The sequence below is a fragment of the Suricata suricatta genome, chromosome 1, assembly GCF_006229205.1.
Source record: "Suricata suricatta isolate VVHF042 chromosome 1, meerkat_22Aug2017_6uvM2_HiC, whole genome shotgun sequence".
Lineage (NCBI taxonomy): Eukaryota > Metazoa > Chordata > Mammalia > Carnivora > Herpestidae > Suricata > Suricata suricatta.
The window spans coordinates 23,507,057-23,564,262 of NC_043700.1; the positions used below are offsets into that span (position 1 = coordinate 23,507,057).

General features: G+C 40.1%; 1 long non-coding RNA gene across 4 annotated transcripts; it reads right to left on the bottom strand.

The window, feature by feature from the left end:
* Nucleotides 1-8,636: 8,636 nt before the first annotated feature.
* On the bottom strand, nt 8,637-34,105 carry LOC115288200. Of its 4 annotated transcripts, XR_003906862.1 has the most exons (5): nt 33,983-34,105; nt 30,950-31,160; nt 30,236-30,362; nt 22,814-22,929; nt 8,637-8,736 (listed from the first exon to the last, which is right to left on the bottom strand). It is a non-coding gene; the product is annotated as an uncharacterized LOC115288200 (long non-coding RNA). The 4 variants fall into 4 exon arrangements; XR_003906871.1 differs by lacking the exon at nt 30,236-30,362; XR_003906874.1 differs by lacking the exons at nt 8,637-8,736; nt 22,814-22,929 and adding an exon at nt 25,647-26,048.
* Nucleotides 34,106-57,206: the final 23,101 nt, after the last annotated feature.

Below are 57,206 nucleotides of genomic sequence, written 5' to 3' on the forward strand. Positions count from 1 at the left end.
TCCCGCCCTCTGGTATTTAGCGTTTCTGGGATGGTTGGGTTTTTTTTTTTGTTTTTTTGGTTTTTTTTTTTTTTTTTCCGTAATATCTCTAAGGTTTCTGGTCTGATTATTTCTAGATAAGGTTTTATGAGCGGGGGGGGGGGGCGGTTAACCTTGGAAAGAAAAGCAAGGTCGTTGTGTCAGGACACCAGTGGTGATGAGCAGCTGCAGGCAGAAGCCCACGCTCCGCTGTGCTGGCCGGGGTCGCCGTGGGGCTGGGCCGGCCTGAGGTGGCCTGGCCGAAGAGGGGCCTGGAAGGGCTGTGTGTGGGAGTAAGCTGCCCTGCCCAGCGAAAGCCTGCTGGTATTTCCTCCGGCAGCCTGGAGCTGCTCTCGGTTCCAGGCGGGTGTCAGGTATGCTGGAGGCAGGCGTTTGAAATATAATAAAACATAAATAACAGTGGTGCAATTCAAACGTCCCTGGGCTCATGTGACCGCAGCCGAACGGCAGACTGTGTTTGAAGGGGTGCACTAAAGAGACAGGAACTTCTGCCTGATCCTGGCAGCAAGACTATGAATTGATATACTATAGCTATTGCAATAAAGTCATCTCTCTGAATTCAGGAAAAGCAGCCTGGTCCTGTTTCTGACACCTCCTTGTTAGTCTGTATTTATACCATCTCTGTGAATGCATCAGAAGTGATATCTTCTCAACCTTTTTGGTGAACGCAGCTGTTTTTCATATTCCGTATGAAGTTCTGAGTTGTTAAAAATATTACAAGTGGCCTCCAGGTGTCAACAGATTTCTGTGCTGTGTGTTCTTGATAAAAGGCCATTTGACTTTCACATAATAGCTCTGACATGACTTGAAGAGGGGAAGTTTAAGGTTTGTGATTGTGATAAGGCAGATTATGAAGGTAACATGCTAGTTAAATCCCCTCGTAGGCTGTCAGCTTGTCCTAAATGCTCAGGAAAATGTTTCTCCTTGTTAAACTAGATAATACTGCCCAGTATAGGACAGAGAAAACAATGTCCAGTGTAATCAGAAAGTAGGGGGGAGAGAGCAGAACATTTTAAATTTAACCATTTTATTATGGCTTTAGAATAAATATGACACCTTTAAGAAACCTAACTTTCCAATAAGTGTTTTTAAGTGTGTTACCTGGTGATAACAGTTTGCAATTAGCCAGAGGAAGTGTAAGAACTAAGATACAGGAGCATAAAATCTACAACTGTAGGTGGCTCCTTTATTGTCTTATTTGACAAACCCATTGTCACAAATGGAAAAGTTCCACAAATAATGTCTTATGAAAGATAACACAAAAATATCTTGTGGTTTGATGTTTTGAGAGTAAGACTAAATCAGATGTTCCTGCTTCCCCTTATATTTTCATAAATGATGAGATTTTGACAGCTGTTGGCCTCCTAGAATCCAAGGTGTTGCTACCTCTGTCTTGTCATTCATCTGTGTGTGTGTGTGTACACAGGTAAATACACACATGTGCACACACACACAGAGTCTATATGTGGCCAAAAATAGAGCATTGAATGGAAGCCACTTAAAGAAAAACAGTTACTTTTTATATGTGATGAAAATTAAGCATTTCCACAGCTCTAACAGTAAATAGGGTTTTTGCTACTCCATGTCCATCAAAGAAAGAAATTCTTTATGTTGCCCATTTTTTCTTTCTTTTTCTTTTTCTTTCCTTTTTTTTTTTTTTTAAATATGTTGCCCTCTCAATTAATACGTAGTGAATCCAGGTACTATACTTGAAGAGAAAGAATTTTGGCTACCACAACCGACTGATTACTGGGGACTTGGCAGTTTTCATGCCTCTCCTGTGCTTGGCACATGCTCACAGCTCAATCAGTGTTTGTCAGATGGAGACTGATTTGGGGCACATCCAAACCTCAAGAGCACTTACTTCTCTCATTCCCCTCAAACTCCTGCTCTGCCCCCAACCTTCTAAGTAATAGTTGTTACTTATCCAGACACAGTCACTTCTCTCAACCCCAGGTACAATCTCCACTCTCTATCATACCACTTTGCCCTGGGGTGCAGAACGGAGGGAAGTAGAAAGCCCAACTTTCCCGCTTACTTTTTGTTGTGAAATTAATAAGGCAGCATGTCAACAAGATTTTGAAGCGACTGAAGGAAATACTTTCCTTAATACTACCTGCAATGTTATTTTCATGATGATCATTACCATCATGACGCTCCTCTAGTTTCTCAAAAACTAATCAGAGGTTTCAGTTTCTTCCAGACATTTAATGTGTTTGGCCATGGGACAGAGTTTTAAGATTCCTTGTTGGGTATTTTCTCTCAGTCAGTCATTCAGTCAATCAATCTGTGTGTGTGTGTGTATCTCCCTTTGTGTGTGTGTGTGTGTGTGTGTGTGTGTGTGTGTATCTCCCTCTGTGTGTGTGTGTGCATGTGTGTATCTTTCCCATCTCTGTGTGCATGTATCTCCCTCGGTTTCTCTGTCTCTTGCACACACAAATATACATACTCAATATAACTTAACAGTTCCTAGTTCTACTACCCCAAGTGATGCCGTGTGTGAAAACCATCGTTTACTTTTCCTTGCCTTAAAATCCTTACATATAAAACAGGAAGTCTTCCTGTTATTTTTAAGGATCCCTGTTTTTATGTACACAAAATACAGAATTGTTCCTGGGAAAAGACGTTGGAGCTGTAAGGAGTGATGAAACAGACTGTCTTAGTTGCATCCTCCTTTACATGGAACTGCCTTTTTCTGCCCAGCCACAACCCCCAGGGTTTCTCTGATTCCTTTTCTCTCTGCCGCCATTACTCCCAAGCTCACAGGTACGCGGTCTCTTTCCTAAAAGCAAAGGATGGCATCTAGTTTTCAGGGAATTACGACTTTGAGATTAAGAGTGGTGATAGCTAGGGTAGACAGCTTTTTTCTGGACAAATTGTGCATCTGTCATAAACTTCTCACGTGTTTTCATGGCACCTCTATTGCCTCCTCACGCCCATTGGTTACCCAGACTTCCTGGCTTTCGGGTATATTGCATTCCTAAAAATCTGTTGCCCCGTAATCCTTTCAAATAGGTCTTCTTCATCTTTTGTATGCCAATGGATCTTTTTTGCACCAATGGATCTTTTTTGCATTCTGGTGAGGCCTGCAGATCATATCTCAGAATAATATTTTTTGATGTTTAAATAAACTATGTAGAATTATGAAGGAAATCAATTATAGTAAAATATAGTTATCGAGGTATTCCAAACACAAAATTGTGGTGTTGTAATAGAAAATGAATGCATTGTATAATAAATGAAGATGTTTAAAATTTAGGGAAGTAAATATAAGTTAAACATTTATTTTAAAGATACCAGTATGCAGATTGTTATTGTTAGACATTAAACTGTGTAGTGGTCTTTGATTCATCTTCTTGTCACCTGACATTACAGATAGAATACGGGGGTGGGGGTGGGTGGCAATATCCATATCTAAGTCAGCATTGTGCAGACTTTGAACTTTACTGTTTGATGGCTGAATAGAGCCAGCAACGATGTCATGTGAATTTCTATGGAAGTCGATTGCACAAAACCACAATCACGTGTGATCTGGAGTGAGTTTGATAACTCCCACAACTGTGGAGTGGAATGAGTGTAAGTGATATTTTGTGATAGCTGCACCAACTGTAATATGATATGGAAAAGTCTGGTTTCTATTGGTCACAAAGTCACAGGGACAGCTAATGACACTGTGTGTAAGGCAGTGGGAGGTGACAGTTTGTCAACATTCATAATTGGAAGAAATGCCAAATTTCAGTCACAGTTTTGTGAAAATAAAAATGAAATTTTACCTCATCAAAGTTCATAGACATCCTGAATTCTACTCTTAGACCCTGAGTTAAGAATCCCTACTATTTCCTTACTTTAGCCTCCAAGTACTCCCAGTCACAGCCTCTCATAGACTGAGAGCTGGGCTCTCATGCATGGGATGGCTGGAACTCCTTGATGTGTATTCGACAGAACTCTACAAACAAGTTTGGACTGATGCACCAATAAGACTGCCTCTAAGAAAAATAAAAGACACTAATATTCAGACTAGAAAGAGATAGGGAGACTAAAAGAAAGAAAAATCCAGAGGACACACATATACAGTAGCTTCATCAGTTTGCAAAGTGAAATGGATAAATAAATCAAAATGAAATGGAATAAATTAGCCTCTACTACATGGCACCTAATAAGGTAAGAACAACTCATATAGTGTAAATTACACTGATTGTTTAAAAAGTATTCAATCTAGGGGCAACTGGGTGGCTCAGTCAGTTAAGCCTCCGACTTTGGCTCAGGTCGCAGTCTCATGGTTTGTGGGTTCGAGCCTCACATCGGGCTCTGTGCTGTCAGTGCAGAGCCTGCTTCAGAACCTCTTGTCCCCCTCTCTCCATGCCCCTTACCCACTTAGCCATCTCTCTCTTTCTCACTCTTCCTCTCTCAAAACTAAACAAACATTTTTTAAAAAGTATTCAGCATATAAGTCTCAGCCTGTTGTGACATGTGTCACAACTTCCATAGCTAAACAGTTTAAAGAAGGAAGAACAACTAACTTAATTGCCTAGAAGAAGGCACGAAAATTTAGGCAAATATCAATCCAAGTGATGTTCAACCGACATAGAATAAATTCAAGTGTCTACATTAGGTCGGGCCCCCTGAGGGTATTCTGTTGAGTAGTCAATATCCTCTGTCTTTTGTGAAGTAGAGTTTCACATTTCAGCTTACCAGGTCTCCAGTTCACTAGCAAAGTGAATGTCTGACATGCTCTGGAGTACATTGGCTCTCAATTCAGTGGGGCATCAGGAATTCTGGCCCATTTCCCATGATGGGAAACCACAAACCCTGACTCCTGTGAACTGTCTTCTGCTCATTGGTTCACAGTGGAAAGCAAGTAAGGGCATATATAATACCTTATAACCAAGAGTGATGTATGCTTCAAAATATGCAGCTCCTCCAGTAAACAAAGACTTCCCTGGATGTATCAACACTGTGTTCACATTTTAAAGCCACTAATGGTGCTTCATGAGACCCTGTCACATTTCTGGATGTATCAACACTGTGTTCACATTTTAAAGCCACTAATGGTGCTTCATGAGACCCTGTCACATTTCTGGAGGATAGATGCAGCATGTACCTATTAAATTAGATGTTACTATTCCAATTCAAGAGGAGCATGTTGATGTCTAGGTCAGCTTTGATCAGAGAAAACCTAATATATTAGCTAAGAGCCAATGACATCAGACTTCTGGGTTTGAATCCTGGCTCTTGCACTGGATTGCTTTGGGCAAGTCACTCTACCTCTCACCAATATAAAGAGAATGACCATAGTACTTATGTCATAAAATTGTTTCAAAGATTAAATGAGCTACTGTGTAGAGTGCTTAGAAGAGTCATTGGCGTAAAGGACTCCATTGGTTTGGTTGTCGTAACCCGACTTCCTTTTTCCCCGTGCCCTATGTCCATTGAAGTTTCATCCTGCAAGCATGACATCACTATAATTTGTGTAAGGCTTTTGTGCAAAAATAGTTCAACCAGTCCAAAAATAGAAAATTAAAGGTAAAATGTCAATGGCAAATGAAATTTATTTCCATACCTCTGGAAGAAAAAAAAAAAACAAAGAAAAATCTAACAAAGGTGACGTCTGCGCCAACCTTGTTGAATTGCAAAATGGGACGGCTCAAGAATAACTGATTTTGCACGCTGATGAAGAAATCAGTCCTTGCATGACTTTGTCGGGCTTCGTATACAATATCTCAAAGTCTTCCCAAGCGAGTTGGAACCTGCCTTGAAAATTGCTGTGTAGATGGAGCCAAACGTGGAAAAGAACAACAGCACCAGCAGGCTGGGGTTTCAAGCATGTGACCCAGCTCTGGTATGGGAAGAAGTATGCTGAATGTCAAGGCCGCCGCTTGAAAGGGATATTTGGTCCACCTCCTTTTCTGGAGCAAAACTTCTGCAACATACTATTTAGTATGTATAAGCCATCTGAGTATTTTTCCACAGGTCCTTATAGCCACAATAAGAAAATGTGTCCAAAGTCAAAGGCGTGGTAGAAGGGCTATATTAAATAGTCATTGGTATGCTTAAGAATCTGAAGCTGTATCATAAAGCCAAAACTTGATTTAAAAGAACATTCTACTGGAAGCTCTCTCTGTTCTAGAGGAAATTTTAAGGTATAGTTTGAAGTTAAAATTGTCATTGTATATGTTTTTCAATCTCTGATTACAGTCACTTGCTTTTAATAGTTCTTATTCTTTTTTTACTGAAGTACAGTTGACATACAATGTTTCATTAGTTTCTGGTGTACAACACAGTGATCCCACAATTCTCTGTGTTAGGCTGTGCTCCCCACAAGTGTGGCTACCGTCTGGCCCCACACAATGCTATTACAGTACGACTGTCTATATTCCCTATGCTGTACCTTTTCTCCCCATACCTGGAAGCCTGTATCTCCCACTCCCCTTCACACATTTTGCTCATCACCTCACCTCCAGCCATCCGGCAACCATCAATTGGGCTCTGTATTGATGGGTCTGTTTCTGTGTTTTTTTTTTAATTTTTTTATTCATTTGTTTTGGATTTTTCATTTCACATATAAAAGAAATCACATGGTATTTGTCTTTCTCAGACTTATTTCACTTAGCATTATACCCTAGATCCATCCAGATTGTTGCAAATGGCAAGATTTTATTCTTTTTTATGACAGTAATATTTCATTTATATACCACATTTTCTTTATCCATTCATGTATGGATGGACACTTGGGTTGCTTCTATATCTTGGCTTTTGTAAATAATGTTTCAGTAAACCTTAGAGTGCATGGCTTTTAAAACTAGTGTTTTCATTTTCTTTGGGTAAATACTGTGTTGTGGAATTACAGGATCATATAATATTTCCATTTTTAATTTTTTGAGGAACCTCCACATTGTGTTCTATAGTGACTGCACCAGTTTACATCCCCACCAACAATGCATGCAGGTTCCCTCTTCTCCACATCCCTACTAACACTTGTGATTTCTTGTCTTTTTGATACCGGCCATTCTAACAGGTGTGAGGTGATACTTTATTGTGGTTTTGATTTGCATTTCCCTGACGATAAGTGATGTTGAGCAGCTTTTCATGTACTTGTTGGCCATCTATATGTCTTCTGTAATCTGTCATTCTGGAAGAAAGACAATTCAGCATCCAGAAAGCACATGCTGGAGTTTTCTGAGTGTGATAATGATGAGGAGTTTGCGTTTATCCTCTTGTGCTCTTTCCCTATTGCTTGTGAACAACCACCTAGGCTGAGAGCACTAAAGGTACTTTCTCATTTAATCTTCAAAATAATCCTCAGAGGTATATACTACTATTTTTATTCCCTTGATGTAGTTTTTTGGCATTACCTTAAAAATCTATTAGTGAGTGCTCAAAACTCAGAAACACCCAAATCTATCAGTCATTACCATTAATCTCACAAGTATCTAGTGAGAGCCTCTTGTATGAAAAACACAGTGCTAGGTAATTTTTGACAAACAGGACAGACGTATTGTTGCCGCCAGCCATAAATATGACACCTGAATTCTACCTTTGAACTCGAAAAGGGACCTACATGGGAAAGTGCACTCCATTGTAGTAAGGAAGAACTAAACAGTGTCTCTTAAATACTCAGGGATGTCTGAAACTCCTCACTGATTTGTTCTTTAAATGAGAGATTCTCAGGGGGATGAAGGAAGACACACTGATAAGGGACAATATCAGAGCATATGTAAATATGCTTGATTGAATTCTTGTTTTCATAGTACAAACTGCGTCTTACAGAGTGCTGAAGACAGAGAAAGGAGGCGTGGGTGGGAGGGATGGGACATGAATACAAAGGTTGTACTTCCAAAATTTCATGGAGCCATAGTCTTAAACATTTTTTGAAGATGTTATGCTGATGTTTCCCAAAGTTTAAGTATCCTAAAGTGTAAAATATGGCACTGGCTAAAATAGGGTGATCTCAACCGAGCTCTGAATTGGGATGAAATTAGAATGAAATTGGAAGTTGTACTTTAAATATCTCAATTTATGGAGGAGATTACTCTCAGATTTCAAAATATGTGGGCTGTAGAACTGAAATAGATTGTTGCCAGTCTTTTGTGATTCCATAGAATTTCTTATGGAATTGAACTGGAAGTCAGGACATCTTTTTTTCTTCCGACATAATTTGAAGAGAGATATTCATATTGCATTTGTAAAAGAAATGAAAAATAATAATGGATGAGTTGTGTTGTATTAAAATATAACATTATTAAAATATACATATGTAACATAATTATATTATTAAATGTTTCCAGTAACCAAAATTATGTTAGCTGAGCAATAAAAATAGTTGAGATGACAGAATTCAATGATTAAATATATAGTCATAATGAAACTCCATATAGAAGATGATCTTTAAAAATTCTAGTCCGTTTTGGATCAATGACATCCGAGATTGCTTTGAGTAGTTTGAAAAGTAATGATCATGTAGTTTGCAAATTAATGAAAATTAATGATTATTTAGTGAAATCAATGAGAAAATTATCAAAGAAGATAAGAATTTACATTAATACTGCTTTTATTAGCTTTCACATTTTTAATTAAAGCATATTTTAAATATTGACAATAGTTCATGTGTCATGGCCTTAGTTTCTCTTAAGGGTGATTTACCAGTAGTTCCAAAGAATCTAGTTAATTTTGGCTTCTTAGTGTGACCAGATAGAGAGGCTGAAGGATGAAAGAAAGCAGGACACTTTTTAAGAATGAATGTTTCACTTTCAAATAAGAGTCTTAGAAAAAGAGAAAGTGTGGGACATGACTCAGACACTGACCAGTCCAGAAGGCAGACAAAACATCCATCCACTGATGCGAAGAGTAACAAAGGGATTTTGTAATGGATGGGCATAATTTTTTATTAACTACAAATTAGGTAAAATTGTGCCCCAACTATGTGATAGAATGCTAGGTGGTAGAAAAGACACAAAGATAAAATCTGTGTCGATTTCAGTAGTTTAGAGTTTCTTTGGCAGGAAAAAGTGACCTACAGAGAAAACAAGATTCTAAGGCTTGATTTGACAGGTGCCATAGGTGTTTGCTAAGCCAACAATGTTCTTTCCTCTTTTTTCCCCAGTCTTCTCTCTGCAGCATGAATTTACCCCTGGTCCAAGTGCATTATAACAATAGGATATCCACACTGTTTTATCACCGCTTGCTTTTCTGTACTTTGTTGGACTCATGCTCATTTGCACTCCATTGAACATTATTTTTAAATTAAAATTTTCTCGACACAACTAACTTTTAAAGTCATAATTATCAGGGCACCTGCGTGGCTCAGTCAGTTAAGCATCTGACTTTGGCTCAGGTCATGATCGTTCGGTTCATGAGTTTGAACCCCATATAATAGGATTAGTTGCTGTCAGTGCAGAGCCCATTTGGGATCCTCTGTCCTCCTCTCTGTGTACCCTTTCACTGCTTGTGCATGCATACATGTGCATGTGTGCTCTCTCTCTCTCAGAAATAAACATTAGAAAACAATGAAGTCATAATTATCACTTTCTTGATATTGCTCATGGAAATGGAAGGGTTTGAATCATTGCAGAAGAGTCTCTGTGGCACCGTGAAGACGTGATTGTAGTGATGTGTGTGTTTGCACGGGCCAGGAGGGTGGTGTGAAGGTAAATACAGGCATTTCAGATTGAAGTTGTTTTGCATAGTAGCATTGGTGCTTTCTGCCAGGTATGGTTTTTGGATGTTCCTCAGTGTTTGAAGTTCATACGATAGTAATTGGACTGACTCACCAGGTTGCTCCCTCCACTGAATAAAACTTAACAACAAACAAACAAAGAAAACGTAAAGTGCTTCATTATGATTTTACTCCACTTTACTTTAGGAAGCAGTAAGATTTGCCCTCTAAGAAACAGTTATTGACCTACATCATGCATTCAGTGTAACTCAGATGTGTTCCAGATCAGAAGTTCCGTAAAGACTTGTGAGTGGCAGTCAGGAAGTGGAGAGTGCAAAGAAGGCATTTTTATGATTTGGCAGGATTCTGACCCTGACTTCTGATTATTTGACAGTAAAAATATCTTCATGTTGAATTTGGTCCTCCACAGCAGGAATCTCTAATCAGTAAATTATTTCAGTAAAAAACTGAAACACTCAATAAAAACAAATTAATGACTTCTAGTCAAAACCGCCAAGACATAGTGGAAAAACATGGCATATTATTGCTTGGTAAAATCTTGCTTGGTCATCTCTGATTATGCTGACACCATATATCACTCTTCTCTTTCTGTCTTTTTTTTTAAGGCATTTATTTACAGGAGCACATCTAGGCAATTTCAAGCACACGCATGCGCACATGCACACAGACAGGTGAGTGTCCTCACACACATGCCTCAGGAAGCCATGGCTTCAAGGGACTCCTCTATAAAAGGTTGAGGATTCCTGATTTATGGGATGCTGATGTGACAGCCACAAGGTAGCATGTGGTTGTTGACAGCTTGCGGTGGAGGTAGGAGCTCAGCACATTTAATGATGTCTAGACTTTGTTTTATCTTGCAGATTTTTTGTGACATAGTTAGCTATTTGCAGACAACTCTCAAATCACTGACTCAGCATTCAGTGTGGTTCTGTTTATCATGATCCATCATCTCTAATCTGGTTTTGAATAGCAGGATGTTGTAGGTCCAGGTTGAAGTGTGACCCCTGAATGTTTTCCATTCATGCTTGATTACTATATGCTAGAGGTCTAGACAGTGTTATTGGTTTCTCACCAACATAAACACCTGGCAGAAAAAAAAAACTAAGGTAGATGAGTAAGTGCATTCCTAATCTACCTTATAATATGCTGTATTTAAAATAAAACTGCTTTTTTTAAATGAAGCCCATCTCAGGTTGAAAAGGATGTCATCAAACAAATTGTTCTTCAACTCTGATAAGACAGTCTTTGGACTATAATTTTTCACTGATGAAAACAAGTTTGAACATGTAATTGCCAAGTGCGATAGAAACATCTTTCCTTTGTGCTATTAGAAGCTAGGATTTCATGTAGGGAATTCAGCCAAATGAAATTAGCACATGCATGTTGACTCCTGCGTAGCTTGTGGATGGACAGATGAGATGACAAACCAGCGGGGATGGGGAAGAGAGACAATGGGGCCAAGCCCACAGCAGTATGGGGAATGGGTGTAATATCAGATCTTCTCGAGTTTTATTTTACATGGGTTGACTATCATATTCTAAGAGTTAGTAATTGTATTGAATCTATGCAGAGGGCTTTTTTAAGAGCCAGACTCCACCAGAGTAAAGTAGTACTAAGAGTATAGTGCTGTGACACCAAGTCACAAGTCCATCATCTCTAATCTGGTTTTGAATAGCAGGATGAATAGCAAGGGGAAACTGAGGCCCTTCCTTTATGCTGGGGCCTCAGACTGCATCCAACCTAATACAAGCAAAACATGCTCGCAGCGAAAAGCACCAGGTTGGAGAATACAGACGGATGAAGAGACAATCCAGAATGTTCTCCTCACTCTTCCCTTTTGTACGCAGGTGGAACATACAGCAATATTGAGAAAATAAGGCTGGGAAGCTTTATACTTAGGATATTATAAATTTATGAAATGAACATTGTCACCCAACTGCAATTTATATGCAACGATTTGTGCATAATTTTAAGCTTCTTTATTTGTTTTCTTTTTTTTTTTTTTTTTGGTAGGGTACAAAAGGAAGATAAAGAACCATTTCCTCTATTCCTTCAGTTTTGTTTTGTTCGTTTTTAATATGCATTGATGATTTAGAACCCAAGACTGTGTTTCCAACCAGAGCTCTTTAGCACAGCATAATCATTGCACAACTGAAGATAAACATAGAGGGTAAACTTCAGAAAAATTATTTCAAAATAGTGCCTGAAAATCTATTATAAATGCCCTTTGCACCATTTAAGATAATAACAACAGTCCACAACCTGTACATACACAAAGGATTAGCCAGCACATCTGAGCCAAGCTTCAGAGTCTGGGAAAAGGGGGAAATAAATGTTTAATATTTTTGAAAAAGAAAGAATGAAAGGTAGAGAGAAAACCTAGTTTGGGAAGGGCACTAACAGGGAGCTGAGAGCAAACCGCTGCTAACTGATGCCCCCCTCGTTGAGGCAGGACACTTGAATCCAGGCCACACGCCCACCTTCCAAGCCACCATACACATTCCAAGCTCCCATTCTTGTGAGGCCGGTTCCCAGAAAATGTTTTTATTTCTGTGACCCTGAGCATGACTCCTACTTTACTGTGTAAAGTTTCCCCGAGTGAACCCTTGTGGCCTTATGTGATTAATCCCTACCACCGGCCCACACATACCCCAACTCTCCAACTTCTTTGTGATTATCTGCTCTTTTTCTTTACCTATTTTGTACTTAAGTAAGATACTGAGTTTAATCAGCTCACAATGCATAATTTGTCCTTGTCTGTATGCTTTCTTTTCCTTATTCCGTATTTTTCTCCCTATTCTGACTTAAAATATTGTAACTGATTATTAAAAGACCATTACTTGAGCTTTCTACATAAAGGTCCATATTTTCAAATCACAATAACTTACACATTGTCACTGTTTTTATATGGAGTCTAAGAAAATGATGTTTGACAGCTTCTATTAGGATAGCAAAAAGCTGCCCCAATACCGTGTACCAGTTGAGTTCTAAGGTCAAAAGCCAAGTGCTTTTAATAACTTTTTAAGAGTAGGTAATCCTTGCTCACTTTGAAAACTGAAGCATGTACTAATTGCTTTTGTAAAACGAAGGTGATGTTGCTGTAGCTAATGGTCCATGCAGCCAAACCCTGGGAAACCCCAGCCCAGTTTCTCATGTGCCATAAGTTGCTGTTTCCATAACATACTCATTGTTTTTCAACTCGATACAGTTTGGGTAGTGGTTGAAATTGGTGTCTTTCTTTGCCTTCTAAAAACCTTTTCTCTGAAACTATCTTTAGATATGTTATCAAGTAACTAGTAGCAAATATTACCTTTATTAAATATTTTAGACCTCCAAGAAACCCATGTGTCAACCATTAATTTAAGTAAAAAAAAAAAAAACATTAAAATCACTGTTTTAAAATGTAAAACGTAAAATTATTGTATGTCCCTCCTGGATCGTGTTTCCCTCCTTCATCTTCCCAACTCTTCCTGCAGTTCTCCAATCCTGAACTTGGTATTGAATATTTCTCATACTGGCTTCATGCACTTATTACGTATTTAAGTAGCCTAAGACAATGTTAATTATTGTTTTGCATATTTAAAGTCTGAAGTGGTAGCATACTGCAGTATGTCTGCAACTCACCTTGCTCAGATTTCTGAGATTTATTCATGCTAAAACGTAAAGATCCTTTATTCTTACTTGCTGGTATGTAAATATGTCATAGTCTACATATTTATTCTCATGAGAGCCATTTAGGTTATTTCCAATAATACACTATTGCAGGCATCTGATATTGGTAGTACTATTGCTCTGTACCTCCACCTCCATGTATATATGTGTACAGGTTTCTGTGTGGAAGAGTAATTCATCTAAGGAGAGAACTTCATGTTCTACGTGTGCACGTCTTACAGTGCCAAATTGTTCAACACGTTTTACACACTCACCAATGATACATACTACCCAATATAGAAGAGAATTTATCAAATGCTATAAAAGTCATAGAGTATTTACTTTGAAAAACATAAAAATGTAAATGGTACCAGTAAGATAGTAACAGCCAAATTTATATATGTGAAAAAATATATGTGTGTATAGATACATATATATTTGCATATATACATATATATTTGTATACAGATGTAAACTTATATTTGTATATCATATACAAATTTCATAGAATTAAGCAAAGACGAGATGAGTAAGGTTTGGAATGAAGGTTATAAATAATAAATAATGTTTCATTTTAGTGTGGTTTTTGTGTAGGTCAGCTAAAATGTAATTAAGTACCTGTTTAAAGGTGATAATAAGGAACATGTGGTATATGTACACATTTAGTGCTTGCATAGCCCTATGAAGTAGATTCTGTTATGAGCCTTGTTTTACGTATGAGGAAACATGTCCAGGGATGCTAAGTAATTGGCCAAAAATCACTTGATATGTCCAAAACTGAGCTCCTTCACTTTCCCATAAAACTTGTCTTTTTCATATCAGTTCACCACTGTCATCTCTGACTCTTCTTTCATACCCCACCCTCCTTCCATCAGCCAGTCACATCAGCTCTCCCTGCAGAATACATGGGGAATCCAGCCACCTGGCCTCACCCTCACTGCTGCCACCTGGGCCACGCCACTGTCACCTGGAGCCTGTATCCTTAACTGCCTCTTAACTGCCCTCCCGACTCCTACCCTTGCCCCCTCTGATAATTTATTTCCAATGTGGCCACCAGAGTGATGTTTTTAGATATAAATCATGCCCTGTCACTCCTCACCTAAAAAACCTTCAATATCGTCCCCTCACATTTAGAATAAAATCCCTTCTGTGGTCAAGAAATCCTTACCTAGAGGCACCTGGGTGGCTCAGTCGGTTAAGCCTCCAGCTTCGGCTCAGGTCATGATCTCACAGTTCATGGGTTCAAGCCCCGCGTCAGGCTCTGTCCTGACAGCTGGCTCAGAGCCTGGAGCCTGTCTTCGGATTCTGTATCTCCCTCTCTCTCTGACCCTCCCCTGCTCACACTGTCTCTTTCTCTCTCAAAAATAAATAAAACATTAAAATTTTGGGGAAAATAAAAGAAATCCTTACCTGACCTGGACTTGCTACCTCTTCTTACCCTCTTACATTCCTGCCCCACTTTACTCCATTCCATGCTCTTTGGCCTCTTTGCTGTTTCCTCATTCTGAAAAACTTTTTTCTTAGATAGTCACTTGGCTTTCTCCTTCACTCCATCCAGGTATTCACTAAAATATTACCTCTCCTGAAAGGACTCTGGATCACTATTAAAATCACAGTCTCCTGTCAGCCACTTGCATCCATTCATCCCAGAATGTTATACATGCTTGTTTATTGTCTGTCTCTCCCTCTAGAATCTAAGCTTCTCTTCGCAGCCAGGAACTTAGTATTGTACACCTAGGTGTTCCTGGGGCCTCAAACAGTGCCTGGCGCACATTTATATTCTGTAGAGTGATTTAAACCAAATGAACACACACATACTGCCAAGGCAGAAATGCATAAGTGAATAGTATATATTGAAATACACAAGTACTTTTTGTGTACGATCAACTAAAAGGAAAAATAGATATAGGGGAGTAGATGCAGCATATCCACCTCATACTCTTTCTAAACCAATCAGAATACTCAGAAGCTGTTTAAATCAGTAACCTCTGCCTTATACTCACTTATATTACTTTTGCATAAAGTATTTTTACATTATATTTTTGCTTCAATAATAATTCCTGGGGCACCTGGGTGGCTCAGTCGGTTGAGGATCCGACTTCGGCTCAGGTCATGATCTTGCCATCCGTGAGTTTGAGCCCCACATTGGGCTCTGTGCTGACAGCTCAGAGCCTGGAGCCTGCTTCAGATTCTGTGTCTCCCTCTCTCTCAGTCCCTCCCCTGCTCAGTCTCTCTCTCTCTCTCTCTCTCTCTCTCTTTCTCTCTCAAAAAATAAATAAACATTAAAAAAATTTTAAGTAATTCCTTAGGTTCAAATGATATGAGAGCTATACTTGTATTCGTCTATTATCAGTCTCCTTTCCTCCTCTCTCTCTCTCTCCCCCTACCTACCTACCTACCTATCCACCTAACTATCTTTATCTGCCCTATTCACACCTTTAAATTCTGATCCTGTATCTTTAACTGTTTACAGGACATGTCCAGTAAATGTTAAACGTTGGAAGGTCTTGTAACATCAGATCCGAATCAGGCCCAAGGTTAACCTCATTCTCTATTGTTCAGAGTCTGTTCCTCTTCTAACGGTTGCCTTACTTCCTCTTCATCCTTTACGTGGAGTCAGTCACCTAATCCTGTGAATTCTGCTTTCTGTGTATCTCTGTATCTTCCCTTCCCTTCTAGTCCCGCACGCACCCACATGGCACAGACCACCTTTGTCCTCACCTAGGTAAAGTTGACGTCTTCTAAGCTTCTGCTTGTGACTCCAGCATCACACAGGCCACCCCTGTCTTCATTTTGTCACTTTTTTTGCTCAAAAACCTTTGATGTCATGCAATTGCAGGCACATAAAACCAAAACACTTCTACCTGCTTGTGAAGATGCTGGGTCATCTAGCTCCACTTTCTTTGGTCATACTTACTTCCTGACTGTTCCACCAAAGCACTGGCTTCATTTTTCTAGAGTTTGCTCCTGTTCTCCAACAAATGTAGCATGATCCCCTTAACCCAAACCGTTACTTTCAATACCCTTGTCTCTATAACCTTTAGAAAAATGTTAACCTTTACTGATGTCCCTTGTATCTGAAGTCTTGTAGCGCTTACCGATTTTTAAAATGGTTGTAATTAGTTATATGCTTCCTTCTTTGTATTTATTTCAGCTTGTTGCTGCTGTTTCATATGTTAGAGCTCTCTACCCAATTAGACAGGAATCTACTTGAGCAGAGAAAACATTTCTTGTACTTGTACACAGCGCTGGTATGCACCCACATCGCATACCAGTACTTTTTTTTTCAGGCAGCATACACACACACACCCGTTCAAATAAGTCAACATTCCCATTGCTTACTCAAAGAAAAGAAGTTTACATGGAAGTTCAAGTAAAGCAGGTGGGAAAGAAATGAGGGAAATGTGATAGGTTTGGAGGAGTTACGAATTTTTTAAAAGATTTTAGTGTCTGTATAATAAGCATAATAGTAATAATAACAACAATAATAATAATAAGGCACTGATTCCCCACACTGCATAGTCAGAGACAAATTTGTAATGAATCTAATTAAACTTCAGAATCCCCCACTTGCCTATAAGGTCCTAAGGGAACCCTAGTGCTGTGTTCACATGTTTTTGTAAAACTTGTAAAATTAAGATATTCTAACCACTCAATTCAGATCTTCATGATTCACAGCCTTGGATTGTCTATGGGCTTTCTGCATTTGTAATTTCTCGTGTTGGGTGGTACTGAGGTGATCCAAGCCTTCTGTATCCATAACTTTTCATACAAAGCACCACTGCAGTGACTAGGTGAGCATTTTTTAATTAGGATTCTTATCTTTTTTATTGTCTCATTGTTTCCTTAGGCACAGAATGAAATTAGGAGACTAGCTTTGGACTATCTCCTGCCCATATAAGAAATGGCAAAACCCTGGACAAACAGGAAACAAAATGTCAGAGAGATAGAAACTCATTTTCATCGAGGGCCTACTATGTTCCAACAGTGTACATAAATCACTATCTCCATGAGTGCTACAATAACTACCTAAGGCAGATAATCATTTTCCCCACAGACAAGTGAGGAAACTCAAAATGTTAAGAAACTTACTGCAAGTCACATAACTAGAAAGAGTTTGAATTTGGATGTGAGTTCAATTCTCCTGAATCCAACGTCCATGATGTTCCTGCACCTTATAGGACTGAAGCAAAAATCAGAAAGTAGTTACTACAAATAAATGAGGCTATACATGAGTGGCCATTTTAAGAAACTAAGAAAAATCTAAATATTCCCCCACTTACATATTGTTTCCATAGTGTATTTATTACACAAAATGTAAAAATGTTATTTCTTTCCTGTACTTCTCTGTGTTCTCTTGATCTATTACTTCATGAGATTCAGAGCAAAGCTGCAGTTTCCTTTGTGAGGTCAAGGATTTATAATTTGTCAGTCCCTAAAGAAAAATGTGAAGGAGGGGGAGTTGAAAGATCTGAAGAGTTTGGCATGTGACGCCAAGGCTATTTATCTTCAGGTGCTAGAACGTTGTTTCTGTCACCCTTGCACTTGTGATTTGCGGCGTGATCCCAGTTGAGATAGTAGCCACTCTAAAGCATATGAGTGAATTGGAACTTGTTGTGTTTCAGTAATTACTTAATTGTGGCTCCCTGCCAGGGAACAGCCTTGGAGAAATCTGTAGTTAGTACTTTCATATATTTTGTTTCAAGGTGACTTGATTATTTCCCTCTTGTTTTAGATAGTTGTAGCTAGAAAATAGCTATGTCATTGCTTTGGTACAATGCCTACAGCTTGCTAGGCAGTAAACACATTATGAGAGACAGAGAGATGGAGAGACGGAGAGATTGCTATTGAATTCCCATGCGTTCAGGCAAGGACAGCTGGTTAGGATTAGGAGAATGTTCTACCTTCCGCATGCAGCTTTCCCACAGCTTCTTTCCTCTTTTTATTTTTTTTTTCTGTAGCGGACATAAACAGTCGGCATCACATCCTGTATTCAGTTAACATTTTTGATACAATCAAGATACTTCACTAAATTATTTTTAATGCTGAATACAGCAGACTTTTCATTATTCAGGAATCTGCAAACATTCACACGATGACTAAAATATATAGATTATATCACACAAGAACAGCACTAGGTTGTTCACTTGCTCAATGGGCATGTGAGATTTTTACCTCTTTTTTTTTTTTTAAGGTAAGCAGATGCGGTCCTGGGAACTTCCTGACAAGATTAGATTAGTTAATTCTCACGAGAGAACTTAGTTTTGTGACACAAAACATGGACAACCATTTTAGGACATCCAGATTGCTGTGCTACAGAAGTTTGGGGTAGAGCTTGGTCCCTGATTGTATCTTCCAATACAAACAGGACAGTGCACAGACCTCAAATAATACAGGTTCCGAGACTGCAAAATGTGTGTAAGGAATATCCTTCATTCTACAGACTAATCACTATGTTACTGGTAGACATTATTACTCCAAGTCACCGACAGCCATCTGCAGAGAGCCTGCCCTTGCCTCTAGCCGACTGAAACTATTTTAGAAATCTGTGACAAGTAAAGTCATTGTTAATACAAAAACGTAGGCTAGGTAAGACCTTGTTTGAATTTGTAGTTTTGAAAGCTTGAGTTACATAGTAATAAATACATATGATCTCTTATAAACCTCCCTTAAGAATTTTTTTTTCATCCATTCAACCAGAAGTCAGGAGTCAGGAGTTTTGATTTGTATTCCCCTTTCTAGGACTAAACCATTTGTGTGAGGTGAGCAAGTCAGTACCTCGTGGAATCTTCATGTTCTTTATCTGGAGAGATGGAGTTTTCCAAATATGCTCTATACCTAATTATCCGTTCCTTGTTATGCTGTGTTGCAGTAAAAAAGGTTCAAGACATAGGATCTACCCTCAAGACAGTTACACCAACCATTAAACAGCAAAGAGGGCAGTATTCTTTCATTTCACAAATGTCAGTTGAATACTTCACTCTGCCACATGCCTCAGCGGTGGCTGTGGACATTAATGCTCCCCCCCGCCCCCATATTTTGAGCATTGCAAGGAAGCTGTGCCCGGAATTATCTGGAAAGTGCTAATGACAGAAGTAGGCATGGGACTGGGTTAATAAGTTCAGGCAGATGAGACAAGGTGCAAGGAGATAACTAATAATGTCGTTTATTAAGCTTTTGTATAGCAGATACTGCTATAGACTTTTCATCCATTTATCACTAAGTCTCACAAAAATACGGTGAGGTAGGTATTATTTTCCCCCATTATTATAGTAGATAAAATTTACTTGGAAATATTTTAAACTTACCCCAGGAGGCTGTAACTCTTCCAAGATCGTACAGTAAGGAAGGGAGTCAGGATTTGAATCCAGGGTCTCTGCCCTTAACCAGCACTCGTCTGCCTTCTAAATATTTGTTAAACGAACCTCAAATATTTTGTTAATGTGAAGTGATGTTTAGTCATGACACAGCCTCAGCGCATGAAATCACAAAGAAAGAATATATGTTATATTCAGAACTTCCATCTGTGAGTGAGTCAGAAACCTACATCCTTTTCCCTTACTCCTAGACATCCTTTTTTTTTTTCTTTTTTTAACTATAGTTTTTTTTTTCCAGTCAGCAGGTTTTCCACTGATATCTAGTAATTGAGGGTGTGGTGAACTTAGGAGGTAGCTAATGAAATTTTATTCCATTTTCCTTTGATCTTCATCCTAAAGATGAGCACATTTAGGGGGCGCCTGGGTGGCTCAGTCAGTGAAGCGTCCATCATCAGCTCAGGTCATGATCTCATGGTTCATGAGTTCAAGCCCCAAGTCGGGCTCTGTGCTGACAGCTCAGAGCCTGGAGCCTGCTTCAGATTCTGTGTCTCCCTCTCTCTCTGCCCCTCCCTCATTCATGCTCTGTTTCTCTCAAAACTAAATAAACTTAAAAAATTTAAAAAAAAAAGATGAGCACATATAGCATAACCTCTTTAGCTATTCCACTGTGTAACTAGACCAGTCATCATTTACACAGTCATTCAATAGAATAACCAAAGGTGGAAAAAAATTTAAGATAGGGCATATAGTCTTCTTTTCCAAAAGCATTCAGATGTCTTCTCTTGTTCTTCAACTGCCTACGTAACTTAAAGGAGTGTACGTAAGACAGAGAAATCGAGATGCGGATCCCAGCAGGCAGCGGCTAACTTGGAAGGCAGTCTGCCCCTTGAATCGATAAGAAGAGCATCTTGACTTAAATCCACATGTCTCTTAAGGCCCGGCGCTAGTTATTTCTCATTGTTACATTCCCAGTTTCCCTTCTGGCCATTTTTCCCAAGTGTTGTTAATTTTTTTCTTTATCTTTTTTTGGGGGGGGTGGGGGAGGGGACAGTGGGATTTCCAAGTAAGAGACCACAACATTCCAAGGAGATGAAGACACCTAGAAAGCTGGTGTATTTGTGTAATCCCAAACCTGGTCTCCCAAATATTTAGTAGACTACTTAGATCCCTAAGCTGTTATGTTTTCAAGGATTTTTACACAAAGGATTTTGCAAATTAAAGGAAAGACCACATTCACCCAAACTTTAGATGGTTTCTATAGTTAACATCTGGGCCGTATCCTGACATCAGCGCTGCAGTGATGAAGACCAGATGTTAAAACTTAGCAATGTTTTTGTTACTTCTAAGCATTTGCTGCCTTTGTTGGTTCTTTTTTTTTCTTCTTCAGACTCTAACTTCTTAATAGATGAAGGTATTAGAGAAGAAGGGGAAATGAAATTAGCATATGGCATGAACCCAGAGTAACTGAATTCCTCCTCTTTCGAAGCACACTTTCAGGCCATCACAGGATGTGCAGCCTCTGGGAAGGCAGGCTCCAGGGCCTGCTTAGATAAGGATATTTCCATTCAGTTGCTATTTTCAATCAAAATAGGCTATGTGATTGACTAAGTCTTTTTGGGTTTAATACTGTGCAGTAAAGAAACAGGAAAAGGGATTAAATCAATAAATTTTTACAGTTGTTGTCTTTTCATCTGATTTTAGTTGTATGTATGCACATGCATCTATATCACCCCCCCCCCCCCCCACACACACACACACACGGTGTATTTACCATCCTAGAGGAGAAGAAACCAGCACGTACCCAGGAGCGAGCACACTGCGGCAGGGCCGTGTTACAGCGAGCATCCAAGGACAGGATGAAAAAGACCTTTTTACTCCCTGACATCCATGTGAAGAAGTTAAGAAAATCCCCAGTAACAATTTCTTCCTTCAAAACCCATTTTAGTTCCTTAATTTATCTAAAATATTAGCATGACCATTAAAAAAATAATTTAAAAAGGAGGGAGCATCTAGGTGGCTTAGTGGGTTAAACACGGACTTCAGCTCAGGTCATAATCTTATGACCTGTGGGTTCAAGTCCCATGTCAGGCTCTGTGTTGACAGCTCAGAGCCTGGAGCCTGCTTCGGGTTCTGTTTCCCTCTCTCTCTTTGCCTCTCCCCTGCTCACACACTCTCTCTCTCTCTCTCTCTCTCTCTCTCTCTCTCTCAAATAAATAAAAATTTTAAAAACTTTTTAAAAATATTTGTATGGCTATTCATATTTTTAATTGATTACACTTCTTATGCTAATGAATTGCATATGCATTCCAAACAGTTTATTATTTGGTGTTAATAGCTCAGCTTTGGTTTAACCTAGAACTATTGTAACTTTCTAGGAGATACTCCAAGTTCTGTTATTGCAGGGTTTAGGGGCTAGGTTATATGATAGCTTCCCATTTTTCTCAGTCCTGTGGATGACTTTGTGTGAGCATTTTATAGCTTCATTATAATATTTAAGATGTACAGTGTGTTTTAACAGTAAACGTATTGGGCTATGAATGAGTGAGATTACCTTTCTGATTTCAGTTTTTTTCTTTCTTTTAATGTTTATTTCTTTATTTTGAGAGAGAGAATGAGAATGTGAGTGGGGAAGGGGCAGAGAGAGAGAGAGAGAGAGAGAGAGAGAATCTCAAGCAGGCGCCATGCTCTGTCAGTGCAGAACCTGACATGGGGCTCAAACCCAGGAACCATGAGATCATGACCTTAGCTAAAACCAGGAGTCAGACACTCAATGGATGGAGCCACCCAGGCTTCCCTCTGGTTTCAGTTCTTAAACAGATTTCCATTTCCTTTTTTTTAATTATTAATTAATTAAAAAATTTTTTTGAGAGAAAGAGAAACAGACAGAGTGAGAGCAGGGGAGGGCAGAGAGAGAGGAAGATACAGAATCTAAAACAGGCTCCAGGCTCTGAGCTATCAGCACAGAACCCAACACACAGCTCAGGAACTGTGAGATCATGACCTGAGCCTAAGTCAGAGGCTTAACTGACTGAGGCACCCAGGTACCCCCAGACTTCCATTTTCTATAAATAAGTCCTGAGGAATCATTATTGAAGAATACTGATGTGACCACGGGCCAGGAAACTGTTCTTACCTCCCTCTCTTGAGCCATTCCTGTTTGGTCAGAATTCTTAACAGGACAGTTGTAAAGAGACCTTTCTCTGGAGCAGCATGTAAATAAAATCTTTTACATGATGAAACTTCAGATATCTGAAAGCAAACAAAAAAGATATCCTCTTATCTCCAGGATATAGCGCCCTAATTATTTTGTCATTTTAACTAGGAAAGGTTTCAAGATCTTTAAACAGTCTCTTTTAGATGCTTTCTAGTTTGTTAATAGTCCTCTTTGGTTAAGATACTCTGTGTGTGCTCTGAGCAAGGTATGGTAAGGGAGGCATTCCTGCTAGGCCCTATGACAATACTAGTATAATCTATAATTGCAGTATTATTTACTCCTCGTATTTTTATCACCTACACCATGTTGATGGTTCATGTTAAGCTTATGATCACCTATAAGCAAGACATCTTTTTAACATGAGACAGAATCCTCCAGCCTTTTCTCTTCTCCAGCAGAGTTTTGTTTTGTTTTGTTTTAACCTAAATATAGGGTTGGCTTACATCCCAGTTAAACCTAATCTTGTTCATTTTACATACACCTTCCCTTACCCGTCGTTTCAGCCTTTTGAGATAATTCTGAGTCTTTATCTCTTCATATATTAGCTCTGTGTTTCAGCTTTGTGATACCCATAGACTTTATAGGCGTTCCATGTGGAACTTTTAATCAAGCACTTTGGGTTTAATTTAATCAAAATATTGCTTAGGACATGATCAATGACAAAAATGGTTTATATTCATTTTTAATTGTCAGTAGTCTTGGGGCACCCGGAGGCTTGTTTGATTAAGGATCCAACTCTTGGTTTCAGCTCAGGTCATGATCTCAGTGTCGTGAGATTGAGCTCCAGGTCACGCTCCACACTGAGCATGGAGTCTGTTTAAGATTCTCTCCCTCTCCCCTCTCCCCCAGTTGTGTTCTCTCTCTCTAAAACAAAATATAATTATAATAATAATGAAGGTCACTACTCTTAAAAGCCAGCTGTTCAGCCAAAATATGACAGTATCTAGTTCTTGGAGCACCCATCCAGTCTAAAATAACCTCACTAAAAATTTTGCAAACTGCTCTGTGGATATCAGGAGGCATGTCATTTTTCTAATCCTCTAGTCTAATAACTTTATAAAATGGAGTCCATATTTAGAATTGCTTTTTCATCTAATTCTTGCGTGTTTCAATATTTTTATTCCAGCTATGCTATCTCTAATAATTAGGATGTACCTTTATTTGTAGAGTATTTTACACTTAAAAAAATTCAACACAAATCACCCTCATGAAATTTTTGTAAACAGATCAAGGAAACATATATGACTATCTCCATTTTAAAAGATGAACAATCTGAAGCTCAGAGAGGCTGCTGGAATCCAGATCTTGTTCTATAAGCACAATCTGTTGTTGTTATTTGTTCCTATGACACCACAGCTAACCAGATCCCACTGTATTCTGTTTATATGGTTAGGTACTCAATGGATATTTTTGAATGAATAGGTAAATTTGTTCAAAAAGTCTTCATATCCAAGGGCTTTGCCTCAAAGCATTCTGCCATTTAAAAGAACTGGAAAATCTCTGCAAGAACAAAAATGAAATTCCATACTACTAACAAGTACAGCAATAACACCTAAATGTGTGAATAAATATAGTAAATGATTTTTTAACAATCTGTATATGTGGCTTTTACAATATTTAGAACTGTGTTTTCCAAATTCTTGCCTACAGACTGGTCCCACTCCAAGTTGAAATTCCCAATGATCTGAGCAAAATGAAAAAATAAGGGGCAATTATTATGGACTGAATTGTGCCCTGCCCCCCACACTCGTATGTTGAAGCTCTAGCCTGTAACGTGACTGTATTTGGAGAGAGGATCTATAAGGAGGTATTTAAAGCTAAATGAGGTCATAAGGTTGGAAGTCCTAATCTAGTAGGATGGGTGTCTTTGTAAGAAGAACAAGAGAGGAGTGCCTGGGTGGTTCAGTTGGGCATTTAACCAATGGTTGGTTAAGCGCCCAACTTTGGCTCAGGTCATGATCTCATGATTTGTGGGTTTGAGCCCAGCATCGGGTTCTGTGCTGACAGCTCAGAGCCTGGAGCCTGCTTTGGGCTCTGTGCCTCCCTCTCTCTTTGCCCCTTCCCTGCTTATTCTCTCCCTCCCTCTCTCCCGCTCTCTCTCTCTCTCTCTCTCTCTCTCTCTGTCTCAAAAATAAATTAAAAAACATAATTTTTTCAAAAAGAAAAACAAAGAACAAGAGATACTAGGCATGTGCTCAGAGGAACAGCCATGTGAGGACTGGCTAACTGTCTACAAGCCAGGAAGAGAGCCTTCACCAGAAACCAGCTTTGACAGCACCTTGATCTTAGACTCCCAGTCTTCAGAACTGTGAGAAAATAACTTTCTGTTGTTTAAACCACTCAGTCTGTGGTGTTCTGTTATGGACGCCCCAAGTTGACCAACGGCAAGGTACCAAATTGTTAATAGTATCAAACATATTCGGGTCAAAGCCCTGTCCTTTATCTGCCCTTCTTACTTTTTTTTGTTATTAATATATCCTCACTTATAGAAGTTGGTTTTGGGTGATGTAGATTAATAGATTCACTTTAGATAGTGAAGGTTAGTGATCCAATCCTGAGCCAATAGAGTTTGGAAATTGTACTGGTCCGTGACATCCGCATGTGGTCGAGGAGACTGTGAGTGAAGAAATGATGTTCTGTTGGCCAGCTGACTTCGGCTGGGAGACCTCTGTGATCTACAAAGAACCAAGATCATTGTGAAGCTTAGTGAAGCAGATGGGAACAATATTGTTCTGGCAGGGAGCAGCAATACTTTGGGTCAAAAATGATCAAATTGTATTAAAGCAATGGAGAGGCAGTGTGAGTGGAGCAGAATTATTCGGTAGAGCTTTATATGGAAATACTTATTCCAGACACTCCTATTGATCCTCACTCATGTGCCGTGTATGGTCAGGCAGTGAGGATGCAGTGGTGACCATGGCACTTCCCACACACAGAAGGGTCTCACTGTCTAGTACTCAGGACAGGGGGAGGAGATGGAGTGCAGTAGTAGAAATGGGGCCAGTGTCCCAAAGCAATTCCAAGAGAGGCCCCAACCCAGCCCACAGGGTCCTGGCAGGCAAAGGCATTTCAGGGAGAGTGGATGGCAGGATGTGGCCAAGTGTGTGAAGGAGCTGGTGGCATCCATGGAAACTTGTCATTTGGAGACATTTGTCTGAAAAGGAAAAAGAACGATAAATGAGGATAGTTTTGGGTGGGAGATTATGGGCTTAGGGTGTGCTTTGGTTTTCCATTTATTGTTATTTTGGCTTGGAATGTTTGTTTTTTAATGAGGATGAGAAAGACTTAGGCTGAGAGGAAGTTGCCAGTTAAAGTGGGGACAAGAGGTGAAGATATTAAGCTGAAAGTCTAAGGAAGGGCTAAGAAAATTGTTGAGGTAGTAGCTCAGAAGACGGGGTGAAAGGCACAGCGAGGAGGGCGGCCCCGCCCTGAGGCTGGTGGAAAGGGATAACGATTGTGGTGGCAGCAGATACCTTGACAAGGAGTGTCTGGGGAGCTGAGATAGATCACAGCCCATGGACTCAACTTTCTTAATGCAGTCCAGAAGCACAGGCTGCTACGAATGGCTCAGGGCTTGAGGTGAGTGGGGGAGGTTTAGAGGAATCATGGAGGAGTGGAAAGGGTCAAGTCCAAAAATGAGTCAAAGAGCCCCACAGAGATTAGGGTGCTTGCATTGGTAATGACTGCCATCTACAAAGCGTTGGCATTTTCTCCAACAGTAATTTGCTACCTTTTCAAGGGGAGGGTGGAAAGAAATGGGGAAATGCAGCTTTAATCCTATGTGGAGGTATTCCTGGTTGAAGGCAATGAAGAAGCAAGCATCTGGGGAACTGAAGGTGCAAGCCAGGAACGAATGATGGAAGCAGCCAGAAACCAGCTATGGAGGGGGAGCTAGGATGGGAGGTGCAGTCTGGAAGGTGGTGTCACAGTTGAAGACTTCTGAATGATGCACTCTAGGGAATAAAAAGATACAGACAGATGCCCCGTGATGGTTATGGAGTTGCAAGGTTACAGTGTGTGTGTGTGTGTGTGTGTGTGTAGCCGTCTGCCTGCAAGGACAGCTTGCCTCCTCTGGCGAGGCTGTTGCCCTTGGAGTGAAAGCAACTGTGTGATCCAAGGTCTAATCTTCAGTGAAGAAGTAGAAGGAGAAGCAGGAGATTAGACTGACATGGACTTGATGGGCTCAACTGCAGAAGAAACCGGAGAATAAGAACTGGGAGGCAGCAGCTGAGAGAACTTCTAGGCAGCCAGAGAAGGCTGTGCAGGGAGAGGAGGAGGGAGCAAGCAGGCCAGTTTTCTGTTAGGACCAGGAGGTGGAGAAGCTGGGGGTGTGAGGGAGTACAGGAGCGGTGAGGTGAGGAGCCCAAGGAGAAGGAGCGACAGAGTATCGGGCAGCACGGCAGGAGAGGTGCTTCAGGGACCCCCTGAGCACCTGCTCTGGGCAAAAACTAACCAGGTCTCCACTTCTCTGGAGCTCATGCATCAAATGGTTGGCCTTTCACTTCATAACCAAAGATTACAGAGAGGCGAGGCATGGTCTCAAGTGACAGCCAAACTAAAGCTTAGCATTTACATGCTGCTTACCTGATTTGCCCCAAACAATATCCCACTAAAATAAATGCAAACCAGAAAGTGCTTTCAGCTTGGAGCAGTTCCAGGCAGTACTATGAAGCTAGTTATGATATTCTTAAAATACTGTGTAGTTTGGTTAGAAAATTATTCCAAAGCCATGGTTAGCCTTAAGTGTATGGTAATTAATGTTGACTACCAAGCAGGTCTCCAAGCAGGTTTATTTTTTATACTTGTCCGAGCGGACTTGTAACATATCTTGGAAGTCAGGCATTTGTGTTGCTTTGGGGCAGTCAGGCATAGTGATTATGAAAGCAATTAAGAGAGTGGATCTTAGGGGCACCTGGGCGGTTCAGTTGGTTAAGTGTCCCGACTCTCAGTTTTGGCCTGGTCATGATCTCATGGTTGGTGAGCTTGAGCCCTGCATGGGGTTCCGTGTTGATGGTGCAAACCTGCCTGTGATTCTCTCTCTCCCCTTCTCTCTGCACTTTCAGTGCTCTCTCTCAAAAAAAAAATAAAATAAAATAAAATAAAATAAATAAATAAATAAATAAACAAACAAACTTAAAATAAAAAGCATGGGTCTTAGAAACATACATGGGTCTCAGTTCCCATTCGGCCACTTGTAATGTGGGTAACTATGGACAGGTTCCTTAACTTCTCTGTGCCTTAGTGTCCACATCTGTACAATGGGCATGACATTAACACATCCACCACACAAAGGTTGTGGTGAAGATTAAGCGAGTCACAAAAGCAAAGAACTTAGAAAGCTGTCTGGCACATTGCAAGTGCTAAATAAGTGTGAACAGTTACTATAATTGCATATACCGTGACATTCCTTGAAAGGTACTGTGTCTTCCGTAGTCCATCCTGCTGGCAAAGTACTGGCCGTACTATCTTTGCCGTTGTAATCCTGACCTGGTAACAACTGTGCCAAATCGCACAAGCTGATAGTAATGTTGGGCAGTGCCTGAAGTTTTGACTGTTAATGGAACAACTGGAACTGACTTTTACTTGGCACCCGGCCAGGTAGTGAATCCTTGCCCTCATTTCAGCAATATTTTTGCTTCGTGTTTCTCTGTTTGCAGTGGTCTTGCATTAAATACCTAAAAAAGCAAGTCTTTTCTGGGCAATAGGTGAAGCTCCTTGCAACATGATTAAGGACAGGGGATATCTGGATGGTATGCGTGTTAACACAGGAGTCTGTTTCTGCCTGTACAAAGAGAGACACTCAGTCTGGGTTTTGTTCATTAAAGTTTTGCAATCAAGGGTCACTTCGAGGCGGGGCATTGTACTGACAACAAAGCAGGAATGAACAGTATTTATGATCTAAATGATGAGATGCATTGGCCTTATGCACTGCTTTACTCATTCAACAAATAGTATAAATACGTCTCAGGCACTGTGTTAGACCCTAGGAATTAGCCCTGCTCGCTAGACCATCTGCAGATATTTGAATATGAACTCAGACAAATGTGATAAAGAGATGAGTGAGACAGTGGTATGCAAGTGAGTGTCGGATGATGGAATGTGGTCCGTGTGACAGAAAAGTCGTTCAACTTACTTTACTTTCCCAGGTATCTTTTTTACAAACACAGTGAGAATCTAGATTGGTGTGGACTGCTCCCTGTGTACCCTTTTGTCAATAAGATTTCTGAGTGATCTTCATTTTGAAATGATTTTTGAGCACCCAATTCTTCTATTTCAGATGAGATACACACACACACACACACACACACACACACACACACACCATTCAGAATACTGCCATATGACTGAGTCCACCCAGTACCACTGATATATGTTCAAACATTGAGAACTTCACTGTATACAAATGATACCTCTAATGTCATCTTAATTCCACATCGTCTCTTGGTCAAATCAATGCTTTCTGAATAACTACCTGGAAATCCTACAGAAAAAGAAAGTCTAAGATATTTAAAAGGCATGCTTTCAGACTTTTGGAAGCAAAGCTTTTTCCTCCAACTGAAAACTCTTGCATACAGAAAAGTGTATCTTTAAGTTTGGTTTCTTCCTTTAATTTGTCACTGTTGCAAACAGACTTTAAAAGTCTCCCTAGTTCCAGGCAAAATTATTACTGGATTCCTTCAGCCTGCCCAACTGCCTTCTTTCATAATTATGCTTTCTCAGGACACCATACCTGGTCCAAGTTTTAGCTCCTTCCACACCATGATTAAAGTGTTATTTAAATCATTTAAAAATGTTTTACCTCCACCTGAATAATGTCTCCTGGTGAGATCTGGACAGTATCTTAATTTGGATTTCCCCTTTGAGAAGTCTCTGAAACAAGTACTTGGGTGCAAGGAGCATATTAGGCTGTGGCCCTGGAAGCCACTGAAGGAAGGGACAGGAGCACTCCCTTAGTGAGGAGAGCCCGTGGGGCCCTCGTGAGCAGCCTGCTGGTGTGGGAGCTCCCGGAACTCAGCAGTGGAAAACCGCCACTTAGGGTGCTCACGGACTGCATGCGTCAGGAGTGAGGACGGGCACTGGGGCTTCAGCTGGAAAGCTTCAGAGGCTGGGGTGACTCCACAGCTGGGGCTGAAATCACCCAGAGGGGCTCCATCTGTGTCTGGTGGTCATGAGTGCCAGCTGGGGCTCAGTAGAGCACCTGCAGTGGCCTCTGCACGTGGCCTGGACGCCCTCCCAGCCCTGAAGCCTCAGGACAGGCAGCCTCCTTTCAAGGTAGAACAGAGCCCCAGAATAAATGTCCCAGAGGGCAAGGCCAGGCAGCCTCAACTCTTGTAACCTCACCTTCGAAGTCACACAGCCACATTGTGTTGTTTACAAGCAAGTGATGATCCTGCCCTAATTCAAGGGGAAGGGAAAATAGAGTTCTCTTCTCAACTAAAGTATGTCAAAGAATCTCCAGCATTTTTTCCTAAAAACAAAAAACAACAAAAACAACATAATTGTCACAGTATAGGCCACCATCTCCCTTCCCGACTGGAAGTATCAAGGGGAGGGCAAAAGATGAATAACAGGTAATTACAGTATCATACAGTATCATATAACATACAGGTGGTAAGAAATAGGTACATACAAGGTACAATAGGATCACAGAGGAGGGGCACTTAGCCTGGTCATGGGTGCAGACAGGATGGGATAGTGTCAGGTGAAGGCAGGGAGGAGAGTTCAAGAAGGAATAAAAGCAGCCTCTTGGTGTGTGCAGTTTGGTAAAGTGGAATGTGGAGAGGGCCGGTGAAAGCGGAAACGGAAGGTCCTGAGAAGTCTTGAATGCCATACTAACAGGCAGGGTCCTTATTTTTAGGCAATCAAGGGTCATTAAGAGCCATTGTAAACATCCAGAGTAAAGATTATGAAAGCCTGAATGAAGTATAGCTGAGCTAAGTAGTAGGAGATGGATTTCAGAAGTACTTAGAAAGCAGGATAATGAATACTGGGGGATTAATTGGACGTGTGGTGTGTAGGAAAGAGAGAAGTCTGGGTTTCCCACCAGGTGCCTACCGTGGATGCTTGAGGCAGACTGCTTCCACGGAGATGAGGAATGGAGCAGGAGAAATAAGTTAGGACCAGGTCCCTGTGGCTACCCAGGTCTTCCTGGCCAGTGGTCAGATGTATGTCCAAGTCCCAACTTGGGAGAGAAGGCAGAGCAGAAGATACCAGTTTGGGAGTCATCAGCAAATGCAGAAAGAATGAGAAAGTTTAAGAAGAGTACCTGGAAGGACAAGAGCAGCATTTTAGCTACAAGAATGCAGATGTTGCTAATAACTTGAACTAGTTCATACCTGATTACTTCCGTTTTCTTGATGATGAAGACAACGTTATCTGTTGAGATAAGGTAGAGCTGGAATACTGAGAACAATTTTTAAAACGAAGACATACAAGTATGTATCATAAAAAGGAGAAAAGTTTGCTCTGTCGGTACTGTACAGAGTTTTGTGGCTGTTCCTGATATTAGCATGCCCTCTACTTGTACTCAGAAATTCTAACACTGAGTCACATTCACTAAATAGGCAAAAACATTGCTAAAAATATGTTAGGGTCATACTCTCTTTAATCTTCAGCACCCCTCACAGTTGATTTCAGTTCCTTCTGTTTCATATACATATTGAATAATCATTATACAAGAAAATCATTGGTGCCCCTGAGTGGCTCAGTCCGTTAAGTATCCAACTTCGGCTCAGGTCATGATCTCACGGTTTGTGGGTTTGAACCCCGCTTCAAGCTCTGTGCTGACAGCTAGCTCAGAGCCTGGAGCCTGCCTTCGGATTCTGTGCCTCCCACTCTCTCTGACCCTCCCCTGTTCATGCTTTGTCTCTCTCTTTCTCAAAAATAACTAAAACGTTTAAAAAATAAATAAACAAGAAAATCATTAACCATCTTCAAATTTAAGTCTTCACAAATGGAAGCATCTATAATGAAATAAAAGGTTTTTTTTCTTTTCCCTTGATGTTTACTAGTCATTATTCCAAAACAAAAACATCTCAACAATCTCTTTGTGTGTTAGTAAGAGTTTCTAGCAGATGATAGATACCAGGCTTCCTCTGCAAACCTTCCTTTCTTTACTTGAGTCTGAATCACAAAGAATTCAGAGTATTGATGCCCCAGGAAAGATGTGTTTCCAAGAGGAATCAGAAGGGGAACAGAATGTGTTTGATGACCAAGAAGACAAGATGAACAAGCCTTTCCTTCATATGAACAAGTGCTTGCCTTACTCAGTAGATAGTAACAGTGTAATTACTGTCATGTAGGCATGCACAAGTTTTAGTGTTTTGTTTGGGTTTTGTTTTGTTTTGTTTTACCTGTAAAAGGGCTTTTCCTATATAAAAGGGTTGGAAACCACTGGTTTAATCCTAATCCATGGATAATCCCCACATGTTCCCATCAGTGTCTTCAATTGCCTTCCCCAAAAAAGCTCCCATCAGAGCTCCTAAGGGTGAGCCAAATGGACAGATCTGAGCTTTGCCCCTCTTAATGAAGCATGGCAAATGACCAAAAGGCAAGCTGCTGAAAGAGAAATGAAAGAAACCCAGGGTCTGGATATTCCAAACTGGCTAATTGGCCCCTGAAAGATAGTGAGTCTTGTGCGAAAGCCTCTAACTTCCTAACAGCTCAGCAGGGTCTCTGTGGAAGACTACCACACCAAGTGGGGGCGGAGGCCACTGGAAAGGGAGGATTCTCAACCGGTGTCCTTTGTCCCTGTTAAAAGAACTGAAAGCTCCTCCTCAGAGTTACTTTGCCCTTTAGAGGGTTTGGGGGTGAATGGGGAAAAGAAGGAAAGGGGGAAAACTTTCTTTACATTTTCTCTGCTACATTCTAGAGACTCCTACCAAAATATTAATTTTTGAGATCTCTTCCTTGTATGGTCTTAAAACCGAACCTGATCTAGAATTTAAAAAATATATATATATACAGGGTATAATGCATTTGGAAAACCAGAAATCAAGGAAAAAGAAAAATGTGCCCCAAGTGAGGTTGAGAATTTTATCATAGGAGAGCTTGTATAGGTGTGTGATTTTGTCTCCTGCTTGGTCACACTAAAGGTGTTTACAGAGGATATTTGCATAATAATCCTCTCCTAAGTGGCCTTTTCTTAACTCTTAAAGCACTTCTCACCTCTTTGGATAATTTACAAGCATCTGCTTTTGTGTCAGGCAAAGAGTTTAGAGTGTTCCTTTAAGGATAATATAAATCCACAATTTGACCTGCCAAACCCCCTTTTTATGGGGGCGTAGTATCTGCCAACTAAACGTGGAGTCTGTAAGAATGACTTCCATAAAGAAGAGCCCCACTGCGTTTCTTTGTTCCTCCCCAGATGCCTCCCTCTATCCTCCTGCATTTACGTCTTTTTTTTCTCTTTGGTCTTCCTTGCCCTCTGTTTCTCAGCCTCTGGATCCTGATTAGAAGCAAGAGCTTAATACTATCCAAAATGACCTGTAATTTAACACTTCACGTGCCCAAACACAGTCTCCTGCTGACTGTGACAGTGCGACACAAACAGCCCAACCCGCGCTGGCAACAAGTTTCCGGGAAAGGGTCAGATTTTACATATTTGGGGGTTCTTCCCATTCAAAACAAAGATACTTTCAAATTCAAGAGAATATGTGTATTTCCATTTGAATAAAAGTTGGTCATAATAACTGTCCAAAGTTGTTTAAAAGAAAAACAACAAACTTTGGTTGCATCCTTTTCCACTACCAAAATTAAAAACATCTTAAGGAAAAGTAGGAGCACATGGGTGGCCTAGTCAGTTTTGCATCCAACTTCAGCTCAGGCCATGATCTCATGGTTCGTGAGTTAGAGCCCTGTGTGGGGCTCTGTGCTGACAGCTCAGAGCCTGGAGCCTGTTTCGGATTCTGTGTCTCCCTCTCTCTCTGCCCCTCCCCACTCATGCTCTGTCTCTCTCAAAAATAGAAGATAAAGACATTTAAAAAGTTTTTTTAATTAAAAAAGAACCTTAAGGAAAAGTAGATAAACTAGTCCATGTGACCATCACAACACTCAGATGGGTCATATTTATGTTCCTTTGAACCTCACCTTTGTATCTGGTTAAGCTTCTTACTTCTTCTAAAGCTTTGGAGACTGAGAGTACCCTTCCGGGAAAGGAGCAAGTCCAGTCTGGTAAATGGCACCGAGGTACACACTTGCCTCCAGACACGTCTGTTTGAAGTGAAACTTCCATAGTAGGCTGAAGTTTATTCCTTTGCAACTTTCCATAAAGGGCTCAGGAAAAAAAGCCTCCCTAATCTCATTCCCATGCATCTACTGTTCATTTGAAGATGAAGACTATTTATGTTTAGAGAGCACTGCAACCCCCTAGATGGCCCTCAAGCGGCAGAGGGCTGAAGGGATGCACTAATGTTTATCTCTGGCAGGAGAACAAGCATCACAGAAATGCAAGGTCCTTGGCTCGCCTCCCAAACTCTGCGTTCTCTCTGACTGCCAGCCACTTTGTAAGTGGTGCTGTTGTTTGAGGAAAACATTTCTCTCTGGGTTGCAATTCCACAGGAGTTGATATTTTAGCACTCTTCTTCTGGAAAACTTCCCATTTCTCATACTTGCCTTCATTGAATTCCCCTTTGAAGTAGGCGAACATGGCACAGGCCTGAGATTACACGTCAGGATTGTTTCCCTCTTGAGGTTTGTGCCCGCATGTGAGTGTGAACGTGTGTCTGAGCTGGCTCTTTTCCTTGGGAGCTTAGAGTGTGGTAGAACGTTGGTCAGGACCCTGGATTCAATCTCTTACCGTTTCACAGTGAACCAGGCTCTTCTGCAGCTACAGACCCAACTCAGATCCCCAAATGGTATCAAATCGTTTGGCAATTACATGCCAGTGGTCACTTGGACAGCGTGGAGTCCTGGCTGTATAACCCAACGTCAACACCGGCTTCCTTCACCTTGGACTTTTCCCTATTCCACACACATCGATAGCAATCCCTATCTCTGTGCCTTTGTCTGTACAGCATCCTACTATTGGTACGTTCGCCCCCCTCTTTACACCTGATTTGATGCTATGTGATGTGACATCCGGAAGCCTTCCGACTATTTGCCCTGAACTCTTGTAGTTGTTTCTTCACAGTGAGCACTTAGATAAAACATTTGCAAGTTGTTCTTGTAGACTAGCGATACAAAACCTATTACCCTTGGTAGATAACATCCAAAATCCTCCTGCCCGATCTCTTTTTTTTATATGAAGCAAGAAAAAGAAAAAAACCAAGTGGTTGTATATTCAGAAACTGGTTCCCAGATCACAGCACATTACCTGGTTTTGTTTTGACTTTCCGACTAGATTATGTGCTCTGAAGGCAGAGACCTGTCTTCACTTAACTGTAAACTCCCTACCTCCCAGCAAAGTGCAGTGCACATGCCAGGCTCAGCAAATGCCTTGCTTAGCTTCTGGGTGTCCCTAGGTAAGTACGTGCCCTTCCTGGAAGTCCTCTCAAAGAGCATGTGCGTCACGGGGGAGGAATGACTTTTATGAGCTTTCTGGAAATCAGGCCGATTCCATTCACTGACTGTGTAACCCAGGACCACAGTGGGGCCGGATCTGCCTAGCTCAGGAGCTCCCAGCCAAGAAGACACTTGGGAGTTGAAGTCCAGCCTCTCCTCGAGTCCCTAAGCCCTGGAGTGACACAGCTCTAGCAGAAGAAGGGAATCCTTTTTTTGATTTGTTAAAAACTACTGATAGCTTACTAAGCCACACACGTATGGGGGCAGTGTCTTTTTCCGGTTTGTGGTTTTGTGTGGCTTAACAATGTTTCAGGTATAGCTTAGTGAGAGGAAAGATGATCAAAATCAGTGATGGATTTTAGTTTTCTATAATCTCACACACACACACACACACACACACACACACACACACAGAACTTGATGTGGGGTAAAAATGAAGATAAATGCAAACCTAAATGTTTAAGGACGAGCTGCCCCATACTTACTAGCTTGCCCTAAAGGATGTCAGAAGGATCCTATTTTTACCTGTTCGTTATTCCTTCACTTATTCAGTTACTTTTTCAATAGATGCATTGGGTTCATACAGTTTAAAAGTAATCAGTTGTAACCCAGAAAGAGCTATCCAGCTCTGTGTGCTCCACTGTGGAGACACTGCAAGCATTTCTCTGTGTGGTCAGAAAGGCCACCAAAAGGCAAGGGAATCAGAACAGTGGAAAACTTCGTCCTCTCCTCGGGTAACAGATGCGAGTCCAGCTCTGGATGGTTGTGTATGGTTTTGTCCACTGCACCACGGAGCCCTGGAAGAGCAAGCGAAGGGATAGGAGGATTTCTATATGAGAGTAATTTTTGTATGATCATAAAGGACCAGGGTTGGAAGGGACCTCTTAGCCATATAAGCAATCTGTCTCTTCACTTGACAGAGAGAAAACTGAAATTTAAAAAGGTACAATGATTTAAATGTATTTTATTTTTGTATTTTTTATGTTATTTTAATTTTTTTAATGTTTTTTATTTATTTTTGATAGAGTGAGCAGGGGAGGGTCAGAGAGAGAGAGGGAGACACAGAATCTGAAGCAGGCTTCTGGCTCTGAGCTAGCTGTCAGCACAGAGCTCGATGCGGGGCTCGAACCCACGGACTGTGAGATCATGACCCAAGCTGAGCTGGACACTCAACCAAGTCACCCAGGCGCCCTTTATTTTGTATTTTAGAAATGTCAAATTATTTTCAGAAGCAACCCTGTCTCCTCTTTCCCCCGGACTCTTAGAAGCCAGAAACACCTACCATAGCTTTATTTTTCCAGTACGTAACATTTCACCTGGGCAAGCAGTAAATCCTTTTAGATAGAGATAATCTCATAATATTGATCTCAAGTTGCATTTATTTCAGTAAGCTCATAATAAAAAGTGATAATCGGGTGCCGGGATGGCTTGGTGAGTTAAGCATCTGAGTTTGGCTCAGGTCATGGTCTCACAGTTTGTGAGTTCCAGCCCCGCAACAGGCTCTGTGCTGACAGCTTGGAGCCTGGAGCCTGCTTCGGATTCTGTGTCTTCTCTCTCTCTGTCTCTCTCTCCATCTCTCTCTCTCTCTCTCTCTTTCTCAAAAAATAAACACTAAAAAAAAATTTTAGTGATAATCATTGCACTGTCTACACTTTGTCATAAATATTCCTAATTTATTCGTTATAATTTATTCTTTAGGTTCCATCCATCCTCAAAGCAAGTACAATAAAATTTACTTGTCTCAGACTTGTAAATTGTTGCAGTTTAATAATTTTATTAAAGGAGTCCAAGAATCTATGATTTGATAACACCCCAGTGAATTACTCTTTTCCTTTTGTTCACTGTTGACATTATTGTAGGCAATTTCCTATGGATATGAGTAAAACAACTGTATGACAAGGTTGACAGGCTAATTAGTGGGTTCAAGATTTTAAGTTTTAATTCTGTCTTTAACATCACTTTACAAAGAGGAGCAGACAGAATCTTGTTATGTATCTCCCATTAGTTAAGATAACTCTACAATAACACCATTCACTGATGTCAAACAATCAACTTGAGCTAAGAATGTTAAAAAGAACTGAACTAGTAAGTATAATCCTTGAAATTTACAGAAAATCAAGAATCTGTAACAGTAAGTGTTGAAACAGTAGATGAGTTTAAAGAGAGTATATCCAAAGAAAGGTTGATACGCTTTGATCTTGCAACATTTTACACGTCAGAAAAACTACTGCAGGAGGCTTTCTTTTAGTTATTTCTTATATTCTACATGGTTTTAAATGTTTTGTTGTTACTGAATCTATTTTAGATTTACCACAAATAAATTATTCTGAATTTCAAAAATGGGCTCCATAGTAACTTCAGAAAATGGGTAATAACCTTAATTGCAGGGTTTGTTTTTTTTTTTAATTTCTCTGTACCATTTACTGCTTATTCCTGCTTCCTACTATTCAGGTTTTGTATAGTAAGTACCAGACATTCTAGTCTTAAAACAATCCTTCTGAGGACTACCAGCTATTTATAGTTCTTTCTTCTCCATTTTACTTTCATGGGTGCTTTTAAAGCTGTTAGAAATTAAAGGTCACCAAGGCTGAATGTGTATGTGACAATTTGTCCAAATTAACTTATTACTCTGGCCTGGTCAGTGATGATGGGCCCTCTGGCTCCATTGCTTAGGAAACGTCCTCCATGAGAGTGACTTCTGGGAGTAGGTTTAATTGCCTTTTATCTCAACAAAGCCTGTAGTTATCCGGGGATTCAAGCTGTGGCTTAATTATTTTTAAATTTTAGTTTAAGGGATCTGTCCTTCAATGTCTCATCCATTGCTACTGCACAAGAAAATCGACACAAAGTAGCCCCAGAACAGCTATTTCTTATGCAGAGTTAGAATATCACACTAAAGAAATCTGTCCTTGTGGGGCGCCTGGGTGGCTCAGTTGGTTAAGCGGCCAACTTCAGCTCGGGTCATGATCTCACAGTCGTGAGTTTGAGCCTCACATCAGGTTCTGTGCTATCAGCTCAGAGCCTGGAGCCTGCTTCAGATTCTGTGTCTCCCTCTTTCTCTGTCTCTCTCTGTCTTTCTCTCTCTCAAAAATTAATAAACATTAAAAAAAATTTTAATTTGTCATTCTGTGATGATGAAAAATTGTAAAAATTAGAGATACTGAATATGCAGATTTTTTAAGCCTTAAGCCATAAGGGAAATGCAGTATGTTTTCTCTCCATTTTCCTTATAAATGCCAAATAAAAAAAGTTACTGCTTTAGACCCAGCTTTTACCTACCTCATTTTGCAAATGTGAGTAAGGCCGCCATTGTCCTTGGCCCATTGAATGATGCTCCACAGTCAAAAAGACATTAGATACTTCATTTTCATCTGTAAAATTGCAGTAAAAGATAATTATACCTGCTGCTTTTACCTCTTCATTATTATGTAAACATACTTATGAAAATGCTGGCAAATTCTTCATGCTACCATTATTAAGTTATTGGGTAAAATGACCAGAAGATAAAAGCCACTGTAAATTAATTGGCTGTTAATAAAATGTATTATGCACTTCTATACAGTTTATTTACATGCTCTAAACCACTGGTTTTTCTTTGGGGAAACATCTGGCAGATAGGGTGCAGCAAATGTTAAAAGTACGCACATTATTCCATTTTTCTAAATGGCCCTTTTTATTGCCATAAATTTGCTCAGCCTTACCTTTTAAAACTAATGTATCACAGTAATTGCTGCTTTTAGTAGAGCATGCACAATAATTACATGTTGTCCTACCCACGTAGCATGAGTGACTCCCAAAAGACATCTTGCTGTAGCCATAGAGCATGGGCCTTGGAGTATAGAAGAGCCGAGTTCAAATTCTGTCTCTGTAGTTTAAAAGCTGGGTGACCTGGCAAGGTGCTTAATTTTTCCTGAATGTCAGTTTTGCTGTTCATCTCAGAAAATCAGGATAATATCTCATTCGTGCAAGGGCAATGATGTTTAAAGGAGACACCTCAAGTAAACCCCCCCCTGCAATGGGGGGAACTCAGCTGATACTCTGGAAACAAGCTTTCCCTTCTCTCTTTTCTAAGAAAGCAGATACAGAACAAGACTTCACAGGCAAGCCTTGTCAAGGGCCCAGAATTCAGTCTTGCCTATCCACACCTTTACTAAGGGGCTCCAGATACCTTCCTGTTTGCCTGCTTTTCAAATACATTATTTACAACACAGTTGTTTCTGTTTTGGTGTTTTTAGGACAAATCTCTTTTCCTTGCCAAGATTCCCTGCCAAAGCAACCCCTCAGAATTCAACTTTTCAGAATCTGTGTGCTTTATCTTGTTCAGCGTGTCTTCAAAGTGTGATCCATACAGCTCTCCAGTGTTCATTTGGCAAACTGGCATGCGCCGTTGTTTTATTTTAAGTGGAACCTAGGGACGCCTGGGTGGCTCAGTCCGTTAAGTGTCCAGCTCTTGATGTGGGCTCAGGTCATGATCTCATGGTCCTTTGTGAGATCAGGCCCTCCCTTGGGCTCCGAGCTGCCAACCTCCTTGAGATTTTCTGTCTTTCCCTCTTTTTCTCTGCCCCTCCCTTGCTCTTGTTTTTTCTCTCTCCCTCTTTCTCTCTTTCTCCCTATCTCAAAATAAGTAAATACACATTTAAGTAAAACGTAAGGTAGATGTTTAGAAAAGAAACCAATCAAAGGTGTTTTACCACTTAACAGATATTATCCTGGCTAGACTCCTTTCCACTAAGATGGTGGCATTAAGCTCTTCATCTTTAATATTGTCTTGGGATTTCCATATGTACAGAAGTTTCTTCATAGGCTCAGTGCATTGTCTTAAATTAACTACATAGCTAAAATGTAAGTACTAATCAAGGCTGATTTCAGGATGCTAATTAGAGTTAGACTTCGAGGGCCACCTGAGTGGCTCAGTTGGTTAAGTGTCGGGCTTTGGCTCAGGTCATGATCTCATGGTTGGTGGGCTTGAGCCCCATGTCGGGCTCTGTGCTGACAGCTAGCTCAGAGCCTGGAGCCTGCTTCAGATTCTGTGTCTCCTTCTCTGTGACCCTCCCCTGCTCCTGCTGTCTCTCTCTGTCTCTCATTAAAAAAATAAAAAACCATAAAAAGAGTTAGACTTGATACTCATGTAAATCAGAAATAGGCTTGAATCAGACTTGTTCTGCATTACTTATTATTTTATTAACCATATTAAATGGTTTATTAGAAATTGCATTTATCATAAAGTAATGGATGAGGGATCAGTATCTACTTTAGAGTTAACTCTATTCTGTTATCAGTTTTTTTTTTGAAGAGAAGTAAGTTGCTTAAAAAACACACCATGATCCAAGGTTTTGCATGGAATGACTTGGATATATCCCCATTATTTTAAAAATAATAAAGGAAACATTACTTATTATAGCTTGTAAGTGGTTGAAACTTTTGAGGCATTCAGTGTTACAAACCAATAGAGAGACAACAAACCAATAGAATTTATCTCCCTGAAACCAGATCTTCAACTCAAAACTCTTACTCTGAGGATTTAGGGCATATGAAGGTTGTGTGTATTTAATACCAAACAGCTGGATGAAAATGAACAAGTCAGGCATATCCAAGTAACAGACTGTTGTGTTGACAAAATATCCAGGTGACAGGCCAAACTATGCCAATTTCATTCAGGTGCTTAAATATTTTATTGAAACTGAAGCAATGTGATAGAAGATGGGGTGCACATTGATTGTGAGATTATAGTGCCTTTGTTTGAAATTCCTATGGCGTACATTCTTATCCTATGCAGTTCCTCTCTTTGGAATATACTTCATGATCTGAATAAAATATTAAAAGTAATATTCATTCTTTAAAATACTTTGGGTTTTTTGAGAAAAAAATTTAACCTTTTTAAAAAAAGAAAACATATTTAAATGCATTGAGATTTCTCGTGGATAAAAATAAGAGTAGGTGCCTGGTTGGCTCAGTTGGTTGAGTGTCTGACTCTTGATTTCAGCTAAGGTCGTGATCCCAGGGTCTTGGGATTGAACACTGCATCAAGGTCTGCTCTGAGCATGGAGAGTGCTTGGGATTCTCTCTCTCCCTCTTCCTCTGTCCCTTTCCCCTGCTCAGGTGTGTTCTTTCTCTCTCTTTCTAAAAAAAGAGTATCTGTCTGAAATGAGGGTAAAATGGTGGGGCTCTAAACAAATATAAACCAGAGCTGTTAAGTATCTATTTAGCAGCAGTCAAAAGTATAAACAAATATGTATTTTTTATACTTCATTTTGCTTACTATTCCATTATTTCTCCCAAAATATTGTTGCTCCTTCAGAGAAACCAAACGAATAAAAGAACCAGTAAATGGAAGATCTTTATTTCCTTATGTTTAAAAAAAGTTTCACTTATCACAAAAGGGGCATTGAAATGAGATAAATAGCTATTTCCAAAAATTTTGTTTAATATGATATACTTTATGCATGAACTAATTTGTGCTTGAATTCAAAATTCCAAAAATGATGAGGTAGACATAAGTTTCTTGTAATTGCCAAGCAACATTAATGTCACTTGAAACAAATATGGGTAACGGAGGCGCACCTTTTCAGCCATGGCTTTCCTCACACACTAAGACTCTAGTTAAATCATCAGTTTGAGGTTGAAATAGCAAAGAAGTAAGAAGGACTCCATATTCACTTTGTGTGTGTGGCTGACTGAGAAAGCAGAGAACCCTAAACTGTCCATTCACATCACACCCCACCCCAGCTTTACCACGTACTGGTCCAGGACTGTCAGTATTCCCCACCGCTGTACGCTCGGCTCTTTCCTCTCGTGATACTCTTTGGCCCTAACACAATCCTATGTCTGCGGTAGATAGATGTCAATGGCTGAGTGAAATGGGGACACCTCTATGTTTAGGAGAGTAGCTGCCACCAGACTGACCAAAGAACTAAGAACGCAAGAAAGACCATGTGACAGTCTTCGAGTGAACAAAAGTAAACGTAGTGAGCTAAATTAGATGTGCCAGATTCGCAAGGATTCCTGGGTTATTTGTTTTCTGGAGACCCCAACAGCTAGACATAGCAACCTATTAAAAAATCTACAAAGGTTCCCTTTGTAAGGAAAATACAACTCTGCATCTCTGGATATTAAAAATCATGGTTCACAGTTCACACTTTTGTAGAGAGCTTTCAAGGTGAAGGTCAAAACTCTTATTTGCATACAATTAAAGGACAAAGGACGAGGCATTTTAAAGTAACTGGAGCACAGTCATGTGGTCAGTAAAGTATGTTCTGTGACCTTGGACAAGTCCTGTCTAGTCTCCTCATGTGTTAAATTAGAGATGGGGCCAGATTACTGCTGCTGTATCTCCCCATTCTGTCAACCTTTGACTGGAAGTATACAGGATTGTGAAGAATCACGGACCAATAAATCTGAAAGAAATTCCCAACTCTTTGCTTATCTGTGTTTTCTAAAGTTTGTACAAGGAACACAGATTTCTTTTGTAAATTGGAAGTAATGACTGATCTGTATCCTTTTTCTAATATTTAAAATATACAGGAATAGAAACTTTAGAGATCATCTTCTTTAGTATGTGAAGTCACGGAAGAGTAAGAAGGTGGAGAAATTTGCCCAAAAGTACACAATGGTAAAGGGTCAGTGCAGGATCCTGAGCAAATTCCACTGACCCCCAGGCTAATGTTAGTGAGACATGGGAAGCATTAACCCTGAAATGGCAATCATCTCTATCAGCTAACAAGGATAAAAACCCTCCCTTGATTTTTTTTTCATCTTCCTATCTGGATTTAAAAGACATTGAGGACTAGCAATAAAATCAAGAATTTCAAGAACGTGAAGGCCAGGCACTGATTTGTAAAGTACGCAAGTCCTACAGAGGCCAGGCCCACTTTCTCCTGTACTGAGCACACTGGCCCAGGTTAGCACGGTCCCTTTTCTCTCCACCCCCACTCCATTCCCTTCTCCACACCACAAGCCAAGTGGCCCAAGCCCTGAGGTGTGGTATTTCTCCTAACAGTAATCCTGAGAAGGCTGTCTGTCTCTGGACTGGAGCCACGTTGGCATACACTCCATTTAGGCAGCCTGTCTCCCCTCAACTTTCCAAGTGCTGAAACCAGAAAGAGGAGTGGCACCAGCTCTCCTACGTGCTTTGCAAACTAATCTTGCTTTACCATTTACTTTCAAAATTACCAGTATCATAAGACAAACAATGACTTTTAAGTTTTAAAAAATGCAATAAACTAATAAAAGCAGATTGCTGCATGAGTCAGATGAGGATTTCCAAGATGTTCTTGACTCTTGGCTGTGACCCTTTTGGTGCGATCACTGTTCACACCAGCAGAGACCAAATATCATATTTTTGAAGATACTCTCTAATCACCACTTACTGCAGGGAGCGAAGAAATGGTTTATTGGCTCATATTAGTAAAACATCAAAGTCCTTTCTTAGAAAACAGTACTGGTTCTCGCCTGTTTGGTGTGCATGAAATCAGTGAACCTAATAAAGCAAGGAGGGCTCATTAGGAAGAGCAACAAAGTTTCCAGTGTCCTTTATGACCGTGCAGCCACCACAGAAGAGATCAAAGCCTCCGTCAGTGGTGTCTGTACATCTGTTTTCTTTTTATCCAACGTGTTATTTGGTTAGTTGTTTGACAACATCAAAGCTTTTGGCCATTAGGTTCTTTAGTCCACATGGGACGGAATTTACTTTACTAATCCATCTGGTCTAAGATATACATGTTCCTAATAAGTGCAGGTCACCAATTTGAGTGAAATGAATACTTTCAGAACTTTGTTTTTAGAGGACAAATTCTCATCGGTCTGGAAGTAGAGAGCCTCTTAGCTCATGCATCTTGTGAAGTTCACCATTTTTACTAAGGAAATGCCATGTAAACTTTTGAATCCAGTGAAGAGAATTCTCTCTTTCTTGCTCTCTCTCTCTCTCTCTCTCTCTCATTCTCTCAATAGCTGTATTGAGATATAGTTCATATACTATATCACTCACCCATTTTAGATCATTGTTCCAAAAAGAAACCCTGTATAAAATAGACACACTATACACCTTAAACTTGTACCTTATTATAAGCCAATTATATCTAAATAAAGCTGGGGGGATGGGGGGGAAAGATAGATAAAGTGAGAAAGAAAAGAAAAGACACTGTAGTCATTAGTTGTTACTCTCTTTTTCCCCAAACTTCCCCCATCCCCAGTCCTAAGCAGCCACTCATGAGTTTTCTGTTTCTATGCATTTACCTATTCTGAAGCTTTCAAATGAATGAAATTATCCAATATGTGGTCCTTTATGACTGGCTTCTTTCACTTAGTATAATGTTTTCAAGGTTCATAATGTAGTGTGTGTCAAGTACTTTAGTTCTTTTTATTGCTGAACAATATTCCATTGTGTGTATATACTGCATTTGATTTAGCCATTTATCAGTTCATGGACATTTGGGTTGTTTCTGCTTTTTGGCTATTATTCTGATTAATGCTACTATGAGCGTTCATGCACAGGTTACTGTATGTTGCATAGCTCTTCATTTCTCTTGGGTATATACATAGGGGCGGCATGGTTGGGTCACATAGGAGCTCTCTTTAATCTTTTGAGGAACTGCCAGACTGTTTTCCAGAGCAACACCACGTTTTACATTCTTGCCAGCGATGTTAATGGAATTCCAATTCCTTTGCATTCTCACCAACACTTGTTATTGTCTGTCTTTTTTATTATAGCCATCATAGTAGGTGTGAAGTAGTATCTTTTTGGGGTTTTAATTTGTATTTCCCATTCTATATGCATGGCTACTGCTATTGAGCATCTTTTGGTGCTTATTGGCTATTTGTATATCTTCCCTGAAGAAATGTCCACTCAGATCCTTTCACAATTTTAATTGAGTTATTTGTCTTTTTATTTTTAAGTTTATTTTGAGAGAGAGTGCACCTGAGTGAGCAGGGAGGGGCAGAGAGAGAGGGAGAGGGAGAGAATCCCAAGCAGGCTCCCCACTATCAATGTGGACCCTGATGTAGGGCTTTAACTTACAAACCCTGAGATCATGACCTGAGCTGAAATCAAGTCAGATGCTTAACCAACTGAGCCACCCAGGTGCCCTGAGATATTTGTCTTTCTATTATTGAGTTATGAGTCCTTCATGTATTCTAGATACAAATCCTTTACCAAACACACAATTTTCTGAATCTCTCTCTTTTTAATTTTATTTAAATGTTCTCTGGCAATTGTGCATTTGTTTATTTGAACAGGAGACTCCTTAAAATGGAATCATGTGTCACAATGGAGGAAATAAAGTCTATTTCAGAATCTTCTTGCCAAATATACAAAATCAAAGAGAAAAAAATACTAATAAATTTAGAAGAATTTAGAAGCGTATTGGTTTTTTAAAAAGGAAAGTATATTTGAAAATAAAGTCAGATAAAAAAAAGAACTTAGTAAAGTAATGATGTCATCTCAGTTTTGTTGCAACAATAATTATTCATGTTTGTGTATACAATTAGAGTTTACAAAGTACCATGATAAACATAACCTCTTATAATCAGCTCTGTGAAATATTACAGTTATTCCTGTTACTAATTAGAAAAGAGGGGAAGGGAAAAGGGATGGAGACATTTAGTAAACTGTTTTGTCCCAGTTAAGACTAAGTTCAATCTAAACACCAGCTATAAAAATGCCAAAATATTCAGGCCAAAGTTCATTAAATGAAGTAGAAAAGCCATCAAACCAGTTGTGTAAATGATTTATCCATTTGTATATGATATCCGCATGTGAGATGAGAAGTAAAATGTCTGTCTATGTCATGATAAATTAACCATAGTTATAATGACATGATATGAACATCGACACACCTGAAATTTCATCATGTCTTACAACACCTAGGTCTTTTCCCCTGGGGTGCGCATTGACGTTGGGGAATGCAGTGTAACCATGGAGGCTGCGTCTTGAGTTTTTATCTAATAGTGATGCATCTAAATACAAGGGGGGAGGGCCATCAGAGAAGATGTGACCTCCTGGTTTCCACATAGGAGAGGAGTAGCAATGACGACATGTCATTACAGGTCTTGTTGACCGGTCACCATGATGAGACTGGGAAATAGAATGAGCTGTTTCTATTAATATTATTGCTAATGCAAGTGGGTGATAGAGACCAAACTCAGCAGGCAATCCCATCTGCATTCCCCAGAGACTACACAGAGTAGAAAGAATTAGTTTTTTTCTTTGTGCCCAGTTTTTTGCTGCAGTTGTAGTGGAAGTTACCAACTCACAACATTAATAGTCCATGGAGTCCCAGTTTAGTCAATACCCAAGAATGATTCAATCCACTTGAAGAAGTCTGAGAAGCAATGAAGCCTATACCCAGAACAATCTACTAAAGTAGACCAGGATCTTTCCTCAGATCAAAGGCCAGGCATGTTCCAGGGTTCCCAAGGCTACAGAGTTGAGAGGGACTGAAAGTTAGGGTAGCAGCAGATAATCAAGTAGCTTCCATCCATATATCAAGAAAAATATCCTCCGAAGTGAAGCAGATTCCATGGTCTGACAATAGAGAATATTATATATAGAGACCATCCTGGAAAATCTAGGATCTATGATTGCCATATTTTGTGACTTCCAAGAGATGCCATTGGCATCTTCCCCAAAGGGCAGGCTAGTGGCTGGGGAAGCAAAGTTCACACTTCCAGAAGTTAAGTTCTGAGCCTGACCATGCAGGCAACTGTGGGACAGGTAACTGCTCTCTGAGTCAATTAAATATTGGGCAGATCTCTATAGATTATAAAGTGCTACATAGATATATGTGCTATTTACTATCATGTAAGAAGCACTAATTTCTGTCTCTACCAGCATATAAAAGCGTATGTGAAAGTACTTGTAATTTCCCAGAGAAAACTAAAAATGTAAACTGAAACTAAACTAAATAAGAGTGTTACATTCAAATTCAAAGTGATTAATCAATTTTTGGAAAAATAATTTTCCAAGTATGGGGAGGAAATCTCCCCTTTTTTGTTTTTTATTTGGTTTTGTTTTGCCAAAATGGACTCTTGGACATGGAAATCACCCCTTCTATGTGCTGTACATTCAATTTAGAGTTTCTAGCTCTCTTTCAGCCAGTGGTGAGGTCAGAAATACCTGTTCAGGGAAAGGGAGTGAATGAAATGTTTGCCCTCTCTGCTTGTAGGTGACAGCCAGATTGTTCACATTCCTTCCTGAACTGTGTTGGACAAATCTCTTCACCTACCATGTCTGGGAAGTCTTCAGATGTAAATGTGATGAGGACATTGGTTGGAGTGCCTGGAGAAGGAAGCCTTTGAAAGTATCCCAGGCCTATCCCAGCAATTCAGGGCAAACTTGCTCTTAGTTAAGAGCCACTTTGCAAAAGAGGTCTGATTTTCTTAGAGGCAGAACTCCCAATCAGCTTTCTATTTAAAATCAAGTATAGAAGAAACAGACATTTCCGCCCTATGCAACAGACTTTAATTCCTTGAGATCAAGTGGCTGAGCTCTCCAAGACTTCTTCAGATTGGCCTTTCATTTCATATAAATAGGAAAACTTCAAAAACCTCACAAAGAATGACACAGCCCCTAATTCAAAAGCTCATCTTCTGTAATTACCTTCCCATAACAATCTTCCAACTTTCAGTTTTTTTGATTTTGTCTTCGGGTGGTTAAACTTGCCTAATGGATAATACTATGACGGGATAAGTAATGTGTAGCCCTTGGCCCTGGGAGGAGTAGCTACAGTAGAGGTAGGAGGAACAGAGAAAAGCTATAAGCACTCACTCCTGTGGATACTGCCGTATTTCACCTTCGCTGTACACCCTGTCCTGGGCTCATATTGAGGAGTGAGGAAGTACTGTTTGGGAGGAAGTCGCTCCTTAAGGAAGGAAATGGGCAGTGCAGGAAAAACAAATCAGAACCTTCCCAGAATAGAATTCACCTTTGACTACCACTTAAAGCTCTCCAGCCCATGTCCAGGTTTTGCCAGACGGGGATACACATGTCAGAACCTGTCTAAGCCTGCCCTTCCCCATAAACAGTCCCGAATGCTCTTCTGAAACTAATGTCACTGGCATTTGTGGCTCTCAGATGTGATTAGGCACCCAAGTCCTTCGTAAACAGATGAGTCTGCACCATGTGTTCTCACATTGCAAAGAATGTTACATATCCCCAACAGCAGCCAGGAAGAAAACCTTAATGAGATTTAGTGGCCATTTATTTCCTGGATGAGCTGTTTGACCACTAGGACTAAAATCTGCTCATAGACAATGACATCCTCTAGAAAATAGACTCCGGTTTAAGCATACGTGTCTCAAAAACCAAGATAGTCATTTTTATAAAAGATTCACTATTTTTATTAAAAAACTGCATGGGTTGCTTTTTAGAGCAAACAAATTTAATTTCTCCCAAAGAATTTTAGCCTCCTTGGAAGAGTAAATTGAGCATTGCTTGTGTTTACTTGGCTTTCAGTAACTTCTTATTTGTTTTTGTTTTATTTGGCTTAGACAACAAACATTTATTTTTCCCGGTTCTGGAAGCTCAAACATCCAAGATCAAGGTGCAGGAAGCTTCAGTGTCTGGTGTGAGCCCACTTCTCTTTTCTTTCTTTCTGTCACCAGAATCACCCTAACAGTCCATCATGATCATTTCTACTTACGTGTTTTTCTAGCATGCACCTCAGATCTTTCCAGCCTCTAGTGGACCCCAGCTCTGGTCACTTCATTCATCTCACAAACTGTCTTCCCCTGTTTTTGAAATAAAGTTCAAATGCTCTGCTTGGGACTGAATGTCTCCATCGTCTTGACCACTACTTTTCCAGGTCTCCTCACCTTCCTTATATTCTACATTCCATTCACCCTGTCCTGTACATGTGAGTGTGCATCATTTTTTCCATAGTTAGCTCTTAAAGACGTCTCCTTAGAAATGTCTTATTAGCTAATGTGAGCCTTACAGATATCTCTGTCTTCAAGGAGGTAGTGAAGGACAGACAGGACAAGTGCCCAGTAAGAGGAACCAGGCACTGGTGAGTATTCCTAATGACCACACTCTAAAGTTGACAGGTATTAAATGAAAGAGTTCATGTGAAATTCTAAACAATGTCTTTTAATCAAAAGATCCCAAACCTTTTTATACCAAAAGAAAAAGTTGTCTTCATATGTTAGTTATTTTATACACCTTCAGAACATATAATCATTCCAAAAATTACATAACCTGATACGGTGATTCAGGGTAAAATAAATGCAAAAAAGAAACAGCTTCTTAAACATACTTTCAGTACATTTTGCTTTTTATTAGAGTTGGTTTCAGACATTCTTCACATTTTTAGGAAATCTTTTGATTTGTTTCTGTTTTACTGTGTAATTTAAAACTCTTCACCTTTTACTGAAATGTACTAACCACTGAAAAATTAAAAGCAATATAAAAATAGGAACAGTTGAAGCCAGTTTTAAAGACTTTAAAGCTAAAATAAATTTTTCAAATTATAATACTCTACTTTCATATATATGTATTCCTAGCAGACCAGTAAAATGGAGTGCTCGTTGTTTATTGGAAACTGACATTCCAATGGTGTTAGCCAACTAAGTACTTCTTTTTAAAAGTTTCCTGTGCAAAAATGTGTACAGAGAAATATTTCTATACCAATTAATGTTGATAATTTGGTTTGTAACATTACATTGAACTACAGTTAGTTTTATATATTCTCTTTTTACCATATTTAATGAATATCACTGGTGGTCATTTTTTTCTTGTAGAATCTTTAATCCTCGTTGCAGTATAGAAAAGAAGCAAGAAAGTGATCAAAAAAAGGCATAACACAAAAAGCAAGGTTTCACGGAGCTAAACACATTATTGTATTTAAATAAGCATTTACTGTTCTTTAAAAAAAGAAAAGCATAGCTGTCGTATGTGCAGAGATGCTGCACAAAATAGTAGGCACCAACGCAGGGACTTAGCCGGGACAAGGACAGTTCTGGTCCATTGGGCTGGAGGAATGAAGTTTATTGAGCCCCTACTGTGTGCACTACTCTGTATACATGGTTTACAGATAGTCTTTCAGATTGTCCTTTAACAGCCCATTAGTAGTACTCTCCTTAGTCTATACATGAAGAAATGGAGACTCCAGTATGTCCGAAGAGCACAGACGGTCACACAACTGTAACTAATAGAACTAGGATTTCAACCAGGTCTATTGATTCTAAGTCCCGAGTTCCTGTCATCACGCAGAAGGAAGATGCAGTACATGGGAAACACAATGGCATGAAAATAACAGTGTCACAAGAAAACTGAAAAGCAGGATCTGGAGGGAAACTCAGTGAGAGGCAAGGTGACCACCAGGCGGTACTCAGATTTCAAACCCATTTTTTTAATTTTAGCAGGTGAAGTTTGCATACTTCTGACCATAAAGCAATCTAAATGGCAAGTTGTGAGAGGAAAACCAAAAGATAAAATTTGAATATTTTACTTATCCTTTCAAAGATATGTCTAACCAGCATAAAATATCAACATACCCAGCAAAATGCTGATGTGGAATGTAATTTTTCTTTCTCAGAACACTTTTAGCATAATAGCTCAAAATCCGATACAGGATAATTTACACCAACCACCTTTTTAGGTTTAACCTTCCACCATAAACCATGGATTTAAGATGTGGGCTTTCCTTTAATCTTTTTCTTTTAATAACAAGAATGGGTGATTAAGAGATTTAATAAAAATATCTTGTTGCGGGTGGCCCTGAATTTTTCTGACGTGATACCATTCTCTGTGATACATTCTGTTGCGCAGTGCCATGAATGCCAGAGGTTGCCAAGAGATTTTAATTAATGAAAATAATAAATAGGCCTCCTTAGGTATCAGAATTTCAGCCTTCTTGGTTATCTCTTAGAAGAACAGCTGAGTTTAACTCCCACTTGGCAGCACTTTCCTTGATGTTAAGAAATGGAAAACCTTTGGAAGCAATTTTTCCCAGTGAGTAGAATAGGTCCCTGAGTGAGGATTCTGGTTGACAGCCAGGTCTCTGAGTCCTCTTCCTGGTCTAGTCGTCTCTGTTTGGGTGTGCGGCCCGGAACAATCATCCGGATCAGTGGTGTCTAACATCCCCCACGGAGGCGCCCACGTGGTGGTACAACAGCGTTTGTTTGGTTTGTAGGGAAAACTTGTGAAAGGTGATGACCTTAGTTTAGGGCTGAGAAAACCCAATGAGTTTAAAGTGGCTAAGAAGTGAAGACTCAAAAGATAGTCCCTTCACCTTGTACATGGGAATAACCTCCATACTTCTGCGGCCCAAGCCTACGCCGTTACGTTTAAAATGCTTATCACCTAACACCTTCTGTGGGGCTGCCTTTCATCACTCAGCCAGCAGCCAGCCACCCTGATACTCTGCTCGGACTGGTGGCTCTCACTGAGCTTCCCCTGCGGGGCGCACGGTCACTCCGAGGCTGTTGATCTCCACATGAACAGTTAACAATCTGCTTCAAACTCTGGTAGGTTGCACTTTAACGCCGTAATAAATCAAAGACAAATTGCCTGTATTTAGTTGCTCAAGCAATGATGTATAGATTCACTCCGGATATAGAAAAAATAAATAGGCTGCGTGTGTCCCCACCACTCCCCTCCTCAGCAACACCACATCGTAAAACAAATATTGTAAAAATTGATGAGCTGTGAGCGATCCCAAGAATATTTGCCTCTGAAGGATGATAAGAAAATAATATCTGATTACAAGAGCCCAAGAATATACCATCCTATTTTATGTGTTTACTTAATGATCGTTATATTTAACAATTCAGGAGAATCTGTCCTCTGATGAAAATTTGCTTTGTGCTTTAAAGCAATTTCTGCTTGGAAGTGCCTGGGTGGCTCAGTTGGTTAAATGACCAAGACCAACTTTGGCTAACGTCAGTTCGGAATTCGTGGCTTTGAGCGCTGCATGGAGCTCTGTGCTGACAGCTCAGAGCATAGAGCGTATTTCAGATGCTGTGTCCCCTCTCTCCCTGCCCCTCCCCCACTAACACTCTGTCCCTTTCTCTCTCAAAAATAAATAAACATTTAAAAAATTAAAGTAATTTCTACTTGGATAAAAATTATAGAATGTAAGGAGACTTTCCTTTAAATGTAAAGAGCATTTCCAAGTGAACCCACTTGTCCCACAAGCCATCGTGCTAAGCTGCCATCTTTATCTGAGTTGCCCTTATCCTTCTTTAATGAAAATTCAAATTATTTCCTTTTTTGGGCTCAGAGGCTGTCATGTTCAAAAAGTCCCTTATTGACACCATCACCCCTGAAACCGTTATTAGTCATTCAGTTTTGGATATCGTGGTAAAATGTACCAAACATGAAATTCACCATTTTAAAATGTGTAACTCAGGAGCGTTTAGTATATTCAGTGTTGTGCAGCCATCATCACTCTAGTTCCAAAACATTCTAATTACCCCAAAAGGTAACCAATATTTCCATTGAGCAATTACTCCCCATTTCTGTAGCTCCCCAGTACCTAGAAACCACTGATCCTTCTGCCTCCATGAATTTCCCTGTTCTAGATATTTCATGTAGGTAGAATTACATAATATTTCCCCCTTCTCTGTCTAATTTCTTTCATTTAGCCCAATGGTTTCAAGGTTTATCCATGTTGTTGCATGTATCAATAATTCATTCCCTTTTTATGACTGAATATTATTTCATCGTTTGATTATAACACATTTTATTCATGCATCCATCAGTGGACAATTTGGATTGTTTACACTCTTCAGCTATTGTGAAAACTATATTTCTCATGAAATATATTTAGCTATTTAGCTGTTTTTCAGCTGCTATGAACGTCCTTACACAAGTTTCTGTTTGAATACACATTTTCATTTCTTTTGGATGTATACCTAGGAGCAGAATTGCTAACTCATATCGTTGTATTTTTAACTTAATAAGGAACTGCCAGACTTTTCATAGAGGCTGTAACCATGTTACATTTCAACCAACACTGTGTGAGTTCCAATTTCTCTACATCCTCACAGTCATTTGTTATTTTTTCCTCTTTTTCTTTCTTTTTCTTTTATTGTAGCTATCCTTGTGGGTGTGAAGTGGTATCTCACTGTGGTTTTGATTTGCATTTCCCTGATGGCTAATGACCTAGGGCACCTTTTCATCCTGTACTTGTGGCCATTTGTTTGCCTTCTTTGGAGAAATGACTATTGATTTGCAACTATCTTCTCCCATTTTATGGATCGTCTTTTGTCTTTTTGCTCTCTAACAGGGCACAAAAGTTTTAGTTTTAAGTCCAATTTATCTGGAGCTTTTTTTGTTTCTTGTGCTTTTGGTATCATACCTGAGAATCCATCATCAAATCCAAGATCATGGACATTTACAACTGGGTTTACTTTTTAAGAGTTTTATAGTTTTACCTCTCAAATATAGCACTTTGAACCCTTTTGAGTTAATTTTTTGTATGTTGCATGAGGTAATCACTTTGTTGGAAGAGACCATTCTTTCCCTCAAACATTCAATTGTGAAAGCTTCAGAGTTGAAAGTAGTTTACTTAATAATTGTGTGTGTGTGTGTGTGTGTGTGGTGTGTGTGTGTGTATACATATATATATGTTATTCCTCCATATATGCCTTCTCTGTATAAGTGAACAGGAACCCATTTAAGGGAGGAGACTGGCTTCTTTAATGTTTCCTATATTTTATATAAAGTCTAAAGTGGCTTCCAAAGTGGGGGAAAAAGAAGCCAGAGCAGACTCGAGCTTTTGATCCAGAAAAATCAGGGTAATTTATTAAAAAGACAATTTGTAATCTTTTTAAAATATAAAATTAATAGGACAGTGTCTGCCCTCGGGAAGTCCATGGCCTAATGTTCATGTAACTAGCACATCTGATAGCCACCAGACATAATGTGGTTATTGAGCACTTGAAATGTGCTTAATTCTAATTGAGGTTTAGTGAAAGAATAAATACACACTGGATTTCACCAGTAGCTTAGCCTGTAGTTCTTCTCTAGGTGAATGGTGTGAGTCAGGTATGTCTCTCCCCATGAGATCTGAAGTGTGGGTGGGATGTTTGTCTTTTGCGTGTATTCCTTGAAGACGTCTTGCACTCAGTATGGGTTACAGACCCTTGTCTCACCTTCCGCTTCCAAACTGGAGCCACCAATCATATCTTCATGCCCTGGTTGGTTTTGAGTTGTATAGCATAGTAATTAAAAGCCTAGGTTACAGAATTTTGAGAAATGGCTATAAATATCACGTCTATTATGTATTGGTGTTTCTGAGATACTTGCTTGATTTTCTGTTTATCTAGGTCAGTATTTTCCAATGGAAATATGATAGAGTAAAATGCAACAGTGACATTAAATTTCTAATATATTTTATTTAATCCAATATACCAAAAAATTATTTTAAAATGTAATTAATATAAAAACTATTAATGAGTTGTTTGGCATCCTTCTTTTGTATTAACCTTTTGAAATCCAGTTGTATTTTATTCTTCCAGAGATGGTTTTGGCGACATTCGGCAGTGTCTGGAATCATTTTTGATAGTTAACAGCTGGCGTACTACTAGCCTCTCATGGGTAGAAGCCAGGGGTGCTGATAAATATCCTACACCACACAGGATAGCTCTCGCACAGCACAGAATTATTTGGTTCAATGGGTCAATAGTTCTGAGGTTGGGAAACCCTGGGTTACACTTTCCTGGGGTGAATATTCCAAGAAAGAAGAGGCAACTGTGTGAAGGAACTCTGAGGAAGACTGCGGGACGGAAGGGACCCTTCAGTGAGCCTCAGAGCACAGGCAGGTGCCACTGGGTATGGGGATGGGGCAAAGGGAGCAAGGGAGCTTTAGCCATCAGGAGGAGGGTAGCCAGTGGTAGAAACCGGAAATGGATTTGAGCCACCCGAAGCAAAGAGAAAAAAGGAGAAACAGCTACTAGAACGGTGGTCTAGAATTCCTACCGCTTGGCAGCTGGTCTGCTTGGAGCAAATCACTTGTCCTTTCTGAAATTCAATATAACCCTCTGCCATGCAGTTTCCCCACTACAAAGGGAATAATTTTAATCAAGCGAGATCATTGGTACACAAACAATTGTATGACAGAAAATACAAGGTATTGTTCACTTCATCATTGTGGTTGTTACCAGTTGAGTTGGTTCTAGAGTATGAGCACTTTGAAAGCCCAGCAAGGAGGGGAGGTTGGGTCTATGAGACCATCTGGAGCAGGAAAGCCATTAGAGGGAGTGATGTCATGGAAGGTTCACTGTGACACCCTGTGAAGGAAAGATGGGAGGAAGGAGGGAGTGTAGTGAGGAAAATTATCCAAGTCACCTTTCCAGGGAAACAGCATGCATGGATGAGAGGTGCCACAGGGGAGGCAGCTGGCAGAAGGCCCTGTGTCCCCATGTTCATGCCTGTGGCCTCCCCTGTGGACTCATATCAGCGACCTCTTGGCAGTAGACTGACTCCAGCAGCTCTTCCCTGGGCACGTCGGGGGATAAGTCACAGCTTTTATAGAAGTGGACAGAAAAATAGGCAGGTCACTCCCTGACCTTATGCACCAGTCCTGTGTGTTGAGGGGAAATTACCTGTGGTTCCTAAGACTGAGTATTTAATATTGTCTAATCAACGTGGAACTGGAACAAAATGTGGATTCTGAGTTTTCCTTGAACTTTGTCCCACCTTCAATGGCACTGCAGTGGTTGTTTTTTGAAGCATACATATAGGGGCGCCTGGTTAGCTCAGTTGGTTAAGCATCCGGCTTCTGGCTTAGGCTCAGGTCGTGATCTCACGGTTCGTGGGTTGGAGCCCTGTGTCTGTCGAGCTCTGTGCTGACAGCTCAGAGCCTGGAGCCTACTTTGGATTCTGTGCCTCCCTCTCTCTCTGACCCTCCCCTGCTCATGCTGTCTCTGTCTGTCTCTCAAAAATAAATAAAAAATATTTTAAAAATTTAAAAAAATTTTAAAAAATTTATGAAGCATACATATAAAGGAATGCATTTTCATAGCTCTTCGAGGTTTAATTCTCCCGCATTTAATACTGAATTCAAATTCTCCCAGCCTGGCACCAAGGTAGATCCTTTCCCCTATCAACTGTTTTTTAATTTAAAATCATTTCTTTTATAAGACATTTGGGAAGTGACGCTGCAGTTTTACTGTCATAAAAATGTAGAAAATGTAGAATGCGGGCTCCATCAGGATGTAAGCTTCCGATGGGCAGGGATTTGGGGCTGTTTTGTTTACTGCCATCACGCTAATGCTTAGAATAATGCCCGGCCCGTGAGAGCCCCCAGTAAGTTATTTGCAGAGTGAGTGAGAGAATGTGCGCATGAACAAGAAGCACATGTTGTTTGTGCGCACTCCTCCTGGACAGTTGCGTGATTGATCAAGTGCTGTGTGCATCTGTGGTGCTGGGGGTGACAGTACCTGACCCCCAGTCTTGAACTAAGGCTGTTGTCAAAGCCGTCTCACTTGAGACCCATCTCTTGTCACTCATTCACTGCCGCAGGCACTCACATCAAGTGTTTTCGCCTCTCCTTTTTGCGTCCCCTGGAGCCCAGCGAGGTAAATAAGTAAAGTTGGAAGTGGATGAAGATAAGAGCACAAAGGGATCAAATCCCACCCCCCACCCCCACTCCGGGAAGTGGCAATTGGTTTGTCTGCTTACACCTTCTCCCAAGAGCAGCCTTTCCATGTTCCTGAAGAAGAAAACATGGCCCGGGAGGGTGTGTGCCTGGCAAGACTTTTGCACTCCTGTCAGCTCGGCTGCCAAGAAATAAGGGCTCTTCAGTAAGACTTGACAGTAGGCTAGCTCCTCCAGTGGGAAAAGAGAAGCCTGAAACATGGATAGTCACCACAC